Source organism: Aythya ferina (assembly GCF_964211825.1).
Source record: "Aythya ferina genome assembly, chromosome: 1".
Taxonomy (NCBI): domain Eukaryota; kingdom Metazoa; phylum Chordata; class Aves; order Anseriformes; family Anatidae; genus Aythya; species Aythya ferina.
The window spans coordinates 166,833,879-166,905,967 of record NC_140296.1 but is presented as its reverse complement, the minus strand read 5'-3'; the positions used below and the strand labels follow the sequence as shown (position 1 = coordinate 166,905,967).

Below are 72,089 nucleotides of genomic sequence, written 5' to 3'. Positions count from 1 at the left end.
TACGGCTGGACAGGTCCTGGGTCCAGCTGGCTGGGGACATGCCACCACTGGCACACTTCCATGCAGGCACTCCATCAGGAACCCTCCAGTTTTAGGCACCTGTAAAACCAATTAGCATTTTACCAAGAGCTTTCCAGATTGCAGGTTTCAGCTGGTGATCCTACAATGATACTTGGGTGGTTCCTGTTCCTTCTTCTGCCTAAACAACAGTTATCTGAGAAAATGTTACTGCCAGAATTACAAGGAGAGAGCTTTACTCTTTGTGTGGTTAACACAACACTAAATTTTGCTAAAGCTCTTTCTAAATTCCATAGTGCTTAAAGACCCAGCATGTTAACTAATTAGTTAATATCTGTGGCATAATTTGAAGAAATTATGGTAGTTTCACCCTCATTTACTTGGATTAGACTTTATCCTGAGTAGAGTATGTAAAATGTGAGAGATTTCCAAAGATTAACTGGCTTATGATTGATCCCTACATAATTAATTTTTGCTCAAAAGCTTCTTGAATTACACATGTATGCCCCATATTAAATTCAATAATTTCAGAAATTTCATCTCTGTACTTACAGTGCCCTGAGATGAGGACAGTCCGGGTTCCCTAAATGCATCCATCTGTCCACAGAAGGGATTCGGTGTTCTGATTACAAAATCCACCTGAGAACCTCATCCAGTATAGTTAAAATCTATTTCTTTCCTAGTGAGGAAGTTTGTAAAGAAGAAAATCTGAAAAAAAAAAAAAAAAAAAAAAAAAAAAAAAAAAAAAAAGGAAAACGATCTATTCTTTTTGGTTGTTTGTTTTCCTACAAAATCTAATAGTGAAAGTTGCTACATGATAAGTGTTGCCTGATAACCAAGAAATGGAAATAGTGTTCTTCCTTCCCTCATAGCTGTTTCCCCATACAAGATTAATGTATGCTCTTACATGTGTGTACATGTATACAGACACATCAAGTGTCGACAGGAAACTTGGCAGGTGATGAGGACATCACCTGTAAGTGAGATGAGTGAATGAGACAAGTCACCTAATAATACTGTGATCTGACTTCAAAGAAACAAAATATCAGCCTAGGTTTGACTTCAATTGCATGTTATATCTGTGTATTTTTAAGTGCTGAGCACTCAGCGGTTGCTACCAAAAAACTTCAAGGAGGTGCCAAGACAGAAAGACAAACACAGGCTTAGGCTTTCTCTCTTGTTTAAACCCAGCTGCAGGAAGTAGAGACTGGTGTTTTACAGCACTGTGGTCCCCCTTCTCAGCAGGGATGTGCTCTCTCAAGGGAAAGCATCCCCTGGTACTGGTGCCTGCCCTCCTGTGCACAGCTGAGTCAGGAGGAGCATGGCCACTGTATGGAGGTCAGGTCTGACAAGGAGAGGGCTCGCCCTGCTCCAAACTGAGCAGATTCCTCCTCTTGTTGGCTGTTGAACCCACCAAATAGACCCCTCAGGTAACTCTCTGAAGTTAAACTCAGGTTAAACTCTCCCAACTTACCCGGAGTGCCTAGATAAGTACCTAAAGCGAAATCCCTTTGCCTTGCCCTGCATCCATATTTCTGCCAGTCTCTCGGTTTCACATCACCATTAAGACCCAGACTTCTCCTGCCAGTATCAGCAGGGTTTTCTCCTTGTGAGAGTAGGAAGGAGCTCTTTGTTGGTGCACTCACTCAGTATCTGGCTACCCCCAATGACATACCTGAAGTACAATGTCATGGAGGGTTTGTCTCTAAATTTGGGGCATCTTTGTTCAGAGGAACCCTCATTCATGCTCCTGTATGACTGAAGCATCTCTTCCTTGCCCATGGCCATGGGGACTAGGGACCCAAGAGCAAACATCCCACAAGGAGAGAGGTTCAAAATGGGGACAAGGGTAGGGCAGTGAGCCAGCCCTCACGGGCTCCTGGCAAGACTGATGTAACTGCTTCAGGAAGCTCAGTAAACCCAGGAAGGAGGGATGGGAGCCAGAAAGCTCATTGTCTACAACAGGGGAAAGCCAGAGGTGCTGTGGGAGTGGGGGTACCACTCGGGAGATTCAGACAGGTTTTGTGAAGGCTTTCTTATATCTGTTCTTATCCAACACACGGAGGCTGCAGGGATGCTCTGCTGCTTAACTGCCAGCTCACAGCCTGCATCTTAAACGTCCTTAAGCTGTGAACTCTGTTTTCTGCATGTCACCTAAAGGCAGCTCACCCTGTCATAACAACCTGCTATCAGAAACAATCTGTTGTCCCTTGTAACAACAGCCTGCTATATCAAAACAAAGGAAACAAACCGAGCCTTACAATTAAGCAGATAGCAGCTCCTCCGGCCCGTTGTTCGAGCAGGAAAAATTGGGTAGGAGACGTATGGGCTGGCCCTGGCAGATGCTCGAGCTGGGCTGGGTTTTCCTCCGGGTGCCGTGGGGCAGGGCTGCGGGCAGCACCGTGCCTCCGACAGGAGAGGGGCGCATCCTGCCCTCCTGACCGGGGCTGAGCCTCCAGGGCAGGCAGGTTGCAGCATTCAGACACGCGAGGAGGAGCACAAAGGGGCCCTTCATGCCGCTGCTATTGCAACGTCAGATTGCAGTTTTCTTCCCAAACATGAGCCGAGCTCTCGGCCATAGGCAGGCTTTTTAGTCAGCCCTGGCAAAGATGAAAAGCCTGAGAAAGAGAGGCAGTGTCTGTGCAAGGAGGACTCATTTACATTAAATAATTATCCTGAAGGAGAGAAAGAGCAAGGGAGTGATTTTTTAATTACAAAATAATAATAATAATAATAATAATAATAATAATAATAATAATAATAATAATAATAATAATAATAATAATAATAGTAATCTGGAGGATTGTATAGAGTCCTAGCTTTGTTGCCTGCAAGTTACTTATTTGCAGTAAAACCCAAACAGCAGGTATGAGAGGTAAGAAATATCTGTTTGTTGCAATTTCCCAAACAGAATTTAGGATGAGAAGGAGGATGGGAAATACTTCTGCGCTGCCACGAGGCTGCTGTTTTCATAATGCTCAGTGGGACATAAAGTCAGTATCGCAAAAATAAATGCTAAAAATATGAGAGCTGACAGACAAACACATTCTGTAATAGGTTAGGAATGACTCTGCAGATGAGCATGTGTGCACGTATGTGAGAGGGACCCCGTGCCGTCATACAAGCGTGTCCGTCTGCTCTGCAGCCTGTTTGTGCAAGCTGGTACTGCTTCCTCTGCCCTGATATTGCCTAGTGGTTAAAAAACAGAAAGGATTTGACTCCCATATTTTCCCATAAGAAATCACTTTTGACCTGAGATGAAGAATAATAGTACAAAGTCCCAAAATGAGGAACATTTTGTTGTGGTGAATTCATGATCGGGTCAGCAATCTGTGCTGCGCTTCTGGAATTGGTTCTCTGGATGAGGCTGGAGTCCTGAGCCTCCTGGTACCTCACACAGGGGTAGGATTTCCAGGACTGTGAGCACTGCTGCTGTCGAGGAAAGTGCCATGACCTGGGAAATCCCTTGCAGAATCAGGACAACACATAACAGCTCTGCATGCAGGTGGACCTGAATGGGAGGTGACCGGCACGACATGTAGTATTAATGCGAACATGCCCTGTCACCATAGCCAAATGATGGCAGACTTTATCAGTGCACATAAGCCTGTCCATTTCTATGCTGGTAAAATCCCTACAGTGTTTGTTTCTCCTATAAGATAAAGCCAGCTGCAAACTAACAGACAGATATCACCACAAGGTGATGGCCAAAATGGCTGCTAACAACTCACAGCAAATGTAGCTTTTATATTGTGCATAATAGCAGAAAAACACGTAGGCATAGCTATATAAATATACTAATTTGCAAAGTAAAATCAACTAGCTTATCTCCCTCATAAGCCAATTCTAAATTTTTGTTGCTTCCTTAAATTTGCAGTAAACCTAATTTTCAGGCCCTGCAAGCCACTGTATTGAAAGACATACAGGCTTACAGCAGTAGGTGCATAAATCAGGCAGCAGTGTTCATCTGTGCAGATATCACTGGAACGTGACCACCAGGAACACCGATTTACATTTACAGCTCTAGAAATAGGATTTGGTGCTGTGGGCTGCGTAAGGTACCTGGGAGAGCGAGGCAGAAGTTAATATGCAGAACGCATTAGGCTGTGGCATTCGGCCAAGGATGGATGTGCTTCTTTGGGCCCAGAAGTCTGCCCACAGCATCTGAATGCGTTGCAGCCTGCTGAGGACTTCTGCTACAGGCACAGATAGGAAACCAGAGCAGGAGAGGAAAATGAGCAGGGTTAATCTGAGAGAACAGGGGGGAACGGACATCAGGAAACACTAAAAAATGACTAATTCTGTTCAGTTGAGAAAAATAGAAGAATAAGTCTCCTTCTTATGCCTGTTCTGAACCAAGCCTTGAGAGGCTGACCCCTCTACCCAGTAAGAATTACATTTTGACTCTACCCAAGTCAGAATTACACGTTTCAGGTGAGGTGGCTTTAAAACAACAGACCTGTTGTTTATGGACACGTGCTAGAAGCATGATATTTCCCTCAGATTTTTTTTGTACAGATAAGTTCCTCCAACCTCCATCCTGCCATGGAAGTTAATATGGGAGAAAGTCACGAGAAAAGACTGGAGATCAAATCTAAAGAGTAAAGATAAATGCCACTGATTTAATTGAGTATATGTCAACCTGAGTTTGTAGTGTTCCCATATATTAATAGCAACAGAAATCCCACCTTAGCCAGGGTATCCAACAAGCTGTTTCTTAACCTTGTCCCTCTCCTATAGGAATAGGGAAAGGAGGAAGAAGAAGGAAGCAAGGGAAAGGGGAAATTACTTTATCCTAAAGACAGCAGATGAGGCAGGTTCCCAAACACAGAGAGCTGTCTGGGGTACAGCTGAAAGTTTCTCCTGAAAACCCTCTGCCTCCGAGGACTGAATTTGCACTCATACTCAGACATTCATACACGATTCCCGGGGTCAGCCCTTAAGACTACAGCTTCTCAGCTGTTTCAGATGCTAATATAGATCTGCATTTCCTGTGTGGCTTGGCCAGCAGCTCTTTTATAGTAATGCATTTTATTGCAAGACTTCAGCATTTTCCATCTCTCTCAAAGAATCTGAATGTGAAAAGCAGAGGAAACTTATTTGCAAGGTGTGAGATAAAATATGGGTAAAACTTGCAGCAGAAAATGTTCATGTAAGTATTAGTGGGCCCCTGTATATCTCTGTATTTCTAAGTATGTGGGGGTCTAAGCTCACTGTTTTCTGGTCCAACCCCTTGCATTCACATTCTTCCTTCTGGACATCTGCTGCCTGCTTTGCCCACATCCCACCAGCCCACCCAAGTATGCTTCTGCTTTCTCCTCCTTTGAAAGCAGCCCAAGCCCAGGGACTTGTAACTCACCCATAGCATTGTAACAGCAATGCTGGAGCAGTTCAGGAAGGGTATTGTCACATGGAGCCATCACCAGGACATGTGGGACACACAGGACAGGAGGGGCCACGCCTGGGACTCTGCAAAGAGACAGCTTGATTTCTCTGCAGGCATTGCCTGATGATTGCAAGCTCCTGTCCCTTGATCATGCACTTGGATCAGCACACTTCAGAAGCAAGTTTAACATACATGTGGGTGAACACAGCAATGGCAATGACTTGTGCCAGCCCCTGTGGCAGGGAGCCATGAAGGGAGCAGCACACACGTGGGCACTGAGGGCCCAGTGCACTGCATGGCCACCTGCAGGAGCTGAAACCAGGGCAAATTTCACGGCCAGGAGGGACACATCCAAGCACCACCCTGGCCTGGCACACCATTTTAACCCGCTACAGCTAGGGCTGGCCTGCATGCACAGTGCAGACATGGAATCGGGTGCAGTCCTCATCTAAATCTGAATGGGGTTAAAAAATTGGTCTTGGCAACATGGTGGAAACAACCCAGTATTTCCCAGTGGGTAGAGATGTTGAGTTGGTTGGTGGTGTTTTTCTCATTACAAAAAAGGCTGGAGTGAATTCAGACATGGTCATAGCTCCAAGCTAAACACTTAACTGGTCATCAGACTACAATGCAGATGTCATTCTGTGCTTAAATATTGGTCTAAAATATTGGAAAACTGTCTCCAGGAGATGCATCGCACTTAATCAGTGACCTCTTCAAAAACTCAGGGGAAAGCTTAAAAATGATAGATCCAAACAGACAAATTCTAACCAGGTTTTAGGGGAAGACAAAGACATCAAGACAGAGTCAAGTTATGAAATATTCAGAATACTTGGAGCAGTAAAGTTGCCTTGTCACCACAGGATATTAAATCATAAAGGCCCAGATTATGCTGAGTCCTGCCCTGAAAGAGGATTTACAGAAATCAATAAAATGAAAGTAACAGGATTATTCAAAGGCTTCGTTATTGTTCATCAGAAGGATGTCAAAATCTGGTCTCAAATAAAGTCAGTTCTGTTCCTTGCCCTTATTCATCTTATGATATTATTTACAAAGCTACAGTCAGTCATGCTGGCCAGTTTTAACTCAAGTATTGTGCCAATTTGCCTGGTCATTGCCTTAATGGCATGAAGATCTGAAATAAGAGAAGAAACGACTGTGGCTCATTAAATCATCTTTTGAATAAAATCTAGGCAGAAATTTAAAGTTTGTGAAGACCAAGCACAGGAGAGCATAGACAAGTGTCAGTCACTCACAGAGGCATATGCAGACTTGCTAACAAGTGGCTTCATTAAACCCTGCTGTGTAGCACTTTCAGGCTTGTCATTCACAAGCAAACACGCTGAATGATGGCAAGTAGCAGAAGATTTTCCTAGAAACAAGCGGTGTCCTATTTTAGTGGCTTATTGTTGAGACTAACGCATGATGTACAAGGAAATGAGTGTGAGATAACGCTTTCAAAATAGACCATGACGGTTTTGCCACATTGGCGCGGCGGCACTGATGAGTAATGTCCATCCTTATCAATGTGCCGCGTGATGCACAACTGGGTCCCAGTGCCAGGGAGCTCCTCCAGGCTGTATCCACACAGTGCTGCGATTGCTGGGCCACCACAGCATCCAGGGTGGCATTTTTGTGCTGAATTTAAGTTCTTCTGTTCTGGAGAAACATCAGCCCTTCCACACCACCTCGGTGCCCAAGTGCATGGTGTAATTACCACAGGGGATGAGATTAGAGACAAGAGGCACATGGAGAAGGTGGTGCACAGCTTGGGGGGTGAAAGCCACATCCAATGGGACTTTGTTCTTGTCCTGACAAGGTGCATTAATGTCTTGGCACTAAACCCATCTCCTTAAAACGTGCTGGGGGATGCTGAAATACTGTGTGCTCGTAGCAGACCACATCTCAGGCCATGTGTGGAGAGAAAATAATTCAAAGCATGAGAAAAATCACAGCCCTTTCTGGCTAGGAAGATACCACCTGTGTTTTCAGAACAATGGTATACGTGTTCCTACTGTCAGTGTTTGCAATAGCAACACAAATGTTTTTGTGAAAATAATGAAAATAATATATCAAAAAAGTTATTTATTTTCTTATTCACTTGGCAGCGAAATACTCTGGACAGATAGTACTTGTCCTAATATCAGGCAAAACACCAAAATTTTATTTATTTATTTATTTATTTTCCCAGAAGATATATTTTTCCTTCACCTATCCTAGCCTCTTTTTCCCCCCTTTCCCTCATTCCCTTACCCTCATAATAGAACATAATGTAGAAATTAAGAAAAATCAGATTATTTATCCAAATAGATGGAGAATCCCCCAGATCCTTTAACAGCCCAGCCAGGAGTGTGGAGCAGATGAAGGGAAGCAGTGCAGTCCAGGCTACCTGTGTGGTGTTATGTTCAGGAATTATTTTGTCTTACTTGAAAGAGGTTCCTAGGTAGAAGAAATTTCAGGATATACTGACAGTCTTCCAAATAGATGCTCTCCTGAATCATTTCCTCAGAAGCTAAGGAGCCGAGGTACACAACTGTATCATTACACCCGCTTGTATGAAAGGTACAAAAGGCCTTTTCTTTTAAAGTTAATAGCAGGAGAATGAAATAATCTCTCTCTATCTATCTTTTTTTTTTACAAGAGAATAGTTTCATTGTCCTGCCCACATACTTTATTTGTTGAACTGACATCTGTAATAGTGAAATGGAAGAGGAAAGGGAAGCGGATGGGAGAAATAAATGAATTAAAATATTCAGGAGAAGCTGTTGGAAAGCACTCTCTGACTATGAGTAAACTTTACATGATCTGAGCAATGGCATAAACACTGAAGGAGAAAGTCTGAGCTAATCTGATTGTAAATGTTGACCTCTCTCATACATCACTCTTCCCACAGCGTTGTTGTCATTTGCTTGTAGGGTTGATCCCTGAAGACCCAATTCCCCTTCGTGTGCATTGACAAAATTTCCAATTCCAAAATTTCCAATGGGCTCGAGCCCATCTCCCACCTGGAGCCTGGAGGGATTTGAGCACCGTGATGCCTCCACCTGCAAGGCTGCTCCCAGCAGCCTGGTGAAGGCAGCCTTTGCCTCCTGCTTTGGCCAGAGAGAACCAACACGTGCCCAACACGAGCATCCCAAGCCATCGCTGCTGGCAGTGAGGTCCTGCCTCCTTACCGGTGGGATAACCCATGGATGTCCAGGGGGCCAGCAAAAGTCTGGCTTTGAGGCTCTGCTTCTGCTGCTGGGCATGAACCTCTCTGGTGAAGAGGAGGAGGTTGAGCTGCAATGGAAAAAATACCCTGCATGTTTCAAAGTGCTGCTGATGGAGGGAACAGTCCCGCTTTCCTCACTCGTGCCAAGGATTTTGCTGACCCAGCGGGACTGAGGAACTTGTGCAGCAAGTTAGAAGAATTCGGTGCTGTGCAAGGAAGCCCCCCAAGTTTTGCCAGTATTCCTCAGCAATGTGTCTGCTTGTTAAATATTGTCTGGGTGTAACAGGAGGGATAAGTTAATTAGCACGTACATTTTTGTGTGGACCAGCTGTCAGCTCCATCCGTTGTCAGAAATGCAAAATCCTCTGGGAATCCCTGCAAGAAAACACACTTTGTCTTCTAGGAACAGGATGGTTTTCTTTTAATATCCCCTTCAACTGTAACTCATTTAGCTTATAAAACTTGACAACAGATTCTGGCCACTGATGTATTGTTTTCTTATGTTAAGCCTTTTTTTCTCTCCTTCCTCCTCTGATACTTTATCCTTTCTGTTTAAATGTGAGACACAGCTGTCTCTGCCAGCAGGAGCTCACATTATAAAAATCGCAAAGATTTACACAACAGGTGTCCTACCAGCCCACTGCACTAACATTTTCCCCATGCAAGGAAACAATATACTGGGCTGGGATAAAAATTAAATCAAATTAAAAGAAGAAGAAAACATTTGCTGGCTGGATATTAGGCTTGGCACAACTTCAGCTTTAGAGCTGAGGCTTTCTCTTTCTCTTACAGGAAAACGAAATAGCCTTCATAGGAGCAGATGGATAAAATTAGTCAAGCAGGCTATACATAAAGTAGTGATAACCTTGGAATAAGAATTGGTAGAAACAGGATAACTGAGAAAATCTTTTAAATTATATGCGTATCAGTTGTCCCAGTGCCACTTTATTGGACCGGTTGGACACTTACAAGGCAATAAAACAAGGCTACGGGCTAAATGTGCTTCAACCCCTGCAAAGTTCAGGGCTGTGAGACTTTTCTGGTGCATTGCTTACAGGCCCACGGATGGAGATTCTTGAACCTACTGGGTTTTGTTCCTTGTAGCTCCTTTTTTAAGACCCCCAGCAGGCCCACAGACCGCAGTTTAAAGCCACTGCTCCAGCCAAATAAACCCCATTGCTGAGGGGAGTTCTTTGCATCCCCCAAAAGCCAAAGACGTCTACTAATAGTTTTACAATATATGTTGTGTATATATAGTGTGAGTATATATAGAGGCAGTCTATGTATAAAGCAGAATGTCATTATATTTAGACAGACACGTGATACATAATATTATAGCAAAAATGCCCCTGCTGCTAGGCAGTTGCAGAGAGGGGTATCCTTTAGTGGCTTATTCAGAGAAGGGAAGAAACCTTCACCATTGCATGCGGTGTGTATATAAGAGACACACTGACACTCGGTACTCAGGCTTTTGACTGGATCAGATTAACTGTCCCTCAGGAGACAGGGCTATGAGCTCAGGAAATGCTTGAGCACTTATCTGCATGCTTTATGCTGACAATGTGTTGGAAGGCAGAGAGTGGGGACAGCAAGAAAAACGGCCTTTGCACATGGGAAACTCGGTGTGCAGAAAGCAGCACCAGAGCTACAGGAGCAGGATGCCGGGCTTCACACTTGAGGCCGGATCTGAAGGCTCAAAACCTTTCACAAATAGGATTTCCTCCTGGGCGCACCTCCCCATCTCCTGCCAAGGCCATGTGCTAACCAGCGGCAGGGCTGAGGGAAAAGCTCGCATCCGGAGGAATCCCTGTGCTTCATCAAACACAGGAGGAGGAGGATGCTCCCCCGGGAGCAGTATGGTTTTAAAGACAGGTGGAACATTTCATCCTGCTTTCCCCAAAGAGATTTATGGCGAGGGGTTTTGAGCAAAGGCAGAAAAAAAAAAAAAGAAAAAAAAAAAAAAAAGAAAAAAAAAAGCTGAAAAAGAAAGCTGAAAGAAATCATTGTTGATTTGCGCACAAGGTGGTCCATCCAGAAAGTGATCATAAAGCAAAAACAACCCATTGCTGAGTATGACTAGACACACAAGTGTACCTGAGGTTACTAACATATTTAAAAAACAAAGTCTTGAACATTATAACCAGACAATAAGATTCACTGTTGAGATATGTAAAGAAAAGCATACCAGCTTGCTATAATGAGACAAAAATGGAGATGTGGAAGATTTTTGAAGCACAGTCCCGCATGTTACCAATATATGGGAACACAGCAGAAAGCTAAAGCCTTGTTAAGAAAGCAGGCACAGTCTGGCATGCAAGGACATTGTGTAAATTCGAAATTATCTTACATCCCTTCCTCAATTATTGCTGATTGGTTCAAAAGAATAAATCTGTTGCCTTTCAGGAGGTACAAAGGGAGCAAAGCCTCCAAGAGTTGCTGTGCATTTGAACAACAGTATCGATAAGCTCCTGAGGGAGGAAAAAGAGAAGTGTCTCAAGCCAAATGTTGACTGTAAGGATTTAAAATCCTGCTGAAACATGTGTTTCACATTCAGGCTTTTCGTGTGAATTATGGTTAGTAGTTCTGAAGATACTGAAGATATGTGAGAAAGACTTAAAGCCCTAAAGTGAATGAAAGGATGGTATTCATTAATGCTATGCCACAGAGGCCTAAATCCCTGAGGCTGAGCGATACCTTCACACATATGTGACAATTACTGTTGTGATTTGGAGTGACTCTCTGTTAATCGCAGTGCAGTCATCAGCATCGAAAGCATCCAACACAGGACGTTATGCTATTAGGATAACCATTGTCTTTCTGCAGTAATCGGAGATGGCTATGGATTACTTGCAGAGGAAACAATCTGGCCTTCAAACGTGTGAAATGCTGGGACTTCATGCTGCTGGTTATTTTAAAAATAAGGAAGTGTCAGTCACTGCGGGCAGGGCAGCCGTGAAACCCACCATGCTGCTGGTGCTGCTCTGGCATCACCTCTTCACTCACAGGAGACCAGGGATGGGCATTGCGCTTTATGCTTTCCCTTCTCAAATGCTGCAGATGTTTCTGCTTCACCCTGGGTTGGTGTGAAGACCACGCTGCACAAGCACAACTCTCTCCAAGGCAGCCCCCAGCACGAGCAGCTGCAAAGGCAAGCAGGCCTTGCAATATGGCCAGGAGACACATGGTTGCTCACACACTGGTATACAGTACCCACAGTACCTACCGTTCTAAGTAAGCAAAGATATCTGCGAACAAGGATGGTAAACAGTGATGGCAACTTGGCTGCCGTGTCTGAGGGTTACTTATGACCTGAAGGTCTTTTTCTTGGAGATTGTCACCGTGCCGGGCTGCGCGGCCATGACTCACTCTGCAAACCAACCTCACTGCCACAGCCAGGAGGAAATGATTCACAAACCCTGACCTTTACCCTTGCCACCCCTGCAGAATGAGGTCTGTGTATAAGCACTCACAGAGCTGGAGCCATGGGAATTATAGCTAGATAAACCATCCACCGATGACCGTGTCACGCAACAGTTTCCCTGCCTGTGCTGCTGGTGGAGATGTTTGCTGTGAGCTGGGCATACCCGCAGAAGAACAGATTTGGGGCAAAACAGAGCAATTGGAGAGGGAGAAGATGAGTCAGAACAGAGATGGAGAGCTGGATGAAATCCATTGTTCTCCTCCTTGGTCAATGCTATGAAGTCCATGTCTCTTCTCAGAAAAGCAGACATTAGAGTGAGGGCTAATAACAACAATATCCCTGATGCCATAATTAGCCTGTGGGATAATGACAGCACAGCAGTCATTAAAGAATAACATTGCCTTATTATTACTTGCAACATCCTCAAGGTGTAGGATGCCTGGCCCTGGGAAACAATCCCACTGTTGACGTATTGTACAAACAAGGCAAGATGAGGGCCTCTGCCCCAAAATGCTGCTCCCCTGGCTGTGGGCAAACATAGGGGAAGGAGAGTGCCCTCTTCGTCTCCCTGGGATGCCACCACCACCTCCAGCCAGACCTCCCGTCAGCACTTCCCAGTTTAAAGGTCCAAGAATTGATTTCCATCCGAATTCAATAGAAACCAACACGAAGCAAGATTCCCACTCCTTTGTCACATCCTGTTGGGCCTGGCCTCTGCCGCAGCATTCCCAGGGCTTGCAGCAACTCTAGCAGAGCTATGACCAGAAGCAGCTCATTGACCTGGCAGGGCCATCCCTGGGAGCTACCAAGCGTGGCCTCCTTAGTTTTGAAAGGCAGGATGGCCGAGGCTGGAAGGGACCTCTGGAGGCCGTCTGGCCCAGCCTTCTGGCTCAAGGTTGCGCATGTCTATATTTTAAGCTTCCAACTAGGATTAAACACAAGTCCAAGCTCCATTAGCTCCGAGAAATATTTTAGCTAGGTCATTTTTCTGAAGTGGTTAGAGCTGGGAATTTTCTTTGGACCAAACTGCTGGGACCTGGCCAGCCTCAAACACAGCAGGCAGCTGCAGAGCTACCAAGATAAGACGGGCTCCCCAGTTCTTAGATTCACCTCCGGGTGACTTGTGCCCTCCTGGGGGAAGCTGGGGTGCCGGCAACCTGGGAAACATGAGCAGCACCTATTTTGTTACCCTGTCTGACTTGAATTCACCACCGGGAAAGGGGGATTGTGTTGAAACGGCTGCGACAGACTGGAGCCCGGGCCAGCTGTCCCCTCAAGGGGCCAGTGTACACAACTGGGACCATTTGTCAAATGAGCTCTTTCTTCAGCCTCTCAGCAAGCGTCAGAGCTTCGGCAGCGGGCTCTGCCTGTTCTCCTGGGGCCCTGTAGGACTTGTTTGTCATAAATCACTGATTAGGGGATGAGTATTTGGATATCTGATGCTTTTCCTTTTTGGTGCCTGATTCTCCTTTTCCCATTAACCAAGAGGCCAAAACAAATTATACTGAATGCGACTGATTATTTATTTTTATTGTTGTTTTCATATTGGCAACTGAATTGGCAGAAAGGATCCCAAATTTCCAAAAGGACAAAGCCCTTCACTGAAGTCAATGATATTTTGTCATAGGCTTCTGTGTAGCCATAACTTCACCTCCAGAGCTTTATTTTTTATTTTCCTGACTGCCCCATAGGTTTGTTTTACCCGTTCCTTCTACAGATTTGCAAAGGTTTCATTAATAGTGCCACTGACACAAAGGTGGCTGCAAGAGGAGCCAGGGAGCTTGCTCCAAGGAGCAGGAGCCCTGCAGGCTGTGAGGACACCCATGAGGTTCATTCGCACCGTGTGAAAGGAGTCTCCATGGGGTTGGTGATGTTCAGCTGAGGAAAGCCACGTCTGGTCTTTGCTAAACCTCCACCACTGTGCTTTGAAGTCCTTCAGAAAGCCTGCCTTGGACACTGGTCCTGTATCTGGTTACAGGCCTGGAGAGTGTCAGGGAGAGGCCCTGGCATCCCCTAGCCCCAGACCTCTACATGGAGCTGCTGCTTTTGAGGACACGGTGCTTCTGCAGCCATTCTACCAGTGCTTCCCTGCCATGGAGGATCCGGGGCTCTCATGCGCTGCTGGGCAAGCTTGGGCTGAAGGGCAAACATGAATGCACATCGTGTCCTTCCCCTCGGGCAGCTGGTGTGATAAGGGGGTTGGACTGCCACAGAGTCCACACAGCTGATCAGTGAATGGGTATCACCATAAACCAGCTTCTCCTAAGCTGTCTTTCCCATTCATGTAGAGGTGCCAGTGCAGGGATTTGGGGCTGGATGCAGGGTTTTGATTCTCTGTCAGAAGGCTGTTGAGTCACAGAGGCTAGGAACACCTTCCCTGGGGAGGGAGGGCACACGGGCAGACCTCACAGATTAGGGCTGTGTAGAGACCGAGCAGGCAACATGCCTGTGGCTGACCAAGAGCAGCAGCACCTGTACAAGGCGCCGACCCCTCTGCCAGCAGCTGACAGCGTTGTGGTGCATGGACCTCTCCCACCAGCAGCTGCGGGCTGGGTGCAGAGGGGAGAGGGCTGGAAAAAAATACACACAGCCAGAGCTCAGCAAAAATGCATTCAGCTTGATTTAAGGTTCTGACTTCACTTGAGTGGGTGCGTTGAAAAGGATCCTGAAGTGAATGCTCTGAAAATTAACCGTGAAATCCTCTGAAGACTCATTAAATTAAAAAATTAGGAAATCAAAGCTGGCAAAATGATCTTAGTAGCCATGCCAGCTTTGCAGATATGTCATCTTCCCTTTTATGCAAGCTTTGCATTGTGTGAGAGTAGTGCCATCGCCCAGAACAACAATTAAATCCTGTGTTAAGGATACCTGTGTAAGCACTTACCATTGCACATGGAGCTTTGGAGGCAGACGGAATTGCTGCAGACTTTCAGCTAAGAGGAAAATGACCAAATTGCTTAGAATTACATTATGGAAAGAAAATACCTTTTGGTAGGTGGCTCTGTGACTGAAACAAGTAGAATTAAGGAAAATGTGGGGGAGAAAAACTGTTTCCTTGTAATAATTCAGCACCCAAGAAGGCTTCTCCCATCAGCTTTCACCCCCAGTGACCAAAGCCGAGCGAGCCCTGAGCCGCCTCCTGCCCGGCTGAGTCAGGGCCCAGGCCCAGGCCCCATGCCGGGGGGTGTCAGGGCGCTGCTCCCTCCCGGCTGCAGTTTCACAACACCAGCCAGCCCGGCCATGGCCCAGGACTTGTGGCGAGTTCCTTAAGCCCTCAGGAAAACACAAAGGAACGATTTCCAAATTGTTTGGAAGTGATCCTAGCGGCTTCCCTGGGGCAGCAGCTCATGCTCCTCTGCAGCTGCTGCTCTCCACTGCCTGCGGGCTGGTTCCTAAAATGAAGTGATCACAGTCCTCTGCTTCATGCATGGTGCTGGCACTGAGAATGGGACAAAAAATGACTTAGTGTTACACCCGACATCGGCTGTAACACCTTACTGCCCTCTCAGCCAGGAGGTGCTCCATGTGGCCCAGCACCCGACTTGTGCTCACAGCACTGCAGCCACCCCTCTGGGCCCTGGGGCATCACGAAGAGATGCTCATGGGAATATGACCAGCATCCATCCCCTCTGTCTCCCTCAGCCCCAAGGGACTGTCAGACTCACTGAGGGACCCTCCCCAGCACCGCAGCCTTTTCCCAGGCCCGCGGGTGCCCCGGTGAGGAATGCCGACCACGCGCCGCCGGGGAGCAGAGCTGTCAGCGTGACTTCCCCGCCGCTGATGCCCCCGTCATCGCTCCCACACAGCATCAGCACGCAGCCCGCTGCCGTGTGACAGGAGCTGTGACTTTGCTTGGGAGCCAAGCACCAGGAACGAGTACCAGGGGGACGTGGCTTTTAGTGGGACAGGAAATATTAGCTATCTGCGATAAAACGGAAAGGGCGGCCAGTACACGTCCAGCACACTTCAAGGCATCACTCTGTGGCTGGCAAAGAGTACTAGCAGCCCTAAAACGCAAATAAAGAAATAGCTTTTCCACTTCAAGGCTGAATTTTAGAAGAAATGAGTAATTTTTTTCTTGCTCATCCTACAGTGTACACACACAAAAAAGCCTCCAGCAAGGTCATCTGCATGTTGCAGCAACTGCTGGCACAGGAGGGTGGGGGGGTGGGGGGTGTTTTCAGCCCCATGGAGGGCTTACGGGGTGGTTGTGCAAGCACAGAGCAGCCTTGCACAGCGCGTCCCCTGGCATCAGCCAGTTGTCTATGAGTTGCTGCAGCCTTGCACATCAATCAGGGTTTCCTCTTTTTTTTTTTTTTTTCTTTTCCCCTGGTGGAAAAGCTTTTGTATGGGATGTTTCTGGCTAGAGGAATCTCTCTCATAACTCCCAGTTTCTGTGTGGAATGGGCAGGTGACAGCAGAATGGCAATAAAACAAGGACAGAAGAACATCAGGCCCTCCTCTTGTTTTTCATGTTTTAGCTAAGGCAGTTCCAGTGCTGGAAAAATCTACTCTGACACTGGATTCATACTTACACCATCCCTCCAAGTTATCACGGGGCTGATAACCTCCCTTTGCCCTTGCAGTCTTCAGCAAACAGAGGAGCTGAATATCTCAGGAAATGGGCAATAACTTCAGATCCCTCCACTCCTGCTGGGCTGTTTGCACAGGGGCAATAACCAGGAGCAGGAGCCACCCGAATCTGGCACTAACCCCCTGTGGTGGCTGTGGGTCCCACCCCGTGGTGTTGTGGTCATGCTCAGCTCCCTGACCAAGGCACCATCACTGCTCGGAGGCCCCAAGCACCCGGCCTGCTCCTGCATGACCTTGGACAGGTGGCACAGGCGTCCCAGTCCCAAATTTCCCCTTCTCCAAGGTGGAGATAGGAGAGGCAGAGGGCTGAGAGCCTTACGGAGAGGGGCTGTCACAGCATGAGCAGCTATCATCCGTGGGCTGGGCCCCGAGCACGCCACAGTGTGAAGAGCGCCGTTCCCTCAGAGGACCCCGGGCCTGGCACCAAAGCCAAGAACAGGCTGTGTCTGTGCTTTCACATAGCCCTGTCTCGCTCTCTATTTCCATATTTCTAGCTTTGCAGGAGGCCGTAGGTACAAAAGATGCAGCGAGGGACAAAACGTGGTCAAAAATTACAGTTAATGAAATAATCGCCTCCTAAACAGCGTATGACACAATACTTGAGTCCCCTGCAAGTTATAATCAACACCATATGTACAGTCATAAATATCAGAAATATTTACAAAACACTGACAAGATCTTAAAAACAAAAGCGGTGATTTCCTCATCTTGCTGGAAGCATTACAAAACGCGTGGTAAATTGTCTCATTCGAAATATCCCGCTAACCGCAGAGCGCAGTGCGCCTTGTTTTAATGGTTACTCACCCTATATGCATTCACTGGCACGTTTAATCTACAATGGCTGATTACAAACCATTGCAGGACAAAGATTACGAGGCAGGGTCGATACAAATTTTGTTTGTGTGAAGCCCGCTGTTGTCATAGCACCCTGTTGCACAAAAGGTAAATCAAGCCACCATCTGACCATTTCCTACGCGGCGGCAGCTGGCATTGATAGAGACATCCATCAGGGGGACTCGAAAAGACTGTAAAATTGGCCAATTCAAAGCGGCTGTGATTAGTCTGTACTGGGGCAAATGTCTCTGTTTTGATTTTTCATCCAAAAAAAAATAAATGAAATGCCTCTGGCTTTCCCTACAAAGTCTCTTTAGGAAAACTAGTGAGTGCTGCAATCAAACCAGGCCATTTGTGCCAGTCACGGGCATCAAGTGGGTGACAGCTAGCAAGATGACTTCACTTCCAGCCCCTCACCCGGGAGCTGATGGCACTTTCCCTGGAAATTCAGTTTGTAGCATTAGGCCGAGACCCTAAAAGCCCCATCACTGGTCCCTTGAATGTCAGGACACCTTGAAGGGTTTCAGCTCTTACCAGGATTGGTCACTGTCTTCTGCTCTGCCCACTACCAATGCTGGAAGCAGGAGGCAATGCTGTCAGCAGCAGGGAGGAGCTGTGTGGTGTTTCCAGAGTCCTTATCTCACAAGCCAAAAATCTCTCCGTGGAAAGACAGAAAAATCTTATCAAGAACACTAGAGTCCCCACAGTACAGTTTGTAGCTTCATATCTTAGAAATAAACTGTTTAGAAGACTCCAGTTGGCAGTCATTGCAATGGTTGATCTAAAAAAGAGGGGGTAAGGTGACAGAGGCCATTTGGGCACTTTCTAGACAAGGCTAACTTGTAGCTGCTTGGAAACGGGCAGTCAGACAAGTAAAGTTTTGCATTTAGTTTTGATTTGGGTTTAATTAAAAAGGAAATTGTTTCATTCAACAATGCAAATTCAACAGGTCTGCAAAGAACTATGCCAGTGCAGATTTCCTTTGAGGGAGAAAAAAAAAAAAAAAAAAAAAAAAAAAAGCCCTTCAGATGGGACTTCTTTCATATTTCATTTTGTTTGGAAAACACAGGCATTGTTCCATCTTCTTGCTGCTCTCCCCCTGAGTTCATTGGAAAAGATGAAAGGGCAATGTTAGTGCTACACTAATCGCTGCACCCTCACTACTGGCACGGGTTCTGGGCGGACATCTCGCTTCTGGGCCCTCATTCGTTTGTTTTCTAAACAGAAACAGAAAAGGATCCACTGTTTTTACAAAATGTCATAATCTTACTCTGGGAAAAAAATAAAAGTAAAAATCTGTTGATTTCAATGAACTTTGAATCAGGTCCACAGAACTTAATTGCTGAAGCTTACACTGGTTTCCGAGTTTCCATGTTCATTATGGTTTTTGTTTGTTTGTTTGTTTGATCAGAAAAATATCTTGAGAAAACCCTGGAAAAACAACATTCCCCAACAGGAAAACAATGGCCCTGGTTTTAGAACCATTTTGCATGTACTGTTTTGCATCCTCTTAGTCAAAAGTTAAAGCAGAAAAACAGAGGTGTATTTTTTATACACCTTTATAAAGACATCACCATTGACGCAGGAACAGAAACAACGTCAAGCAGTACAATCCTTGTTCTGCTATATTTATGTCCTTACAGAGACACTTACTATCGTGTTAAAAGCTCATGAGGGGCATCTCTAAAAGCCATAAGCAACGGTGGGCACTTGAGGAGACAATAAATCCACAGATACTTAATTGCAAGCACATAACTTTTCAAAGCTGCTGAGAATCAGCATTTGTGAGAGGTTAGCTCTTTAATAAGTTGTATCAAATATTAAGTTCAAATGCCTACAGTTTAGCTGTTTACTAAGGAAAAGGAGAGTCTCCTAGTTGTTACAAGGAATGCCTTGGAAGCCAAGCAGAGCACCACTGAAATTAGGGGGTCTCAGTGTGGGCACTCACATCTCTCACTGCAAGAAGGGGAACTGGACACTGAGCCCCATAATCATGCTATGTGTAAAGATTGATTGGAGCGTCTAGGTGGGTCTTTCCTTCAGAAGAGATCTACGCGGGTTGAATGCCTTCCTCTTAGGCCACAGGAAAAGCTTAGATCAGCTCTTAATCATTTTAAAGCTAGAAAAGAGCCCAAACAACCATTCCTTCAACATAGCGAGAACTCTTTCAATAGATACCTCTTTATTTGAAATGGAATGCATCTTGAAAAATATGAAAAATAAATCACATCTCTCGGAAATCATTTATGAGTCATATTTACACACAATCTTTTTGACGACACTGATATTTCTGCTCACAATAGGATATGCTAGAAAACATTTGGTACATCACTGCAGCTATAATTCCAAAGCTGGCATTTGCATATCATGAACAGTAACAGAGAGGAAATACTTCATGATGTCACAAAAACAACATCCACTCGATCTTTCCTTTTTCCCCCCAATTTTTAAATTTTCTTGGTACAAAACGGTCACCACAGCTTGAATTTTCTGGCTGCATCCTGCCCCTCAGCCACTCTTCACTTTTCTTTCTTTATTTTTAATCAAGATGTAAAATTTTGACCTCTTCGTTGACTGTCTACAATTTTGTTACCTATACCAAGCATTTTCCCGTTTGTGTTTTACTGGCATTGTTGTTTATTCTTGATAAATTTATTTCAACCATATACTGTTTTTTGTGATTTTTTTTTTTTTGGGGGGGGGGGGGGGATTGCTTTGTTTCTAGTTTGGTTGGTTGTGGGGTTTTTGTTTGTTTTGGTGAGGGGAAAGACACTATTATTCCTTTTCTTGCAGTTCCACTAGGATGGAGCATAATCTGTCTGCTGGAGTTACTTTCACAGCCATTTCTTACGAGGCAGTGACAGACAGTATTTAACCAAGCAGCTCCAGTGAGGACTACGGTCAAAAATTGCTACCAAGTTAAGGACACAGGGAATTTAGAGGGTGAGAAAGTTACCAGACTGACCACGTCGGACACCTTAGCCTTCTTTACACTGACACGGCATGAGCAGCAAGCACAACTGTCCCCGGGGAACCCCAGCCCCTTCATTTCCCTTTGGTTTCCAGCACGTTGGGTGCCCATGCCCATCCCACCTGTGACCTGTCAGCCCAGGCTGAGGCACAGAAACAGCTCGAGGTGGATGTTGTGGCGTGACCGTCTGACACCAGCATTTCTACAAGGTAACACGGTGGGCAATGACAGCAGGCAAAAGTTTGTCAGCAAACTAGATCAGTCCAAAGGGTTTTGAGAGCATCCTTCAAACCAACTTAAAACAAGAAATCTGAGGTGGAACACAGCATTGACCTTGAATCCGTGAATAAACAGCTTTCATTTTGAATGTCCTTTGCTTCTTCAACCTTTTACGTCAATTATATCACTAAAACCCTCATCTTTTGTTTTCAGAGTACAAATACTCCCAGAAGAGCAGTAACATTTCAGCTTTACACCAGATCCGTAGACTTCTGTAGTATTCAGTGGGCTTGTGCCTGCCTGGGACAGGAATACCTGCCTCCACCAGAGAAACATGCACGTCTCCAATCACGTAGGAACAGTTTTTCATCAAGTACATTTATTCTTCATTAGGCTGAAACATATTTTAGTAGGTGAGATACCAGCGATATGTCTGTATATCTGAAAAGGTGGATTAGTTACTCAGTAAACTGTAATTAACGACTCTAAAGAGAGGAGCCAAATTACAAATTACAGCCTATTTTGTAAGTCTCCGACTAGCTCATTAGAGAATCCCCTTGCAGCTCTAACATCCAAGCATTAGCAGAATGATAATGGCAGATGTACAGAGATGTGGAAATTGGCTATTATGATTGCCAAGACAGCGAATCTAATCCTAGAAGATGCAGGGCACCTTCGATTTCAATTAGTCTCCAAGTAATAACTTTGTTAGGACAGCTGTAATCTACCTCCCCAGGCTTGTCGCACAACCTTTTCAAGGGCCAGATCTGAGAGCAGTGCTCGGGGGTAACCACGGAGGACGGGGGAGGTCTGGGCTTTAACTCTGCCACATTTTGTGTGTCTGCGTGTGTGACTCAGACACCTGAGGGCAGGGGAAGGAAGAAGAGGACAAAAAGAGATCTCCGGCTACTCCTTACAGGGCTAGGAGTAAGCTCAGGTGCAGAGCAGGCCAGAAAGGACCATTGCATGCAGTAGCAAATTCTGATTTCTCCTTTTGAGTGTCGCTTCAGTTTTGCCTGAAACACTAAGAGAAACAGCTTGAACCAAGATCGTGGGGGTTTTACAGTCAAACTATGTCTCAGTTACACAAACAATGGGGTGCTGGATGCGCAGCTTTGAAAGGTTTTGTTTATGCTCACGTAACTTGTCAAGGGGCCAGAAGCGGTTTTCCTCGCCGCGTTAGTTAAAATAAATAGCTCTGCGGCTGCAGCCTTTTACCTTGAGCCAGAGACGAGGGGCCCCGAGCTGGTCTGCCCCGCTCACGAGCACAACTCGTGCCAGAGTACCACGAAGTGGGCGCTGCCTGGAGGGTGCTCCCCGGGGATGCACATGGGGTGTGCACCCTGGGAAGCACACATCCCATGGGGTGTGCGTCCTGGATGCACACACATCCCACGGGATGTGCACCCGCAGGGTGCGTGCCCATCCCACCCCGGTGAGCAGCTCCCAGCCGCGCTCGCTCGCGCCCACGGCCCAACTCCCGGCGGCTTGCGAGAGGCACAGGAAGATGCACCAGCTGTGCAATTAGCCCTTTGTTTTCCAACTTGGTGGCTTCATCAACATTTTTAGAGGCGAGATCGCATGCCTCTCTCAGCATCTGACAGTGCTGAACACCAAAATTAATCTAGTTTATCTTGGCTTACGGGGGCTGTGACCAGAACGATGCGTTTGGACACTAAGACATATGCAAGATGAATTTTAAACTAGGGGCTACTTTAATGCGAGACGTTTAAAAACTGCCATGAAAATAAGGTCGAGAGCCCAGACCGTTTACAAGCAGACAGAGCCTTGAACTCGGATGCTAAGAAACGCGCATAATCGGTTCTCAGCTCCTGCCCTCTGGCCTGAAGGAGCCGAAGCCTCAAACCCATCGCGGAATCCAGCCGTGATTCCTGCGCCACCGAGGAATCGGGTTGGATTCCCCTCAGCTCATACGTCAAACAGATGGGTTTTAGTCTCGGAACAACCCCCAGCATCACTTTTTTTTTGAATAACCAAGCGTGTATAGAATTTTATCGTCTTCCACCAGGCGTGTATTTTGAAAGAGAATCATTTAAAGCCCGATTTGTAATCGCTCTTCTCACTGGGGAGAAGAGTTTTCACGCGCAGCATGGGTTTCAGCCAAATTCTGAGCCAGACATCACATTTTCCACGTTAGCGTAATACAGCATATTTCGGGTAAAACCGAAGGACTTTCTGTCACATCGCACGCGGCCGGGCTACCCGGGGCTTCTGCAGGGCGCTAACACACCCCCCGCTTTTTCCTTCGCCTTTTGGGCACAGCCTGCGTTCCGAAACGTCCTGCAAACAAGCCTTTGAAAACAAGAAGCCAACAAACGACCGAACTAATAAATAAGACACGGTAAAGTTACAGTACGTCACGTCTGCCTGAAGTCCCCGGGGCACCGCAGGATCCGTCCCGAGCTCCCCAAACCCGGGGCTGGAGGGGCTCCTGGGCGCAGGGGGCGGCCGGGCGGGGGGCTCCCGGCCGAGTCCGCTGGGTGCCCCGCTTGGGGGGCGGCCGGAGCCCCCCTGGGGGGGTGTCGGGGCCGGCGCTAGGCGGAGTTGGAGGCGCTGCGGATGCGGGGGCCGTGGGGCTGCTGCGCCAGGTGCTGCTGCTTCTGGCGGGTGGAGCGCACGGCCAGGATGGCCTGGCGGTTCTTGTACTGCACCATCTGCAGCGTGATCGCCGCGTTCCAGCCCTGCTCCTGCGCGCACCGAAAGTCGATCTCCTTGCCCTCGGCCATCACCACGGTGAAGTAGACGTACTTGCCCTTCCGCTCCACGCAGTCCACCGTCTTCATGTTGGAGAAGTGCAGCTCCTTGATCTTGGCGGCCGGCTCGGCGCCCGGCTGCTGCTGCTGCTGCTGCTGTTGCTGCTGGGCCGGCTGCTGGGGCTGCGGCTGGGGCTGCTGCTTGGGGGACGCGAGGAGCAGCCCCTCCTCGGTGAGGATGCAGCGCTTCTTCTTCCAGAGCTGCAGCAGCCCGTCGCTCCTCTTCTCCAGCACGCCCTCCTTCACCGCCTTGCAGCCGCTCTCCAGCATCCTCCCGGCTCCGCGGGGGCTGGGCTCGGCGGGCGGCAGCCGGCACCAGCCCAGGAGCCGCCGCCGGAGCGCCCCGGCCCGCGGGATGCGGAGCGGCTGCCGCCCGTGGCGCGGCGTGGCTGCGCCCTGCCTCCCCGCCTGCCTCCCTCCCCGCCCGCTCCCCTTTTTCAACTCGCCTCGCCCACCCCGGCCGGAGCGACACCCAGCGGAAAGGGCGGCCCCCGCCGACACGCGGGGAGCCGGCGCCGCCCCGGCACCGCCGCCCCCTCGCCGGGCACCCCCGGCAAAGGGGGAGCCACAAGGGGAGCCCCCGAGGCGGCCGGGATGGGGGAGCCGGGGCTCGGCGCTGCCAGGAGCCGCCCGCCCTGCTGCTGAGCCTGCAAGGCGAGCACGGCCCTCTGCCCCCTGCAGCAGGTTGGGGAGGGATGAGGGAGAAGCTCCGGGGAACGCTCACTGCTTCGAAACGTCAAGAAGAAACGCGTAAAATGTCCAAACTAGCCCCCAAATAAGACCCATTTTCGTGGCGATCCTGCGCTGTTAGCACACAGTTGCTTATTGTTAGATGCCTGCCCCCCGGCCAGCTTTTGGTTTATGTTTGCAGAAGGCATTTATTTGCATAGAAAAGCGAAGTGACTGAGAGTTAAACTGTTTTAAAACTCTGATGTCTGAGATGCAAGATCAAGAGGCAGCGTAACTGAATTTGGCACTGCCAGCTAACATAGGCTGAGCTCTGTATGTCCCTCTACTTCAAGAACACTGCTTTGCTTTTATTTATTTTTTTATTTTTAAACATGTATTGAACAGGGCCATAAAAATTAAAACCACCCCCTCACCCTGCTCTTAGCAGCCAGGAAGGAGGTCAGGTTATGGCAGAGGTCAACAGGAACATAGAAAAAAAATCAACATTGTTGATTGCTTCAATGGAGTTTCTCTCTGATAGTTTCCTCTTGCCTATCTTGCAAAAGTTTGAACTTCAAGCATAAAAGGTAAGTTAATTTTGATTAATCGTTTACCTCTCCATGATTCAAGTAGTGAAGGCAATTAAAAGTGATGTGGTTGTTTTACCTTTCCTGCAGTAACTAGGAAGAAGCTCACATCAGGAACAAAGGTAAGTTACGAGCTACAACAAAAAGATGGATTAATAGCTTAAAGGTCACTTCAGAGACTAGTCCCTTCCCCTCAGGGCTTAGGATGTGCACTAAAAGTTAATCCATTCTCACAAGTCTCATGTTTATTTTATTAGAGGCACACACTCATTTTAAGAAGAGCTGAACATCATTCGGTTGTCTCAAGCTGTAGCTCATTGCCATTTCTACCTAAATCCCCCATGCAATTACCTGCATCTTCACCTACTGATGCTCACACAAGGAGCCTCACACACAGCTCAAAGGGAGTAAGAGAAGCTCCCAGCTTTTCACATTTGTTCTGCATCTACTTAACTCTTGATTAAGTGTCAAAGTATTAACATTCATCCATATTCATCTATCGCAATCTACAACTTGATTAAAACATGTTTATAAGGCACAGGACATTGAACTACACCCACAGAACACAAGTTCCAACAGATCCATTTCCTAAAGGGCGCCTACAGAAAAGCTGGGGAGAGAGTGGAGCAACAGGACAAAGAGTAATGGTTTTAAGATCTAAATCTTCCATTTTTTATTAGCTATTACAAAGAAATTCTTCCTTCAGGTGGTGAGGCCCTGGCACAGGCTGCCCAGAGCAGCTGTGGCTGCCCCATCCCTGGAGGTGCTCAAGGCCAGGCTGGATGGGGCTTTGGGCAACCTGGTCTGGGGGGAGGTGTCCCTGCCATGGCAGGGGGTTGGAACCAGGTAGGCCTTAAGGTCCCTGCCAACCCAAACCGTTCTGTGACTGTAATTGACCTGTACACTTCTGGTTGCTGCTTCATTACTCTAAGTGAACAGTCCTTTGCTTCCTAGCAAACACACTACCCAGCAGCATGGCAACTACCGTACAGTCCCACATGTTACTCTGCAGCAAGCATCCATTTTTTTCCCCTGCAACACTGCACTGTAACCTTTACATAGAGTGTGTTAATATGAGGTTTGTTTTTTTTTTTTGCTTGTTCTCAGCACTGGGAGTAACTTGCAATTAATCAACCAAAAAGCTGAGTACAGAAGGCCATAGAATTTCATCCTATATATAGAAGGGGATTAAGTTTGTTCCATTTTGGCCTTCCATCATATCAAGCTCTCAGTTGTCTTGTAGCAAATGTTGGATGTCAGCTTTTTAACCCAACTCTAAGCACCATGGACATACTCTGCTAATGTAGGTACTCACAACAACTGTTTATTCCTGGTGAAATTCACCTAAGCATGCGGTCAAAAGCAAGCATGCAAAACATCCATTCCAAACTGTATTCTGTATGTCAACAAGTATTAACAGCCATTTAAAATACACTACATTTGACCAAAAACACCAGAGCAGTCAGAATTTAGGAAACTCAGGTTAGAGGAAATACTGACAGTTTCATGGTAAAAACATGTCCCAAATTTTATTGCTCAGAACTCAAAGAACAACAAGCCTTGTTTTCCTAGATGGAAGTCACAGCTGAACTTCCTGAAACATTTCTTAAAAATTAGTATCTTGAAAACCCACATTCAACATGGTTAAGCCCACTACATGTCTCACTGAGGTTTTACACAACTTGTCTTTAAATATGTATTTAAACCACTGCAATGATATTAAATGATCTACAGCTGCTACCGTGAAGTTTCACTAAATACTGTGCAGGTTCTGCATCTGTTCCTGCTTTGAGAAAGTTCTGCTGATATAGCTGATGCACAGATGCCTCCTACTGTCAAACCTGAAATACTACAACCTAAAAAAAAATGATTCCTGAAAGAATCTAAGATCCATTTTTCCCTTATTAAATGTTTCTTTTTCTTTAAATGCTCTAAGTTAATATTGATAACACAAATATTTGGTCACTAGGTACATTCAGTATATCATAAGCTCCTTAATTTAAAGGCTGCAGTAGAATAAATTTCGTATGTGTAAACTTAATTACTCTTACTGTAATTACTCTTAGTGTTCTTTTCAAACCCTGAGGCAAGTTAAAAACTGTTTTGGGAAGCCACCATAAAAGACTAAGAAGCCCATAATTTTAGTGTTCTCCTGGGTAATAAAAAAGAGCAGCTTGATACCAACAATCAATTACTAATTTCAGAGATGCTAGACCCACACTAAGTGATAACACTCACCTCATTACATAGAAATAAATGGCTAAAACAGCAAAAGGGTTAAGGGGGAAACTTCGAAAGAAGCATAATCTAGTCATTGCTGGACAGAAGGAAGATGAGAAAATAGACAGCCATTGAGAAATACATGACAAATTGATGTGTTGCAATAGGATTAAAACAATTATACCGAATGCTTACTTCATAAACGATTTTCTTGACCTTTAGAGTCTCCAAGTAACTTCACCGGAACTTCCTGCTGACTGAACACTGAAGCACCAAGCAGGGAATCTGGAGCAGTCATTTCCTTCTATGAATTCCTCCTGACTGATACCAGTGCGTATCTCACAGTACACCAGGCATAACCAGACAAAGTATTTACCCAAACTACCAGTTGCATTGCTCCAGGCCTTGGCATTCCCTACAAAGCACAGTATGACAGTACCAAACGAAGAAGCTGTGTGCAAGGCAGAGTCTGGCATTTTCCGGAGTTCCCTGCACTTCACAGGTAGCTGTCTGTCTTCCAAAAAAAATTATAAAGCACTTGAGCACCCACTGGAGAGCAAAGCCAGCCTGTAAGATGGTTTAAATGACCTGAAGTCTCTCAGCATTGATCACCTAGTGCTGAGTAAGACATGCTGCGAGTTCAAACATACCGACTGCTTTTCATCAGCTCCAGGATAAGCATCAAGTTTGGGTGGGTACTTGCAACACTTGAGCACATAGAAGTACGTCTGACAACAGCTGAAATTCAGAAGCAGCAGAGGGGACTCTTCTTGCGATCTCAGCACACTTCAGTTAGATACCTATTGACACAACAAGAGCTCTTCCACTAAACCTCCACATTCCTTTTGCGCCCACTTCTAGCGTACACCAAGTGGATCCAAATGTGGAATACCTCATCTTTCACTTGGTGTGCTCTGTGCTTGCATGCTTTGTTTGTTCAAATGTTCCTGCAAAAGTTGAGGGATACAGGCCACATGTGGAAGGCTAACAGCAGCCTAACAGAAGGATTTAAGAAGTGCTGAGATGGAAGCCATCACCTGACACAGCCTGTCATACAAAAACTTCCAACTCATCTTGATCTGACAGTGTAGGACCCTTACTATTTCCAGGAAATGGATTTATGTTCCCTTTAGGTAAGCATTAGTAATTAGAGATCACTACTTTGACACTCAAATAACTCCAAGACTCAGTGCATCTCAAACAGAACTGATCAGTTCTGAAGTGCAGCCAAAGGTTGGGGTGGGTATCAACTACTTCACTAACCTGTGCAAGCAAACCTTGGACAGGGCTACACCACCTGGAAAAGGCTACATCAGCACAGAAGGAAGGAGGAGCTGTAGAGCTGAATCCACCTTCCCAAACACCTGTGAAGCTTTAGTTCCATCCATAACACTACATAGAGAAATGCCTTTGTTATCAGACTGTCCCTTTTATACACAGCTCAGCATTTTGTTTCCACTGAGAAAGAATATCACAGTGCAGTCTCCATACCCAGCACAATACAAGGCGTCTGAGAAACAACTGCTGCACAGATGTTTGTGAATACAAAAATCTCTGGTGAATCTCATACTCTCAATTTCTGATTCAGGTCTACAGCAGTGGGCCCTAAAACAAAGGGAAAGTTTAAGCATCAGCTTGAAGGCAAAGATGAGCCCAGTAAGCTCTTGCAGTTTTCTACATTCTGCTGTGTTTTTCATGGTTTTTAACAAGTAAAAACCACATCAAAGTTATACTACCTGCTATACAGGTCGGGAAACATTGCTTTCAAGAATCTAATTAAGAAGTCTAAGCCTGTGAAGCTAGTTGCAGAAGACCTTGGTAAGAAAAGCTGATACACCAAGTATTTAGAACATCATCCCTCTCCAGAAAACAAGCTTTAAGAATACTAATCTTAAATCTGGTCTACTGCTTCATTTCGGGATACTGTTTAAAACCATATATTAACGAAGCTACTACATACAGTAAAACCCATTAATGCTAACGTAATCTAATCTACAGTTGTCAGAAATGCCAAATTAACAAGCAGCACCCCAACCCATCAAGCACAAGCTCTGAGCAACCTTCCGCCTCATGCAGAGGAACAGTTAGTTCTCCTGCCCCTTTCCTCACAAACCTCATTTCTCCCCCCCCTCTGATAGTTCTCACTTCAATATAGCAACCAAAACCCTATTTGCACAAATCAAACTTTAGTGTAGCACAGTACTGCAACAGCTGACTAAGAAATCAGATTTCTAGTGACACATTTTCCTAGCCTGAAGTTCATAAAATAACTAACCTACTCTCCTGAAATACTAATGAATAGTTTCTCTACAGCTGGTATAAATCCATAGGAAGCAAGAAGAATGAGTCACAATACTGCAATCAGTGGTGAAAGTTTAATGTTCCTGCTACATACTGCCTTTCTGAATTGCTAAACAAGAGCTGTTGATCACAAGCACTGAAACAGTTTGTATTTAACCAATGCCATAAGAACTGGCACCTCAATTTGTATGATTATATCCTTCCTTTCGCTGCAGCCTGGGAAGCACAAGAACTGCTGATTTAGTACTAGCAAACCAATCTAGAGAGCAGCTTACCAAAATCTGTCACCCACATGGATTCACAGCTCTGGATCTTGTAGGCTGCAGGTGATCTTTAACATCTACCAGCTCTCCTTTACAAATACAGTATCACATTGTGTAAGTAACAAATGAGAAAGTAACTTCAACACAAGCTACATTTCATAAGAACAGTGGCTTCAGAAATTTGTTGGACAACTTGTGACAGTGCTTCCTCTTTTCAGGATACTGTTGCCAGATGCTGTTAGCAAAAATGGGCTAGATCTAAGTAAGGATTTCAGATACTTCTCATGTCCAGAAATGTGAACCCCAGAGCCCTGTGTTAGTTACTGACAGGGGTCATAACACACTATCAGTTTGGTCTCCGCATATCCTGAAGTTTAAACAAGAAGTGCTTGGTTTCAACTTAATCCTGGAAGACATTCACAGAGACCAAGTGATACCCAAACCCCCAGCGGGGTTAGCATCTCGAAAGGTAAGCATATTCTGTCAGGATTAACATTATCACAAGACCACATCCACATTAAGACATGCACCATAATTATGCTGACCTTTTATTACTGTATTTTTCTATGTTGTGATCTATTTGTTAACCTAAATAAACGCTTAAGAACACAGCTTTGACAGTACCATTTCATATACAGCTTTAGATAACAAGGGCTCCTTCTCCCAAATCCATAGATACCTAGAAAGGATAAAGATGGCACCTGGCAGGGATTCTGAAATTATGCCCTGCAGCATTCAAAGCTTCAAGGAATACAAAGAAGAAATCAGTTTCAGGCACACTAGACCTGCTTCCTCTCAGGCATCTGTGGATTAAGAAGGGCACTTGGTATAGGCTTCGTTATGTATTACCTACCTTCTAAGCAAGAGACTTACTGGAGAAACTTCATCCACAACCCCATCCTTCCATGGCTGGGGATTCCTGCTTGTCCTGCTTTTTTTTTTTTCAATGCTTTAACCCATCATGGCTACTTCAGTATATCAGTGTCAAGGAACAGAGTAGCTACTGCAGAAATAGACAAATGGCTAGCTGGGTGCTTCTTCACTGCCCTGTGAGGACCTTCTCATCCCTCAAAAAGTTGCCTACATACTTATTTAGAAGATCAGAATTTCTACAATTATGTAAAGAACAAGACTGTGGAGTACAATAGCATCCTGCTGACTGGGAAAAGTTGAATGGACGACATCAGCTCATGGTCTCCTCAAGTTGAGTACATTCAAACCAACGTCTCAAGAGCACCTTCACTGGTAGGCTACAGACAAAACTAGTATGAAAGATCTAGCCCGTGCTTCAACTTACAGTGAACATCCAGTACAGACAACACATGAACCACAGCATGCTAACAAGCATAGTGAACAAAACATTCGGTGAGGAAGGAAGAATTCCTTGGGTTTTAGTTCCTCCTCTCTAGATGCTTAATAGTGAGTATAAACTAGAGTATAGCTACATGTTCTAGCAGTCTCTTAGGTTACAGAGCAGATTTTATTCAGGACAATGTAGCTCTGTCTACAGAGACTGGAAATTCATGCACCTTTCTTTGGTCCAGATTTCATACTAATAACCCAATGCCTTAGAATCAGGCATGGCAATATCCAAGTCTTTTTATCAGATCTAGCCCCACTTCTAAAATACCATCTTCTCAAAACGGCAGTCTTGACCACTTGCTGAAACACGTAGCTCAGACTCACAAGTATCACGCTGCAAATGGAAAGCGTGAATCAAAAGCTTTCCAAACTGCTTTTAAAATGCTATGTAACTTGTTTTTCAGTGACTCAATTTTTGTTTCTAGCAAAGAGTGAACAGCAGCATGAAAGATACACCTCATCAGTTTCCACATGCAGATACACACATCATAATAAAACAAGACTAGCTTCTGAAAATACTAGGTTTTATTCACACCCCAGTGGTAAACAATAACCTTAATATGAGGACTAGGTTTCTTTTGTAGATCACTATGTCACATAAAATACAAAAACCCATAGCATAAACAAGCTGACAGTTATGAATGTTTAATGTGGTCTCGCTGGAAATTAAACAAGTCATACTAATCTTCTCAAGTAGTCAAATTCGAAATGCATCATCATCATCTCCTAGTTAGTACAAGTCACTGCCATTTCTATAACAAAGTAATGAAGGCACAGCTAGTGCAAGCAGACTTAAACCCGTTCAGACTACTGGGCTGAAAAATACTTTGGTTGGTTCTTCAGGAGAGAGTTTTCTCTAAACAAATATTGGTCTCAGTTAACAGTTCTGATAATCTTCACAGCTGCAGTCTAATAGCTACATGACAAAGACTTCACAAGAACCAAACTATGTAGCAATGAATTAACATTCATGCTTTAGGGGATTTACTGCATTCTACATATTGGCAGAAAATTATACTGTTAAAATGCTAGGTAGATTGAACCTACATTTTAAACTGGTTCTTATGCTTTTGATTTTATTTTATTTTTTTAACAAATCGGTTACTTAATTCTACCAAGATACAAAACATAAGGCTGTAAGTAACTAATAGTTGTGTTTAGGCTATTACAGTGCAGGTAATCCTCAAGGCCACATACACACTGCTTCACTGCTGCTTGCATTCTGCTGGGTTTTGATCCTTCTGCTGAGAAAAAAGGAAATATCAGTTTACAGATATCAATACTTTAAAGGAGTTATTAGAATTGCTAAGCACACTTTCAAGTTCCAGTATTCAAGCTCTTGCATCTCTTCCCCTAAGCTAATTGCCCAGGGTTAGTAATACTGCCAAAGATACCAATGATCTTTGGGTGTGGCACATTCACAACACTTTTGTTAATGCATACGTATATATGATGGATGCAGAACAAAAATCAGTTCAGAATTAAGTGCAGTGGGATAGTCTGACACCAAAACTGGAAAAGGAAGAGGTCAGTTACATATCATATCAAACAGGCTGGCTCAGAAGCATAGGCTTCAGAAACAACCGTACCTCATATACAGTTTGAAGCAAAAAGCCTTCCCATAGTCAATAAAGGCACAGCCTTTCTCTAGAAGCCATTGCATAGTGGTACACTGAAACACCAAATCATGGTACGTTCTCAGCACTCTGGAAACTTCTTTTGAAATAAATTCCAGTTGCTAGAAAAATCCCAAGTGCAAATTAAGAGCATTTCTATGCTGAAGCAGGCAATCAACTATACCTCACAGTATAATATGGGCACTTATTGAAAAGTGTCTGGGTGGTTACAAGTTCCATTGCAAGTTTTACTACACTGCTTTGCCTGGGTTTGCTATTCTACAACCACAGTGCTAACTCTCAGCCCGTGATTAGCTTATAGCTATTTGTTATTTCACACTGTAGACCCACTGCCATCTGCCTCTCTAAACCTTTGGCAGTTCTCTGAAACAATCTTGCCCTTAGCTGGTTAGCCTAGCAAAAAACAATCTCAAGTGGTAGAAATAAGAAGTCCAATTTGCATCTGTTTCATTTTGATTCCAAAACTTTCTTGAACTGGAAGCAATTTAAATACACTATTGCAGATGAAACATCCTCAACGGGTTGTATATTTTGAGTAATAGTTCTAAACCCCACATCTTTTCAACTACAGTGTTAAAATTATAGTATTTTGATTGCAGTTCAAACCATTCCTACTGAAAAATATACTGCCTCATTTGAAATAATAGGAACTTGTCACAGCAGACATCTTGAGTTCACAGAGTTTTGGATTTGAATGCAGCTTACACCATCAGGTGCTTCCAAGATGCCTTTAGCTCAGCTAGTAAAAAAACTGTCAATTTAGTGCCTTGCAATCACCTTCAGCTAACCAACCCTAATAGCCATTTGCCCTGACTGAAACTTAAAACAAAGCTGCTAGTTTGCTGGCTGTCCACATCTTAGTGCTAGACTGTAAATGTATTCCTGAACTTTGACTTCTGCTACCTCAAGAAAAAACAGGTTCGCTGTCACCTCCCCTTGAAAAAAGTGTGATAGATTCCCCCAGCACAGTACAAGAATCAGCTTGCAACAAGTTCCCCAAACCTGAATACGTTACTTGAACAGTTCTCTGCATGTTCTTATGACTTCTGTTCAACATTTTCATCACTGAACTAAAACAGCAACTTGCTGCAAGACAAGTTTATAGGAAAACCAAGCTTGACTAATCTCCATGCTCAAAGCAAAGCATTACTTTTTCAAAACATTCTTTTGAAGTTCTTTCACTAAGAAATGTTGCCACATCAACATTACTGTCAGAACTGGAACTAAAAGAGTCTCAGCCACAAAAATCACTAAGAATATGAATGAAGATGTATACTCAAATACTCCTTGTAATTTCTTACTTTTGGGTCATAATCGGGATCGTTTTCTTCATCTGCTTCCTCTTCCCCCTCCTAAAAAAAAAAAACAGTTGTTTACATTTTGCTAGCTTATCTACATTAGCTTCCCAAACCATTTTCAAGAACATTAAATTCTATTCTGAAATGAATTAACTACCACTTCAAATTATGCATTTGGTATTAGTTTACCCTCTACAAAGTGCATCATCTTTTACTGTTTCAACTTGATTCGTAAGATATCTTAGGGTTGCTTTCCCCTCCCAGTCTGGATCTATGAAGACAAGCTGTTGTACCTTACATTCATTAGCATAACTTAAACTGAGCGTCCAAAGCATTCAAGAACTAAAGGAACTTATTCCAGACAGACAACGGAAAGGGAACCATTTAAACCAAGGGAATCTGTCAACCCACCTCATCATCTGCCTCTTCACCTTCTTCATCATACTAGGAAAGAAAAGAAATGGTTTTGACAGTGTCATAAATGCAGTCATTTCAGACATCAATTCATTCAGGATAACTTAAGTACGTGCCAGAGACCATCCACATTGTGTTGTGCTTTAAGAGAGCATCCTATAGCTGACAGATTTTAAAAAGCTTTATGAATCAGCATGAATAATCTCTTAAGCTACACTCTGGCAGAGAAAGCTTCCTGCTTTATATTCCTTATGTGCTACACTGGAAGAGATTATCAAACTGTGGTAACACCTCTGTCCAGCAGGGCATGTCAAAGCATCAGGCAGTCCACACCATCACTTCCCTCTTCCACCCAAACCCCATCCACTGCTCTGGACTAAAGGTTACCCTTCAACACTCTGAAAACCCAGCTCAATGCTGGATGTATCTCACCCAAAGCAGCTCAATAAATTCATCAAGCTTGTCAAACTATGCTTGTTTGTGGGGAGGCAGGGGGAAAAAAATGTTTTATCTATATACTGTTCTTGTTTTCTGCGGGTTGATTTTCAACCTTAGCTCCTTTAAATGCAAAGAAGCAAAGCTTTTGCAGAGCTGGCTTTAAAGAAATAGCATGCTTTGAATGTGTATATCTACATTTCACTAAAGAGTGCCCTCCTGAAAGGATCAGACCTGAATCTCAAGAAACTGGGCAGCTAAGTATCACTATAACTATAAAGAACTTTCTGACGAGCTATATAAACAGATCGATTAATTCTCTAGAAGCTCACTGTATTTCAGTGGAAGCATTACGCACACCCCTCTTGCTGTTATGCACGCACACACAAACTTCTACTCACATATCCTCTAAGCGTGCAGCTTCTATCACTGCTTTTGTTATACAACTCTGAAGTCACTACTTCTAAGATTAAATAAGGAGCAGTGGGAAGGTAATTAACATCCTAGGAAGTGTATCTGAAACTAATGTTGATACCTCCCATTATAAATAAGCTAACGTTAATTACAATAGTCCAAAGTTACCCAGTCTTTAAGCAACATTTGGAAGCTTTTAGTACTTTGAAAGACCATTACTTACATCATCATCATCATCTTCAATAGCTTCTCCCGTGAAGTACAATACTGATCGGGGGACTATACGCTCACGTAGGAAATGACCTATTTCAAAGTCTGCAGCAAGGATTGCCTCAGCATCATCATCCTGCATAAAACAACGTCATTTTCCAAATTAAGTCAACAACTACTTTTGATGCAAAAACACAAGTTGCAGAGATTTTGATGTGGCCAGATTTACACAAATGCCACGTGCTGACTTCATGGTTCCTCATTTGCTTTATAGAAACTGAGGTTGTGAGATCAAGTATTACACTTCAGATGTTCTACTCACATCATGCAGTTAGTGGTTTGCTTCTTTAGTAAGCTTAATCATACCAAGTTCTGGAGTTAAAATTTTATTCCTCCCCCACATCCCAACTTACATCTAAGTACAAAAATAGTTCAGTACCTCCCATAGACTTTCAGTTTGCATGCATTAAGAACTAACCACTAACCAGGTGAGCCTAATTAAATATCTCCATGGTTCCTATTAATCAACCCATTGTAAAGCACTTGAGCACCTAAAAATGCTCTCCACTCTAATAACAAGCTGTTAAAGTGAACTAAGCTGAACTCTACCCCTTCCAATTCAAAAAAAAACCAACAATTTTAATAAAGGAAAATTCACACAAACTGTTTATCACAAATATTCCCAAGTCAAATACAGAATCACTTAAAGCTGAACCTATTTAACAAATTCCTAAATGATATGAACAAGCACATTGGATAAAAAGGCGGGAAATCTCCCACTGGTGGTTCCCCCAGCCCAAACTCCTTACTTTTGATAAACAAACTTACCAGGTCTCCACTTTCAGGAACTGTAAAAGAAAGAAGGAAAACAAGTGAGTGAAGTATATATGATGACATTTAAAATTCACATAAATAAACTAATATTCTCTTTACCTTCAGGAGGACTAAAGAAGTTGAAGAAGGAGTCATTGGAAACAGTTTTTGTCACCGTTCTAACTGTTCCACGACCCTTGTGTTTCTGCTTCTTCTTAATGGTTTTCAAAGTAACATTTTTTCCTTTTTTCCAGTCTATTTGGCAGCTGGAAAGAAGAGAGTTGCAGCTTAGAAAAATTCCACTTGTTACTAATACCTGCTGAGGTTATCACAACTGTAAGGGATACAGTAAATATAAAGTTAGGATAACATTTAATTGGTGCTATCTTTTCATGTTATTCTATACTCACTAAAAAAAAAATACCTTTTTTTAGGATTGAAGTTTTTTCATCCAGAACCTTCTCCTTCACCATTCAATCTCTGCAATATTAAGTCTCATCTGCTACAAAGTTCTACCTAGTTTCCTATCAAAAAATAATGTCACCATTTTTAGTGTGACCAAAACATTAGTGTCATATTTGGTCTTAATACATTAAAACTAGAATATGTTAAGGTTTACCACTCACATTATAAAATCAATAAATCCTTAAAATAATGCATCAAGCAGATATGTAACTTCTTCTTATTACTTGCTGCTTACAGACCAAAATCATATGCATAGGCTTGAATGACTCTTGCAAAGTACACTGGGGACATGTAAATGAAGTAGTGACATAAATAAGGCTGCCTGTACTTGCAAGAATTTCTTGATTAGATCCCTTAAAGACTCAAAGGAAAGAAGTAAGTAGTTTTGCAATAAGAATAAGCTGTCTTAGTTGTAATACAAAACAAGAATTAGGAATAAATCATTTTCGTAAAAGCAGAGAGTCATGTTACAGGGACCTCTGCCAGGACTTACGCTTTTCAGTAACAATCCTAATTGGGGAACACAAAATAATTTGATCAAATACACTCAAGCAGTTAGGCTAAACTTTTCAGGACATTTGCAGCAACATATTACATTAAATGACTGAAATGAAGTGTAATGAAAGACAGTATTAATAAAATGCACAGCAGTGCATGGGTAAAACCAAATCTGACTATACAGCAACAGGCTCTCATTGTTAATGCCCAAAAGAGTAAGAGTGCTCAGGTGGGCAGTCAAAACATTGAGGCATTAACAAAAAAGCAACTAAAGTTGTGATACATACATAAACCCCTGATATACCTGTAAGGGCAGTTATTATGACTCAGGTTTTGTCTCTTCTTTCTGTTCACAGTGGATGTGCACAGAAAAGAGATTAAATAATTTAAGACGCTATAGCTAATTTAGAAGAAATCACTGAGAAAGGAATGGGACGTTTTCAAAATCATGAGGAAACTAGAGTTACAGATGACTGCTCTCTATTTGTAAATAGATTAATTGAAAGGTGCACAGAGAAGCAAACATTCAACTGTTATAAAACAAACTGGACTACTGCAATACAAAATATAAAACTTCTCAAAACTGCATGTCATAAATAAGGCTTCCAAAAAAAGTGACCCAAGTAGTTTTGAATAAAAATAAAAATAAAGCTATCAAGGTCTACTGGTATATTATACTACCTAGTTTCCATTTCAGCTTCAGTGATTGCAGACCATTTATAGGTATAGTTGTGGTTTTTTATTTATATGCACATATATTATATATTAAACTATTAAATATATCATTTATAGTACATATATTGTTAAAAACTCTGAAAATAACACTAGATGGACACAGAATAAACTCTTAGGTGTTTCAGACTAGTTTGAATATATAAAATGGCATTTTTAAAAAAGTTATTTTACTTATATACACTAAAAACATCAACTTGAGCCTAGCCTACATGTTACTGGGTAACAGCATTTTTTCCAGCACCTTCCTAGGAGATCTATAAAAGTCTACAGTTGAATAATAATAACAACTAAGAAACTGTTTCATTACCTTAAAGCTATTTAATAGCACTTACCCAGTACATCCCATGATTTCTGGCCCATCAAAGGAGAAGGGATCAGAATCATCTGGCTCTGACCTCATTCTATATGTCTTTGTCAACACTTCATTTGTGAAATAGTCATTTGGTTCAAAGTGAAATTCTAATGTGAAACTCTTAAAAAAGAATTGCAGAGAGACAACATTAGCAATTTAGCTACATATACCTTTACCTTCTAAATACTTAACAGCCAAACAAAAAACATATACATGCAACAGAACATATCCATCTCTACCAATAGAGAAGAAGTGGTGCACAGAACTTGTTCTTGAATTTGCTGCCCAAGTTGTGCAATAAATATTCAAGTATTTTCATTTAATCCATTGCTCTTGCACTTCTGACTTAATACACTGCTTGCAGCAATGACATGCGATCTCCTGATGTACAGATTTCCTGGTGCTGTTACAGAAACAGCTTATAAATTTAAAATATTAAAGCTTAGCAAGCTATTTGCTCTCTGGCAAGGAAATTATATACTATTACAATAGTTATATAAAAAGCACCTGAAAATGTTGAAAAATAAAAAGGTGAAATAGTCAAACACTATGGCCAAGTTATTAACTCATCTGAATCTGAAGGATAAGTTAAATATAAATGTATATGGTACTTCATGGCTAGCACTAAATCTTGCACTGTTTTTCTTAGGACAAGAAGCTGTATATTTCTCAAGACTGCCGTAAGATAATTTGTTATCACAGGCCATGTTATTGATATACACAAGTTTTAATACAACAATCTTGTTCAGTAGGTTAAACTAACCATAGGCTGTCCAACTTCTGAAAATTTCACTTTTATATCTTTTAAGTGTTTCAGGATAGGTTCATCATGCTCCTGCAAACAAGAAAACCCACAATTATTCAACTTTCATAAGATTAAATTACACAGATTTAAGAGACAATGCATAGAGAAAAAGCTGTATTTAGAATGAGTGATCCTTGACAAGAACCTCGTTACAACAGGGAAACGTTTTCCACATACATGACCAGCAGGTGGCAACAACAGCAGCACAGAATTTCTGCTGCATTACACAGCCTGAATCCCATGCAAACAAAATACAGCTTTTAGCAACAATACGTTTCATGCACACATTCCTATATATTCAGAAAGTGCATTAGTAAGGTAAAACTCCAAGTTGCACAAATAAGAACACAGCAAGAAGGTATTTCAAAGTGCTCTCTGCTTTGAGTCGAAGTCCCAGAGATGACATCCAAGTACTCACTTAATTTTCACTCTCCAACAGACTTGTCAAGTACTGTGCTGTTCCTACTTCTTCTTTAAAGAGCACACTTGGATTAAGGACTTAAGCAACCTCAAGGCAACCTGGGCTACCACCTACCTGAACCATATCACTGAGCAAGTCCACATTCTTGAATACCGTCAGCCAAAATTCAGGAATTCCTTTAGGGTCTTCTTTTTCTTCATCTTTCTTTTCTTCTTCAAGCTTGGCCTTCTCTTTCATTTCCTCCTTGATAGAATAAAAATGTTAGTTTTCTAAGTTTTAAAAGCATAACCCACCAGGCTTGTTAACTGTGTTATGCAGTACAGCTAACAGCACAGATTAAGTTTCATGTGCATGCTTTAAGCAATCAATTATGAATTATTAAAAGCAATCATTGAGTTTTTTTTAAAGAAAGCTTTATTTACTGTATTGAAACTTGTTTCATGCTAAAGCTTGAGATATTGATGAGAACTGATTATAATACTCACTGAAATTTCTTCTTCAACATCTGCTTTCCATTCACATTCTTCCTCTGTAGGTTCATAGATTGCATTGATGATTTCACTCCGCTGAAAAATTTGACCAAGAATATTTTCATGTTCTAGCTATTTCAGTCATCACATCAATACCTAATAACTAATAAATTGCTCATCCTAATTTCATACAACATATTAACTACTTATCAAAACTTTTTCTGGCCCTAGAAAGGCCAATCAGTTATCAGCTTTTCAAATAAATTTCACTAAAATAAGTGCAAGAATTCCAGAAAGGCTACTACACCACCTAATATCTGCTCTGTTAACAGGATGAGGCCTAATATACCAAAGTGATTCTGTTAATCATGGAGCAGACTGAGCCTTTCTCCCCCTTAACCTCAGTGATGTTCACATGAATGGTAAAATAGTGTCAGTTCAAGTGAACAGGCACATATAAGACCAAAGTAATTCAGAACATGCATAAGCTTTCAGTTTATGTTCCTTTGTGTTTTAACTAAATCTTTTAAGTACAAATCAGATTAGCATCAAAATACCTTGTCAAATAAGGGCTGATAGAGAGCAGCATATTTTCTTTCCAGCTCATGAACTTCCTCGTAGAACTTTGCTTCTATCTGTGCACACTGAACTTGAAGATTCTTGAGAGCATTCACACGTCTTTTAACAACTTTAGGCAAGCTGAAAAATTCAGCCACAGAGCTGTTACAAACACTGCATTCTAAACACGTTACCCCTCCTTACTCAGCCCCCTTAATAACCACCTTGCATCAAAACAGATTTCACACTATTTTAAACCTTAAAAAGCTGAACAAATCAAACCTATGACCCGTTGTACCATGCAGACTGAAACTGTTATCATAATCTCTTAAAAACAGGCTTAGTCTGAAAGAGAACCAAATAATTTCAAATACCTGGGGTATCGTGAGATAGACTTGTATAAAACTTCACATTAAGCTTTACATTATCATTGAGCAACACAGCAAATTTGTAAGATTGAGCATAATTAAGAACTAACTACTAATTTGTTTAGTTTTATGAAAGTCCAAGACAGTTATTACTTCACTACAGAAGTCAATCTTCAACATTCATATTTGTTTCATTTGGGAAAGAAGCTAGGACTACTGTCTTCATATTCCCCTTCACTCCCAAAACGAGCCAGAACTGTTTTTTCTAAGTGAGCCACTATATTATACATGTGTAAGAGGAAAGCAATTAATGTAGTTTTCATTGTAAAGAGTTGTCAGCTACAACTGTTAACAGTAGTTTCACTTGTGGGAAGTTACACTATGATACTGTTAGGACAGAAATTTACCTATGTGAAGGCTATTAGTGACATCCATGGGGTAGATTGCTGACAGCCTCCATTGCCCATGATGTGCGACAGCCCCCAGCATATGGCTACAGAAGATTACCATGTTAACCTTCTGTATTTAAGCAGTTGGTCACATTATTTAGAACAATGTAGTTAACAGCTGCTTTTTAATTGTCAGTATCAGTCAGGTTAGAGTAAGTAACCAGAATATGTTCAGTAAGCTAAACAGTGGAAGTTTATATTACTAATGCAATCTGGCTTCTAAATAGGTAGGATATGGACACATTCTAAAAGAGCCTTGTTCACTTTAAAATGTGAAATCCATCTCCCTAATAACTCTATGCTCAATATAAATATCCTATTTCTGTTTTACTAAGACAATACACAGATAACCAGTAAGGCAAGATTTCCCTTAACCTCCTGACTTGAGCAAAAGTACATCTGCTACACATGCTACCAGAAAAGCTTAATCATAAATGTTCAAAAGGAGTTGATAACATTCAAGTTACTATCACTTTTTCTAGAATGTAGTCAGCTTCACCATTTGTTGCATCTTTCACTTCAGGAACATCAGAATGATGTAAAAGCAACCAAAGTAGCAAATTCAGTTCAAGAAAAAAAGTGGTAAGGAAGAAAATAATTAACTGTATAGGTCAGTCATGCAATAATCACCCACCTAACTCCACATGCATATGTTTAGACTAAATACTGGTCTTCATAATTTCATATTAAAAAAAGCAACATTTGCAGAAGGGAATGCTATAACATGCAACATAACCAATTCCAGTACATCTGAACACAAATTTTAATTCCTTTATTAGAAAGTCTAGAATCTTTTGCACGCACCAGAAAGCTGTATTTTGATACAGTCCATGCCAGTTAGATGTACAAATTGTAAAATTTGATCTACTACATTTATAATGTCCATAAATTCTAGAAAAAAAAGTAGATTCAAAGAGATAGCTAATACAAAAATAGGAAACTGAGAAGCAGACCAAGAAACACGAACCAGACTGCACAAGTACAATAATGGCAAGTAAAACTCATTGCTCTGAGGCCCTGAGCAACCTGATCTAGTGGGTGGCATTCTTGCCTATGGCAGGGGGGTTTGAACCAAGTGATCTCTGAGGTCACTTCCAACCCAAGCCATTCTATGAATACAAGCAACTAGAAAACATTACAGTAACACAAGAATGCAATGTCTAAATAGTAGGTGAGGGAAAAACTACCCTAGAAAAGTTTCATTAAAATTATTGTAGCCAGGCACAGGTAAAGGAGTTACTGGGTAATTGCCAAAAGTTAGTGGATTCTAAGCCTGAGCAGATAGATGTTTTCCTGGAACATGTTTATCTTTCCCACCAGCTTATGCATTTAGTTCTTTTACAGCCCACATAACAGGCTTTTAGGATCCCAGATTGCTGCTTACTTGTGCCTCCTTAATGTCTAGACTCCATATATAAACAAACTTTAAAAAAATATTTAGGAAGAAATTTAAGAGGCACCTGTAAAGCATGGTGAAATCAGCATGCATATGTTGAAAAAGTGCAGATTAAAGTTGCACACATTTTACAACTATTTTTAAACTGTAAATAAGTAAGCATTTGGTACGACAGCAAAGCTGCAATGCTTTTTTTTTTTTTTTTAAGAGAATGCCCTACTGTACTTGGAACAGATGAAGAAGTGGTACAGTATCTTAGAGAGCAGCTGACTAGAAGAATGCCATATAAAATTCATCAACCTTATGACTTGTGCTCAATTCTTAAATCAAAGACCTGAAAGATTAGTAGAAGTTAACTAACATCTGTTGAAAAAAACAGAAGAATAAGAAAAAGAAAAAGAATTGGATATAGAAAGCCTGTAGTATACAGTGTCCAGAAAGGACCTGTGTGTCCTCTTTGACTCCCATGCTCTTCTGGGGCTTGCATTTATTAGGGTATTGCTGTTAGTTAAGCGTGCTTTTGTTCTGTGCTACTATCTGTAGCAGAGGAACATGGGGGTAGGAGTAGCAGCAGCAAAGCCTGTTATTCAGTAGCTATCCCAGTTACCATCAATAGCTCTGCAGGACCCTATCACAGTAAGATAAGGTGTGCTTTACAAATCACGTGAATACGGTGAAAAGTTCACACAGATTACAAAAAAAATAAAGAGAAGATCTACTTGTTAAAGCATGAGTAAAGAAAATTTTAGCAAGCAAGAGAGATTGTTTCAAGGTTGGATATAAGGAGTCCATATCAACTACTGATTGATACAACATCCCTAATTTTATTAGCTTTCTGGTTACACTATAACCATGAAATGACCATATATTTGCCCATATTTCAGATTAAGGCAAACCTACAAAAGATATTCCAAAGAGCAGGAAAATACCTGTAAGTGTGCCATTTCACAACTGCAGGGGACTGCTAAAATATTTAGTGGCTGATGCTTTTTCTTCAGAAAGGCTCAAATAAAAAGCCTTCAGTTCTGAAATGCACTACAGACTGACTACATTAGTTTGCTGCTATTTAGGCAGAACAATTGTTTATGATTATTAATCCTACAACGTTCACAAAGCAAGAGCACCATATACATGTATACCACTCTGTCATACTAAATTAGAACAAATATTTTACCTTTCTATATATCCTGTAGATGTTCCTACCAGACCATCAAGCCTTTCCTGAAGAGCTGCAAGAATCTGAGGATTTTGCATCATCTGCACAGTCAACTGCCGAGCTAAATTGGAAAAGAAAAAACTGTAAATGCAAGAAGTACATCTTCTGGATTCATCTTGGATTACTATAAAAAGCAGTAAGTTTATTATATACATTTGTGAAAAGAAATACAGGCAGAAAAGTATTTCAGACATCTATTTGAGAAGCATGGATCAAGTCCATCCTATCCTGATCAAAAACCTGGATTAAAATTGCCACTGTTCAGCAAACTGAGCTTTTGTTAAAAGGTCAGGCTTTACACGATACTCCTAAAAGCATCCGTTGTTTCTACTTGACTTCTACTTCGAAACTCATTAGAAAAATGCAAGGTAGTAGATTTCATGCCATTAATTTAAGAAGTCAAAACTGGAGTTGGGATTTCCATTCCTTTTCAGATTAAACAAGACTGCTTCAGACTTGGATTTAGAATTTTTTTTTTTTTAACAAATCTATGCTTACATATTTTTTCTTGCAAAATAAATTATTCATTAGAACATTTTTAAAGGAATAGCATATCAATCCAATCAACTCAGTCTGACACGTTATTGATTACAGAATATCAGTGCTAAGTACTTAATTTCTATTAGTAACCTCTTTAGAAATCATTTTGCCCAAATGGGAAATCTGTTTCAAATTATATGATAGAAGTACATTTTAGAAAACACACAAATTGCTAGCTTAAGTGCTCTGTATCATCACCTCTTTTACTTCAGCTCAAAGTCTGTGCCTAAGCAACCTGCAGAAGTTCATTTTAATAAGAATTTATTATAATTTTTAATCACGCTGTTTTGCCTTCTTCCCCCATCTTCAACATTTACAGGTATGCAAACAAGTAGTGTATCATAAGGCATAGAAAATATCTTCATTAACTGGCACCTTCAAATGAATGTGGAGCTTTTCAATCCTTCCTGATACATCAAGTTGTTTTTTTGTTAAGTAATATTCAGTTCACCATTTCTATGCCCTTTGCTAGAATAACCACATGAACATCCTCTTTTACTTTTATGTCCTACCAATTAAATTACATATTGAGAAATTTTATCTCAAGTGACACTCAAAAAAGAGGCCTGTTCTCCATGAAGACTGTAGTATCTCCATAAAGACACATTTCAGCAGTAGATGTAGTTGCTTCTTAGAAGCACAATACCACATTAGTTAACACCAACCATCTTGTTAAGCTATCTTTGTTTGCTCTGGTCTTACTAATCATTACTTTCCTTAACCTAAAAACCTACCCAACTGTGCTATTTGAGTCTGTTTCCAGATATTCTTTTAAATACCAAACCTGTACACACCATAAAAATGGCATGCCAGTGCCAACATTCCCTCAAACTGAAAGCCAACCCCATATCTGTTCTGCAAGTCCTTGGATACATTAACCTTTTGTTTTTCAGTTAGGTTTTTACCAAAAAGCAAGAGTGCTTAAGTGTTACCTGAACAGTCTTCAACATATTTAAAAATTAAATCATCCAGGTAAAAAAAAAAAAAAAAAAAAAGACTAGGATGTGGAAAAAATGTGCATGGTAAAAGACACTAGAAAGCCAGCAAAAGAACTGCTTGGCAGTCTTCATTTCAGAAGACTGAAAAGTTCCCCAGTACTGAAATGTTCTTCACTTGCAAAACTCAATTTCCCTCCAAGATGTACATGTATATAGTGTAATTTCCCTTCTCAGATCCTCATGTATCATTGCTGGGATTAAATACTAAAAATACCGTTACTCAACTCTAGGTTCCTTCGGGACACCTGATTATTTAACATTTAATTATTGTAAGCATCTTCAGCTGACCTACATTATCCAAAATTTTGCAATCCAGCTTTGGAAACACTTTCAATAGTGATAACAAAGCCTCTAACGCCACCTTGAGGAAAGTTTTCTAGTTTTTCATTAGTGTTACTACTTTGTTCAGGAAATCATGGAATGTAGCATTATCAGCAATCCAAGCTATTTTATTACAGAGATTATCATCTCTCATACAAGCTATTTCTCATTTGGCTAATTGCTCTCAGATACTATCTGCATCCCCAATTTTTAACTATAACACTTGAGTAGGACTGCTCAGCACAGAGATGAAACAAGTATTCTCATACATGTTCAGGCCTTCTTGAGAGAAACAATCAAAATACTTTTTTTTTTTTTTTTTTTTTTTAAGAAAAAGGCTATCAGCTACTAGCTTTGAAATAATTTGTTAACACATCCACAGTAACCTCCTCTTTTCCAATTATACAACCCTACAGGTGGCCAGGTCTACTTGCACTGGTACTGACCATGACTAAAATGAATGACAGTGTACAACCAATAAAAGCCACAACTAGGGAAAAAAGTCCTTGCTTCAGAATTTAAACAGAGACTACTCTGTTATATAAGCCATTAAGCTTTACCACTTCCTTTTAAAAAGAAAATTTTACCATTAACAAGAAAGCACGTATGCAGCTACTTCAAAAGACTTGTTTTCAACATTACCTTTGCTGTTGGCATCTTCACCAGTTTCCTCCTCTTCTACTTCTTCAACATCTTCCATATCTTGTTGATCAAGTTCAGACTGTTCTTTGCTATTAGGAATATTTAATAATAGCATTAATAAGTTAACTTTTTTAAATTATAAATGAGCTCAAAGAGTCAGAGATCACATTGGTACAAGCAAACTGATGCACTAATTTTTAATCTATGAAAATTTGAAAGTTTTAATAGCCAAAGTCAAATTTGTCTTTATAGATTCAGTGTTAGTTTCAGACTCTGAAAAGGTGCTAGTTCTATAAACTGCTCAAAGTTTTGAAGTTAAAATTCCTTTACAGAAGGATTCCTTCAGCTCCTACTGATATCAGCAAGTACAAGCCTCCTCCTGCCCTACGCATCCTCTTTGTTATGATGTGCAGGCCTTGAGAACTGAGATTAGATTCACCCAAACAATACTTCAAATCCCACAAAACTACACACATTCAAAGTACAGAGAAAGCTACGTTCAGTGAAATAATGGTAACAGGTAGTGCTAGCATTTTTCCCTACAGAATTCCAGCTAACATGGTAAGTTAACTGGTTCCTTACCCCTGTCTTATACAGTTAAGATCCCAAACCAATTTGGCATGAGCAACTCGGGCTCTCCTCCCATGTGCAAATGCTGTAAAACTCATCTTGCCACAACGTCAAGATCACATTGTAGTAGATAGACCCTGTCCCTCATATATCTGGAGGGAACAGGCATCTGAAGTACATAACAGGACAGTTACAGCCTCAGTAACCTACAGATTTTACTTACTTGTCGATGTCTGCCATGCTCAGATTTCAAACCCTAGAAGAGAACACAAAATGCAAAAACAGCATTAGATTTCATTTACAAGGTCTACAGGCAAGTGCCATAACACTTAAAAGGAAACAAACTATGCCAGCTTTTAGAAATAGGATAAATACATATTGTAGTCTAAAGTGGCATATCCCCCATGCAAACGTTTTGAACTTTCACTCTAAAGCATACAGAAATACTGGAAAATGTCACTCTGGCTTAGAGCCAATAAATCTACTAACACACATTTAAATACCAGGAAAAAAACAAACACATTGCATTTTGTACCATAGGATTGTGTTAATATCAAAAACTGGTAACTAATCTTATCTAATTAAAAGTAACAAAATTATGAAACGTAATCTGAGAAAAAGTAACAAGAGTGCTAAAAACCCTTTTGCTAAATTTTACTCACTTTCAGCATGTAATTGCAGACAATTCTTACTGCTGAATCATGTTCTTTAATACTAAACATGCCTTTTTGTGGATTCATGTTTAATCCTAACTTTACAAAACCAATCCAAGTAGTTCCTCAAAACACCCAGAGAATTGCCACATATAATTAATTTGATGACACTGCACCAAGCTATTTAACAGAGCTAATTTCCATGTCCTGAACAATCAGAATTTTAAGTACCTCAGCATCACCATAAGCATGCTCAAGCCTACAAACACGACGTGTTGAGACTATTGCACATCTTGCATGCCACAAAGCACATGTGTTCTCAAATGTATTGCAAGATGAACAACACTTTCCGCCAGCAAAACAATACTTAGAAATCTAGACTACAAAAATGTGTTTCTGGTAATATGTCCTGGTTGCATGTAACCAGATTCAATTCCCTCGTACGTGGAAAAACAGAGAGCCAGCTATTTGTCCATCCATTTCAGAAAAATACAGTATTTCCTATCAAACAGAGCAGCAGCACTGCCACAAACCCAAGATCATGCAACAATTCATTAAGAAACCGACGAGTTCCAGGAACATTTCTGACTCATTGGAAGTTCTGTAAGTTTCAGCTCGTGTTTGCCTGTTGTGTGACCCCAGGTTCACACATGGATGCAAGCTGCCTCTACACCAGTCCCAGCCTCCTCCACAAACCATTCTCAAATGAGTGACAGCAGAGACTGAAGGCCTACAGAAACTAAGAACATACAACAACTACAGCTCATTTAGAAGCCTCCATATTTCTTGAGCAATACCACAATTAGCACGGTTTCTGGTTTGCAAAAGGTTTTATCAATGCCAAATTAGATGTAGAGCTTAGTGATACGGTTCAGTGGAGGTCTTGTTAGTGTTAGGTCAGAGGCTGGACTCGGTGATCTTGGAGGTCTCTTCCAACCTAGATGGTTTTGTGATTCTGTGAAAATAAACACCTTCATGCAGGACCTTTGTAAAGAGGCTAGCAGCCCCAATCTAGGTGCACAGCTCACCTTGCCTTCTGCACATTGTCATACAAGTGGAACAGGCACAATCACGTTAACTATTATTGCCCCATGCAGAGACCAACATCTTCCCATCTCCATTCTCCACATAAAACCGCACTTCATCTTCTATCTATCTGGAGACAGCTCTTTCAAAGGTGCACCAGGGACCACAACCCAGGTGTCTCCCCAAGCCAGCAGCTGAAGCACTCCAGGTACAGGTTTGCTGAAACAGACTGACTTCAAAATTCAACTGAGCTTTTTTTCTAAATGATGCCATGAGATCAGGTATGACCGAGTCAGGCTAAAACAATGTTTAACAAGTATCCATCCCATCCCCAACAGAGGCCATTAGCAGAGGGCTATCTACAAGCAATGACAGAGCAAGAACTCCCCCAGAAACTCCTGTAGCTTTCAGCTACATTCAGAAAAAACACGCTGGCTTTACAAGTACAGATATTTAAACTAGCCCTTATTATGGGCTTGTTATGAAATTGATTTGTCTTCCCTGAAACAAAGCAGGCGAGCTGGTATTGTTCAAGCATCAAAGCACCGAAATGTGGGTTTTAGTTACAACAGCCAGCCTGCAGATATTACGCCAAGTTTTTCTGTGCTGAGCAAGAGCAGCAGATGAAGTTTCACCAGCAGTTTCCACGTTCTTGAATTTCTCAGCGGGTCCTTGTCTCTACAGTTCTGAATAACCGCCCCCATCAACCACCTTCGTCCTTTCACTATTCATCCCTCTCCCCGAGGCCACGTGTGACCATGCTGAAAGCATTCACAGCAGCGCAGAGCCCTGCCTGGGGAGCTCCCATCTCTGCAAGGGGCGGCTGTGGCTGCTCTCTACCCCCTTACTTCAGGGCAGTACCTTCTGCAACAAGGGCCCAGCTCACTCCAAGCCTTTGGACAACTTTGAAGGAAGTTTTTCCAGGGAATTCAAGTAGACCATGTTAGCTGGCAAGTTCAGAACCTCCCTTCAGCGTGTTCCTATCTGCTTTACCCTGTTTTGTTCTCCTTGCATCAGCTTTTGCCATATCTCAGTGTTGAATCTGCCCTCTGCTTTTTTACACTGCTCCGTATCAGAACATTTGCAGTTGGGAGGTTTCTTCCTCAAACTGAGGAGACGCTACTGTTTGTCATGGCACTGTCATCTGCCAGCTCTAGAAAGCAGCTCTTGTGTGACGAGGCTGCAAGGCACCGTGCCAGCAGCACTGCGCTGGCAGGCAGACTAATCTGTGCTACCCACCAGCATGGCTATACAGTTGCATCACATTTAGCTTGTCATTTACTTAAATAACCATAAGCTTCTCTACAAACACAATTCTACTGGTGAAAAAACTGCAGAGGCAGATGAGTATTGAGGAAACACCTTCCCTAAGAGGAGACGGTCTTGCACAACACTTACTACAAGGTCCCAGTTTTGGCAGCTTCAGATACAACAGCAAGACTAAAATGCATTATCTCCCCAAAACCCAATCTTTGCATATAATGCTCCTTCCACTCAGCTTTCCAGAAGAATACCACAGCTCTCCTTCCCCACTCCTTTCATTTAGGATTGGGAACAGCAGCTGCACCTTGACACGAGTGACAAGAGATGTTCATGGGTATCACTGCTTGAAGCATCATCATGGGAGATGCAAGGGAAGGATTATGAGTCTCCACTGCTCCAATCCAGCAGGCAAACAACCTCCTCACTCAGAAAACGTTCATTTCCCTCTTGTTTGAGCAGCCACAGCCAGGAGCACTGAATTATGGTCAAAGGCAGAGGTGCCCCAAGGCTTCGCATACAGGGAAAGATGCTTTGCTGCTTACTGTAAAAAAAAAAAAAAAGCAAGGAAAATAAATGCTTATCTTATCTGTGCTCAGCTTTAAAGACAGCACATAGGAAGTTAATGCTACAAAAAGGAAGCAAAAGAACACAAACACAAGCTACAGTAGGAGCTTTCTAAAGGGTACAGTGTTTTAAACCTTTCACAGAGAGCTGAAGCTTGATCACAAGCCTGCTGCCACACAAGGAGCACCTTCTTTTTCATAACTGAAAGGTTAGGAGACTTAAAAAGAAAAAAAATCACGCGCTTAGTCACAGTTTTGAGAGTGTGCTGCAGAAATACAAAAAATTATCAGATCTCCCTCAAAAATTTCAATCTTACCAAAACAGTATCAAAAATGTGCTCTTTGTCATCATGCTTAAAAAGAAAGTTGGAAATGAGGTGTCATTTAAGAAGTGCAGCCCTATACATGCAGAAACTAATAACACGGCCATGCATTTGTCCACAAGCTGTCCGTCAGTAACCCCTGACAATTACGAGCTGTTGCTTCACAAAGCAGTTACACTGAGGTGGAGCTCAGTTTTAGGACACCAGCTGTAGACATTCAGCCCCCTGTGCCCACGCCGAAGCCTGTTGCTGTGCCCAGCAGCCTTCCCTTGCAGAAGGTCAGCCTGAGCACCCCGAGGGAGCGTGCTGCTGTCACCTTACCCTGCCATCGTCCCAGCCCCGGGAGGACAGGTCACAGCGAGGTGACTTCGCAGCCAGCTGACAAGGCGAGGCCTCCCCCAGCCCCAGTGCCTGCAGCCGGATGGTTTTCTCCTGGCAGTCTGCCCTCACTCTCAGCTGCTCGGCACCTCTGTGGGTGACCTACCACGCACCATGCCCATCCTGCCCCTTCCAGGAAACATTTTCCCTCTGGAGGAATTACTCACCCAATTAGCTTGCTATAGCAAGTAGGAGAAATTTCTCAAGCCGTCCGAGGGACACAAACAGGCCTTTTGAGAATACCGAAGCCAAGCCTCACGTCTTTAAAAGCAATCTACCCTTCTGCCCAAGCTAATTCCCTCAATAGCCAGTAATTCAGAGTACTGCAGGCAAGTCAGCTCTCCCACAGCACAGCAGTCTCAGCCTCCTTCCGTCGCTGGCAAGCCTTGGGCAACTGAAAGTAAGATGTGAGCAGAAAATGCCTAGAACTAGCGAGCCCTACGTGCAATTACGAAGCTGCAACAGAAAATAAACTGAGTGGCCTAAGTCAGATGTCAGCAATGAGAAGCAGCCCAGCTGGGGGACAGCTAGTTGCATTTAAAAAAATCAGGATTAAGTCCTGTCAACTGCTATTTGCAATGCATGCAGAAACCAAAGGTGCCAGACAAATTACACCACACCAGCCAAGTTGGACTCGCTGCAGACTGGGAAACGCGAGAGGAATACATTCACTGGCAGCTCCCTCGGAGCCGTGCTGCTGCCTGGCGTTCCAGGGGGACAATTTGCAACCCTTTGCTTTACATAAAGCAGCACCAACCACCCCCACCCAAAAAACAAAGGAAGGAGCACGGAGATCCACCACCAGGCTCCCGGAGTGCAGCTGTTTGCAATAATTGTTGTAGGTAGTTTGCTTAAACCACCGAGAGAGGTCTGTAACTTCAAAGAGCTGCGACGCTCGGTGCCGTCTCATTTCCATGGATGTCGGAGCTGGCTGAACAGTTTAGAGGCACGTACTACATGGCACAGTTACAGACCAGGATTTTTGGTACCAAGATGTAAGAAAACACTTCAATCATTTCACAAGTGTTAGACGGTACCAACTACCACATGGGAAAGCTGTTACACAGGGAGGGATCACACGGTTTAGCAGCAGCTGGGAGAGCATTTAGCTTTTCTTCAAAAAGGAGCAATTGAATAACGTGTCAGGTTTAAAACAAGTGCTGTTTCGTAAGGGAACCGAGCAGAGGACCAAGTCTTTTCTTTTTCCTTCTGCAATCACATTCATGAAACATGCTGTTAGCATGGAAAGTGACCATGAAGAGGTTGTTGTGCATCCCATTAACACGGGATATAAATGTGTTACAAACAGATCATATTCATATTATGGAAAGATGTCACCCTAGGAAAGCTGAAGGTCAAAAAACAAATCAGTCTCAGTTAAATGAGATGGGCAGTCCTGCGCTGGAACACCAAGGCATCACTTCTATTTGATGAAAGACATTATTAGCCACTGAGCTCTCCAGGGACTATTTCCTTTTGTCAGTGCCTCACAGTCCTGCCGTTAACAAAAGATTTCTGGTTGTTAATGTAAGAGAGCAAAAATTAACACAAATAAAATGCCTCAAATCTGAAGCAGAAAGTTGAGACTGTCTGCCCAAATGCAAGCTTCGAAAAATAAGAGCAGGAGCTAACACACAAGAAAGCAGCAGTGTAAGGGTAAAGGCTGTCAAGGCCTAACAGTGTCGGTGCAGGCGAGGAATCCAACTCCATCAGCACAGAAACAAGAAGGTGCCACTGGACCCTTCCTCAGGAACTCAAACCAAAGCCATCTGTTCTGCTGCAGTTCACTGTGCAACCACCAGCTCATGCACTACATCCAACACTCAGACAACAGCCAGAAATGCTAACTGGCACGGGGATACATGGGAATTTTTTTTAGCAGAGGCTTGAGTAAGATATTCTGGACCAGGCAGAGATTTATAGGATAAGCATCTCAGATGAGCAGTTGTGTTTCTCAAAACACACTGAGAACTTTTAACAACATGCCACTGCTAAGTTGGCTAAGATGGAAGCACGCAGGCCACCGCAAGGGAGATGCATGTCTTAGCAGATGGAAGAAACAAGTTTCTCTGCTGACCATACAGCTTCCCAGCCAGCTAAAGCCAATGTAACTGGCAAATACTGCTGGAAAAGCTGGTTCTTCCTCAGCTATGTGTGCCCCTTTCATCTGCAACGTTTGAATAAGAGCAAGGTTAAAAGAAGTGCCAGGTATTTCTTTTGTGCAGGGTTAGATGTGCAGCTGCATGAGTAAGAGCAGGGTCAAGAGAAGGAGGACACCACAGGGAGGACACCTCTCAGAATAGCCCTGGAATGGGGTTAGGCAAGTCCGGAGTTACCTGAAAACAAACCCTGCGTCTTGCCTTCTGATAACACAGCAAGATTGGCAACTCGGTACTGGGGAATAAAACTCTGGATCGTGTTACTGCTGAACCCAGTGATACAACGCAGTTAGCTGAATTTGTCTGCTCTCTCCCCTTCCAGCTGTCACTGTTGCTCCTGCTCAGGTAGGAGCACCACTGCAGCCCTGTGCCATGCAGCTATTCCACTCCTGCTGCAAGCCTCTGCACGATACCTGTTACGGCACGCAAGCACAAGTTTTACACCTTGGAGGTACTCTAAGCTTGCATGGAAACTTCACACAGTTACACTATGGGAAAAAGAAACTTCAAAATAAGGCAGTGATCACACACATAACTAATTTAGCTTGTTACTGGTAATTGCAGGGCTCGCTTTCATTTGTGTGGAAGCACTTTTTAGTCAAGGTGAAAGCTCTAATCTTTAAAGCAGGAAATGAAGAGTCAGTTGACAAGTAGTGAAATCCTCTATTTCTGTAGTGTTTATTTTTCATTTTAGGTACCACCTGTTTACCTTTGCAGAGAAAAAAGTCATCATAAAGAGAAGGAAATGGACTATAGAATTGCAATTTAAATTCAGGACTGAACTATATCTGCATGTTTGGCTCTGCCACTGATCTGATCGTGGTCTAAAAATAGAGTAATTAACACACAGCATGGCCTTTGTTCTGGATGCCAAGATCCTGTAGCAGAAGACACACCAATTTCTATTTGGGACAGTGTTTCATCATTAGAAAACTAATCCAGAAGTTTAAATTCATATCTGAAAAGCCTTACCAAGGATGGTGGGTTTTTAAACAAACTGACCAGCAGGGCTTGTTGCAGTTTCTCCTTTCCATCGCTGATAAGGGGAAAGGAACACCCATCCTGCAGGGCTGAAATCAGTCTTCATGTACAAAAAGATGTTTACAACTTCCAAAGAGTAGTTCTCTGTACAGTTTATGATGTACATAACGTACAACAAATTGGTTTGTTGACCGTGCTGAAGGAATGACACAAAACCAGTGTTTTAACAAAGCACTTCAGGAATCAGGCTACATTTTAACATTGAGCAGTATCAAGCTGTGCACACCAAAACATGAGCTGAAGAGGCAGTTGACTGCTGAGACTGCCACAGGATCAAACCCAACCACCTTGGCAGTTACACTATCTGCAAGACTCACCCACCGCAGCATTAAGGTTTCTATCCAATTTCATTTAGAAAGCATTTTTACAGCCTTATCTGAAAAGTTAAAAAGAACAGTGAGTTTATTTATTTACAGTTTCAGATGTTTTTTTCTTTTTTTGCTGGAACATCTAATGAATGCAACATGGGAAACTCATCCGCTCCCTGAGAAGCCCTTGAAACTCATACAGTGTATTTAGCACCTTGTTAGCTTCAGTTCTACATTTTTCCAGGAAAATGAAGCTCTTGCTACACTGCAAGCTCTCAGGTGTCCTGCTTCCAACAAGGTAGCATTCATTGAAGACAATGATCTACCTTGGATACAGTTTAGTGGCTCCTGGGGGTGAGATGTTGCAGCTGGCAGTGGGACCCAGGAGAAGTATGCAGGTGGTTATGGCTGCAGCAAGGCACTTGGCAAACGACTACAGATGCAGAATTTAACAAGTGTCTGGAAACAGAGAGTGCACCTGTAGAAAGCCAAGGAATGTGAGGCTTACTTACAAAATTATCTTTTGCGACTGACTTTCACTCAGTTGTGCTTTTGGCACCAGAAGTACCTAATAAATTCCTCACAGCAAAGAAGGTGATACCAGAGCTAAGAGGCCAAGCCGTGCAGATCTCACCAGTTTGGTCTGCCTAAAAAAAGATGATACGACCTAGGCAAAGTAAATAGTACTAATATCTAAAGTAGCACACATTAGAAGAAGCAATTCAAATGACTTCAGAATCCAAAATACTGAGAAATTGCTCTGCAAAGACACAGGTGTCATTGCATTGAGCCCACTGAACACTTCTATTCAACACACAAAAGCAGACAAGACCTGAATTCCCTGCTGAACACTGTGGCAGAGATGAGGCAGATGAGCTCAGGGCCCAGCTCCAGCAGCACCTGAACACAACCTGCGATGAGCAGAGCTTGAGAAGCAAACGATGGGAAGTGGCACAAGTGAGTGCAGGCATCAGGAAAGTCAGAAGCACAGACTGAACACTGTTTGGGATGTAAACAGTATCACTGCCAGGGGGGTGGTTTGTTTTTCCCTCCACCCCACCCCAAAACCTAACCTCTCCATGCTTAAAACAGCTTTTCAAACTAGAGCTGGCAAAGAAAGCTTTCCCTCAAGGACAAGCCGTCCCAGGAGAAATGTGGAAGAACTGCCTCTACTTTGGAGCTTTTGGTATTTACCAACACCAAGAACAAAGCAGTGGGCTGCACTGATTTTACCACAGGTAGTCAGAAACTGCAACAAGTCCTTGTGATTCCAGCCTGGGTCCTTGCTCCACACCAGACTTCCAGTACCTGCTTAGTCCAATCCCTTCACCAGAACTTCCAGCACTTAAAAATGAGACTAATGCTAGCATCTAACCATATAAGTGGAAGATGGTAAGTCCACAGCTGAATGCTTTGTAGCTACAGCTACAAACTGAAGTTTTCAGATCTAGAAAGTTTGGTTTACATTTTGATCATGAAAAGCTACTACGGAAAGCTGGCCATATTTCATCTGAGAGTTAACAAAGACCAGGTGAAAGAGCTGATGTGCAACTGCCCATTTGTCACTGCAAGTTAATCTAGAACATCACCACTGTAAGTCATTTCTGTGTATATGTACATTAAGCCCCCTAAATGCCTCCTGTATTTCCCCAATACTAAGATCTAAACAGTTTTCCATCTTCTCCTCTAAGTAAGATCACCCATCCTAGCCTCTGACAGCAGAGAAGACAGATTATAAGTAGTCAAAATGAAAACTATTTTAAAAGTTTAAGCTTTAGGGAAAAGAAATTGCTCTAAGCTGCTCGAACTATTCATATGTTGACATGAATAATAATGAACAAAAATAAAACTACATACGTTTCAAATATAAGTTAACAAAGGTTTGAGGTTGTTTTTTTCCTTGTTGCAGGCTACAGTTTCAGCTGCATTCATCTGCAATCTTTCACTGAATACATGAAGCCATACTGATAATTAAATTTCCCCATCGCATTAGTTTTGTTGAGCATAGGAAGTTGTTAAAAAATAATCATGCATTGTTTTTACAGTAGCTTGATTTTTCAGAAGGTCAAACAAATCCCCCAAACAACCTCTGCTGTTGACACCTTCCAGGCACACCTGGCTTTTGAGACGAGCCCACAAGACACAAGAACTGCTCTCCATTTTAACAAATTTAGGTGGTGAGGAACTGCTCTTGCCTCTGAGCAGAGCAAGGATCAGATAGATTAAATTAACTTTATTATAATCGCTTTTGCACTCAAAGTAATTTACCAATGAAAGCTGACCCATAAACACCAGGTTAATCATCACACAACCAATCCTCAGACTAAACGCCGCCTGTACAGGACTGTCCTGCCCTGTTATTTACCAACCAGTTTCCTAATGGGAAGTTGGGTGGAAGGCAGCCACCCAGCCAGCAGCTCTCTCGGAAGACCCCACAGTTGTAGTAAAACACAACTGGCACCAAGGAGTCTTGTTTCTGTCTGAAAAGTAGTGTCTTCTCTACAAGTGCCTACTGGTACCAGACAAATACAAGTGATAACAATTCATGGAAGGAAAGAAAAGACGTGGTTGAAGTTCCACGGAGTGTATATACAAGTGCAGGACAACAAACAAGTATTTAAAAAACATCTCAATTTTCTGCAATCTGCCCAAATTTCCCAAAGAAAGAAGAACAAGACCTTTGACAGTTAGTCTGAGATGCACCATGTTTGCAGCTGCATCAGAGGATCCATGATGATGGATGAACCCCAGATGAATGGGGTTACAGCCATACTAGCAGATACAAACAGATGCGACACACACGGTTATTATACCTGTTGGCCTACTGGAACAAATGGGCTTTCACCAAGTGTTTTCATCAAGAATTCAAATAGATGCTTGTCTCGCTTCCCCTGAGATTTTTTTCACTGCTGAAATTCAAATCCTCCAGCCATTTCAGTCCCCTGAAGGGATACGATCTCTGCCATGTTGAATTAAGTTCTCCTTGGTACAACTGCTTCAACTTTTGGGAGCTAAATGAACACACACATTTGCACCAACACAACTGACAGCAGGGTAAGCCAAAGTTTTCTTGAAGATCTGCAGTTCTGTCACTCCGTTAAGAAAAATGGTGTCAGCCTGGAAGATTCCGGTCTCAGTGCTGCAAAAACTCTTTAAAGGGTTCATAACATACATACCCACACTGCCTGGCTTTCGGTTTCACTTGTGCATAACTAGTACAGCACGTGTGCAAGAAGCTGAGAAAAAAGCAGAGCACCCATTTCAGGATGCCTGGTGAGGTGACAACCATAACAGTTCCCCTGCCTGCTCCCAGGAGCAGTTTTCAGAGTGAGGTACAGGTTGGACACGCACCACTACAGCAAACCCATTGCTTTGGGCACTTCCTTTAATCCTGGGCTGCCTGCATGGATGCAGCACTTCACTGTCCTATAAATGTTAGGAGAGGAATGGGGGCACTGAAAGGCACCAGACCTACCACCTGTGTATAAGACCTATGGATAAGATCCTCATTCTGCAAATACACGAATAAACAAACAAATAAATCACCAGAAACCAGAACACGTGACATGTGTGACCTGTCACAGAACGCAGGAAGGGACATGGCTAGCACATACCTCTTGCACAGCAGTACACAGACCATGCAAACACAAGTTCCAGTGTCAGTGGCCTGCTCTAAGCCCTTGTAGTGGATGCTTCAGGTACCTAAAGCCCCAGTAGCCTGGTACATTGCCTGGTACAGAGGCACCTACGTCACCTATGCTTCAAAGAAAGTAAACCTCAAATTCTTGTTTGCCCTAAGTGTCAGGAGAGTGAGTGGACCTACAGGAGACTAGCAGCTAACAAGCTCATTCAGAATCCAACACAGTGTTCACATCCACAAGCTACTAACAAGCTACTAACAAGCTACTAACAAGCTACTAACAAGCTACTAACAAGCTACTAACAAGCTACTAACAAGCTACTAACAAGCTACTAACAAGCTACTAACAAGCTACTAACAAGCTACTAACAAGCTACTAACAAGCTACTAACAAGCTACTAACAAGCTACTAACAAGCTACTAACAAGCTACTAACAAGCTACTAACAAGCTACTAACAAGCTACTAACAAGCTACTAACAAGCTACTAACAAGCTACTAACAAGCTACTAACAAGCTACTAACAAGCTACTAACAAGCTACTAACAAGCTACTAACAAGCTACTAACAAGCTACTAACAAGCTACTAACAAGCTACTAACAAGCTACTAACAAGCTACTAACAAGCTACTAACAAGCTACTAACAAGCTACTAACAAGCTACTAACAAGCTACTAACAAGCTACTAACAAGCTACTAACAAGCTACTAACAAGCTACTAACAAGCTACTAACAAGCTACTAACAAGCTACTAACAAGCTACTAACAAGCTACTAACAAGCTACTAACAAGCTACTAACAAGCTACTAACAAGCTACTAACAAGCTACTAACAAGCTCCTGGCGAGGCGCGGGGGCAGCGCCGCATCACGCCGGGGCCCAGCGGCGCTCGGCAGCCGCGCTCCCCCCCCGCCGCCTCAGGGGCCCGCGGAGCCCCGCGGCGGTGCCGGTGCGGCGCGGAGGGCCCCGTGCCGGGGCCGGGGGCGCTGCCTCAGGCGGCTCCGTGCTGAGGCGCGGCCGCGGCCCCCCGGCGGCGGGCAGGGCAGGGCGGCGCGGAGTCAGGCCCGCAGCGCCAGGCCGGGCGGCGGCCCCCGGCGCCATGCGCGCTCCCCCCCCCGCTTCCTTCCTTCCTCCCCCTCCTCCTCTCCTCCTCCTCCTCGCCGTGCCCCCCCCGCCGGTACCTGCGCGGGCCGGGCCGGGCCGTGCGGGCGGGGAGCGGCAGCGGCGGCAGCGGCGGCAGCAGCGAGGCGGCGGCGCGCGGAGGCGGCTGGCGGGGAAAGGGCCCGCGCTCCCGCCGCTCGCGCTCATATACACCGCACGTCACCACGTAACGGCCGGCGCCGCCTCCCCGCCCGCCGCGCGCCGCCGTCGCCTGGCAACGCGCGCGCGCGCGCGCCCTCCCTCCCCTCCTCCCCCTCCCCCTTTCTTCTTCTTCTTCTCCTTCGCCCCCCCCCCGCCATGTTCCCTTGGCGCCCGCCCCGCGCTGAGGGGAGGCCCCAACGTGGCCGCCCCGCAACGCCCTGAGCAGAGGCAGCCGCAGCCGCAGCCCCGGCCCCTGGTCCCGAGCTGCTCTCCCGCAGGGCCCCTTCACAGCCCCGACCCCCCCCCGGGGCTTCTCCCCGCTGTGCGCAGTGGCAGCATCTCCAACGTACTTGCAGAAAGCACCCGCACTCCGCCCTGAACTTGGGGAAACTTCACAGAATCGCAGAGCCCTTTAGGCGGGGAAAGAGCTTTAACATTGTCTGCGAGGCTCTTACCTCCTCCTGGCTGGAGTGAGCCAATGGTTTCTGGCGTTGTTACGGGCAAATGGGATGGCCAGGCACACGGCGTGGTGGCACAAGGGCTGTTTGCTAAACACGTAACTCCAGATATTCCAACGTCTGCTCCCTGCATTTTACTTAATTCTCACATCTATTTGTCTAGTCTGCGGTGTAAACATAGCTTTCTAAATAACGGAGGTGGCAACAGAAAGTGAAAGAAGAAAGTGATGGATGTGCCCAACATCCACAACGCGAGCCACAAAACAAGCAGAAGATAAGGGGTCCTGTCCTTCGCTGCACAGTGCCACAACATTAGGCTTTTAAAGCACGTTCCAGTGAAATCTCAGGCCCCAAAAGCAGATGTCTCTGTGGCAAAATAAATAAATAAATAAATGAAAATCCCGTCTGCAAGACCAAGAGGACTTATGCAGAGAAGTTGGGGGTACTCTGTTCCCCAACATGTTGAATTTGGGGAGGTGGGACTTCTTACAACATGCAACTTACAATAGCTAGAAACTGGGAAAAAGAAAAAAGAAAAAAAAGAAAAAAAAAAAAGAATCCAAGCAAAAGGTTGCACAGCACAGTCTGTGTGACAATTAGGGAGAAATATAATGATGTAATGTGATTTTTCTAACATATAACATGGCCCTCAGATTTCAAGAACATACTAGTTGATCATTTTTTGTTCTTTTTTTTTTTTTTTTTTTCTTCCTGGGGTGTCCTATGTTTGGCAACATGAAGAAACACAGAAGGCATTTAATAAAAGTGAACAATTGTTCGGTGTTTATTGCAACACTGATTACATTTCATGCAGACATTCCCTTTGTGCAATCAGAAGGAGTGGCAGCCAGCTGTAAACAAGTGACACGGGAAGGGTTAGATTCACAAGACGAAGGCTGGCCTCCTCTTCCTGCAGCCTGCCACCTCGAGACATGCTGAGGTGAGACCCAGTAGCCCCTTCAGAGGACTGATACATGTAAAAAAAAATAAGATGTGCAGAAGCCAGAAGTGTTAAACTAGACAACATCAGCGCCAAGGAGTGGGGACATATCTAAGCTCCCAAAAGTGATTCAAACTTACCTCTAGGCTGGAGGGAAACTCCTTTTCATCCAAAACTCACAGCTGAGTATTGCCTCAGTATTGGACTGGAAGCCAAATATTTTTGGGGTGTTGTTGGGATTCAAATCACCTGAGAATGCATTAGATACTGGTGCAGATTTTCCTCATGAACTTGTATCATTTTTCAAAATATTACATCTTGATTTTTTTTCAAAAAGCTTTAAAACATGTCTGTATGAAACGTGCAGCTGTGGTTATTGAATGCACAGTCTTTTTGAAACTGGAAAAGCTTTGGTAAGAGACACAGGAAAAACTGCCCTATAGCACAGCAGCTAGGGCAAGCCTCCTGAGGATAGTGATTTGAGGTCAAATCACTGGCCCAAATCAGAGGAAGAAGAGTTTGAACTGTCTCCCCGAGATGTTAGTTGAGTATCCTACTCACGGAGCTATTAAATATCAGGGAATCTGATCTCTCCCTTGAGTACACAGACCTTATCAGCTGTGCTCACTTTTGAGTCCTTCCCCCTGCAGCTTGCATCACTGCCTTGCATGTTTGCTGTAGGGAGAGGCTCCGAGCAGCAGCCACCTCCAGGCAGAGACCATGAGGACACTTGGGGACAGAGCATGGGCATGGATTTGTACCTGGGGGGCCTGAAGCTGTTGTAGAAAGCTGTCAGTATTTCTGTAACAGCCTGTTGCAACAAATGGGTTTGGCACTCACATCCAGGCCCAGTTCTCCTAAGCACAGTGTGCATCCTATGTGCTTGCGTATTCAGGCTACAGATAAACTAAAGCTACACTGGTTAAGTTAAGGGAAATGTGTAGGTTGTGGGGCTTGGTCTGCTTAGTTCTGATCAAGAACTTTGTGACAGGGGGTCCATTTAGCATTTAACCTGCTTTCAGTCCCTTTTATATTAACAGAAATATGCAGAGCCCCTTAGTAAGGACCTGGATCTGACTACTTGAATACCTGCTTGAACACCCCGTCAGAGTACTAGGCACCTACCAAAGGCTCAGTTTTACAGTATTTGGGTCCTGCTCAGCACCGCAGACGTGCCACAGGAAAAGCCATGACCTTCTGACCATAGCTGTTCACTTCTGGTCATGGCTGATTTCAGGTCAGCTCACCCCAACAGTTTTGCACAGTACTCACTGCCCAAGGTTACCCTCCCCTGAAATCTGTTGGCAGTGCTCCTCGTGTGAGCACTGAGTTACAACAAGGGATGGTACAAGTGCTCCTCTTCTGCTTCTGCCTGCGGTAGCTGGCTTAGTTACAATCACCATGGAAGTTATCATCAGCCACTGAAAATGAGAACACCCTCACTGAACTATTTACAGAACAAAAAGCCCAAGGTTCCCCAAGTGCCACAAAGAGATGCCTTTTCCTCAGTACTGTTTCAAACCGCGATTAAATTCTGTGCGGAAGTACAAGATTTACAGGTACACAATGAAACGAGCAAATCCTGAATATTCCTCTTAAAACACTGGATTGCAAGAAGCAATTGTTTTGACTCTTACAGAATGACAATTCCAAAATATATGGCTAGCCAATGAAGGATATGATACAAAGCTGTTGTTATTTCTTCTGGGTAGTGTTTACTTTTTGAGGAACTACTTGCTTTCTAAAGGAAAGTACAGCATCCCAGAAAGCAAGCTGTGGTTTATAAACAGGGCCACAGACAGCATAGAAAGTTCTGCTGAACTATCACATGGCAAATCATACAAATCCCTGTGTAGAGCTGAATGAACACCTCTCACAGATTTCTGTTGTGCACTTGCTTCTCCTTTTGTGAAATGAGAGCAAATTTTCCCTTAGGGGACATATTTTCAGGCAGGGGTAGCAGCAAGCTAAAGAAGTAGAGTGTTGATAACCTTTGAGGTACTGTAATAAAAGACAAAGAGAAATGACATGGTTTGGAAAAAATCAAATGTGATTATACACTTTTTGACATAATAAAACTTCAGCACCTTTCATTTCTCAATATTTTTAACTCTCTGGGGATTAAATCGTGACTCTTGTCTTACATTATAGGGATTGCTCATAGATACAGAAGATATTTCACAGAATTTCACAGAATTTTCTAGGTTGGAAGAGACCTCAAGGTCATCGAGTCCAACCTCCAACCTAACGCTAACAGCCCTCCACTAAACCATATCCCTAAGCTGTACATCTAAGCGTCTTTTGAAGACTTCCAGGGATGGTGACTCCACCACTTCCCTGGGCAGCCTGTTCCAATGCCTCACAACCCTTTCTGTAAAGAAGTTCTTCCTAACATCTAACCTAAAACTCCCCTGGCTCAACTTAAGCCCATTCCCCCTCGTCCTGTCACCAGGCACGTGGGAGAACAGGCCAACCCCCACCTCTCTACAGCCTCCTTTAAGGTATCTGTAAAGAGCAATAAGGTCACCCCTGAGCCTCCTCTTCTCCAGGCTGAACAAGCCCAGCTCCCTCAGCCGCTCCTCGTAGGACTTGTTCTCCAGGCCCCTCACCAGCTTCGTCGCCCTTCTCTGCACCCGCTCAAGCACCTCGATGTCCTTCTTGTAGCGAGGGGCCCAAAACTGAACACAGTACTCGAGGTGCGGCCTCACCAGAGCTGAGTACAGGGGGACGATCACCTCCCTAGCCCTGCTGGTCACGCTGTTCCTAATACAAGCCAGGATGCCGTTGGCCTTCTTGGCCACCTGAGCACACTGCTGGCTCATATTCAGCCGACTGTCCACCATCACTCCCAGGTCCTTCTCTGGGAGTGATGGACTCCCAGGTCCTAAACCAAAAGTAACAGCAAAGGAGCCCTAGAGAGAGCTGAAGAAAATAGGGATAGAGTGTGGACTGATAAACTGGGTAAAAAAAAAAAAAAAAAAAAAAAAAAAGGGTTGAGATGTATTGAAATCAATGAAGAAATAGATGTACAAGTACCCCACAGGTAGCATAGAAGTTAAAATGTCAAGCACAGTGCACCTGGTCGTTTTTTAGGGACATTGCTGGGGGCTGGAACTTACTGTCTTTTATACATATATATATATATGTACGTATATATAGTGCTTACTGTGAAAAAAAGTATCAGAAAAAGAAACCACGAGAGCACTAACTAAAATATTACTGTAGAATGGAACCTTTTACTAAGTTGTATGTGGAAACTGATACATTATTAAATTATTACATTAGAACAAATCTTTTTATAATGCATATAAAGTAGTTAGGTCATAAGAAAAAGAAGACATTAAGTAGAATAAACTGTATCTCTTGCACTGCCTGTGGTTGGCCTGAACATATCTAACTTTCACACCACAGTAAAATCATATACAGAGGGGTCACTGTTTCTAGCGTCTTTGGTTACTTCACATGATAAAATGCCATGAAATCTGATAGATATAGTCAATGTTTTGCTGTGGTCTTGCAAAAATGTAAGTCATGTATTGTCTAAAGGCTGCACAACTTTCTCATAGTTGTCTTATACATGAAAGGAGCAAGCTCACTACCTTAAAGGGAGTTATTTGACCTTTGCAGTTTTCCTGGTTTGGAGCTCATTTTGTTGGGTTTTTCTGTTTGTTGGGGTTTTCCGTTTTGTTGCTGTTTTAATTTTTATTTTATTTTATTTTCACTGTAGCAGTGCGTACTAGCCACTGCCAGAACTCTGTTACTGCTAAAAATGCCCACGGTAGCACCACCGGCAGGGACAAGATACATATTCAGTCCCAGAACTTGGCAGGAGATGGTTTTCCTGTGCCAGGAACAGTTCTGATCCATATGAAGAAAATAGCATCCCAAACAGAGAGGAGAAGGCAATATCCCGTTCCATGGGCTGTAATCCCTCCCTCCCCACAGATGGAGCAAATCCAAACATTCCATTTAGATCATCTTTGCTTGTTTTATTTTGACTTTTTACCACTTCAGTATGTCTTTACTAGCATTCATTCTGATTTTTTCAATTAAAATTCAAGCTAAATCCAGGATCTTTTTTTTTTTTTTTTTAATTACTTTTGTTTTGTTTTGTAATTTTAAAAAAGTCAAAATGAAACCCTGACAATTTTAGGAGTTTTTGTCCCACACTCTTTTTTAAAGCAGTTGAAACCTTTGCCAAGGCTAACCCTTTTGGATGAGTAATTTCATTCTCAATGAATTGGTGATTACTAGTTTAATCTCTGACCTTGCCCTTTAAAAAAAGGTTCTCAGTAGCCCTAGTCAGAGTGTGATGTGGCGCATGAGACAGAGTTCCTTCCTTCCTTGCAACTTGATTACTCAGAAGATGGTGAGATGTAAGCACAGACACAAAAACAGACCACTTGCTTTTTGCATTATATTTTTCCAAAACTGTTTTTTCAGCAACACAGACAACATTTTTGCCTGAAGACTTGACATCACAAAGCAGCGCAGAATACAGGTTAAAAGTATTGCAGCTACCCAACTTCAGTCAGCAAAAAGCTCAAGGCCTTATATAACTGAGTGCCTCAAAATTATAATTTGAAACACAACACTTCAGGTGGCTGGCATTCAAAGACTGATCACTCACATACCTAGCTCTCGGAAGAATATCAAAATAGAGATATGAACTAGCTCCACGATGTTTAAATAAATGTGTAAAAAAAGGTGGGAATTTAATTTTTTTTTTTTTTTTAATGAACATCTTCTGTCTTCACTCTTGCACTGCCTCCTCTGTAGCCTCTGTAGCTTTGACCTGGGGCTGGAGCTGAGAGGGAGGAAGAGGGAAGGGAAGAGCATTCAGCTGAAAATCTGAAAATCTGAAAATCAATATTGCAGTATCTGACGTAGCACCTTGCTGCTTGCTGGGTCCCAGACCTGGGATGCTCTGAAGAGGCTGACACAGCTTGTCCAGTCCTCAAGCCACTACTCCCTGCTGCTCTTCCAGATGTGCACCAGCAATGCTGCTAGGGAGGCCTGAAGTTTATCAAGCATGACTACATTACCCTGGTGCCCAAGTGTCTTTTTTTCTTGATTCTGCTGGTCAGGGGCAAGGGCTTGACAAGGAGTGGATGGATCCTGTGGATTAACAACTGTTTGTGCAGATGGTGTTAATGGCAGGGACTTTTTCACCATGGGTCCTTTTTAAGGGTCGAAGGCTGCTGGAAGAGAATGCTACCTGATTAAGCAGGGCAGAGCATCTTTGCCAACAGGCTGGCCAACCTGGAAAAGATGGCTTGAAACAAGAAATGATGCAGAAGAGAAATGACAGCCCACAGCTGAGTGAGGATGTGGTGGGCCAGGTCGGCAAGCAAAGGTGGACAAGAGATCTGGAAACCAGCAGTACAGCAATGAAGGGTGTACACATAGCAAATAGGGAAATGCCAAGAGAACATCACTATGGGGGAAGTTTTTCCTGGGGAATCAGCACAACTGGGTTCCTCTCGGCACCCTGTCTGCTAACACATGCAGCACAGCAAGGAAAGAGGACGAATTAGAGGTCTGTTTGCTGTTCCTACAGTCTTGCTGGGATCACAGAGAAGTGGTGAGATAGCTCATACAACTGGAGTGCCATGGTGGATCCAGGCTTGTTGGGAAGGACAGACCAGGTATCCTTCAAGGTGGGGAAGGAGAGGGAGTTCATGTGAGAGCAGTGGGAACGCATGGAGCTCGGCCTAGGGAGAGCTGATGAGCCAGGTGGAAACCCATGGGTTAGGACCTCAGGGCAGGCCAACAGGGGCAGTGTTATGGGTCTTGGCTATAGACCAGCTGAGGGAGAAGTAGCTGAGGCACCTTCGTCAGACAAGAAGAAGAAACCTCACATTTGAAGGCCCCGGTCCTCAAGGAGGACTTCATCCACCATGATATCTGCTAGAGAGACAACACATCAGGGCACAAACAAACCAGGAGATTTATGGAGTGCATCAATCATTACTCCCTGACAAAAATGATCAAGGGCTGATGATGAGAAGCACAGTGCTTGACCTCATACTGATAAACAAGGAAGAACTGTTCAGGGGTGTGAAGACTGAGGGCAGCCTTCACTGTAGTGACTGTGAAATGGTGGGGTTCACGGTCCTGAGAGGATGGAGCAACGCAAAATCAGGATCACAACACTGGACTGCAGGGTAGCAGACTTGGGCCTGCTCAGGGACCTGCTTGGAGGAATCCTATAGGAGATGGACCTGGAGAGAATAGGGTCCAGGAGAGTTCACTGAGTTTCAGGGATCACCTTCTCCAAGCCCAAAGACCATTCTTCCTGATTTGCAGAAGGTCAAGCAAAGGCAACAAGAGCTCTGCATGGATGGACAAGGAGCTCTGGACAAAAAGCTGCAGTAAAAAGGAAATAAAACAAGAGGTGGGACCAGGGACAGGTTACCAGTGAGGAACATAGAGACACTGTCTGAGCATGCAGGGATGGCACTAGAAAAGCCAGAGCCCACCATTAAATCTGGCAAAGGACATGAAGGGCCACCAGAAGGGATTTCATCAGGAAAAGGAATGTGAAGGGAAATGTCGGAGCAGTGGTGAACAGAGCTAGGAAACTATCACAAAGAAATGTCCAAGGTGCTCAATACCTTCTTTGCTTCACTTTTCATAGGTAAGGTTTGCCTTCATGAATCGCAGGTGCCTGAGACCACAGGGAAAGCCATGAACAGCTGATGAAGACAGTAAAGAAGACAGACCAGACTCTTCTAGATAGTGCTCAGTGAGCAGAAAGGGGGCAGTGGGCACCAATTGAAATAGGGGAAATTCCATTTAAACATTCGAAAAAGCTTCTTCACACTGACGGTGATCACAACCTGGAAAAGGTTGCCCAGAGGGATTGTGGAGTCTCTGTCTCTGGAGATCTTCAAACCCCAATTGGACACAGCCCTCAGCAACCTTTTCTAGCTGTTCCGGCTTTGAGGAACCTCTCCAAAGGTCTCTCAAAGACTCAACTATTCTGTGACATTTACATATAAGCTTTGTTGGCATTTGATGTTTGGGGAGGCAAGATTAAAAAGTTATGAAAAATATCTCAGCTAATTTTCTCTCAATGAAAAAATTACCATTAATTTAAAACTCCTGAATCAGTAGCACAACATGTATAACATACACAGTGCTCGCACATCCGTCTGGCTAATTCCAAAAAGTTCATGTAGAAGGCAGATCAAAATTGTTCTCCATGATTTGCATGGCAGATTTGCATGGGGAAAAAAAGCCTTCATATTTGGGGAACCGAAAGTTTGCTGTGTTCTCTGCCATTTATTCGTGGTCTTTGTGTGCATGTGTGTGTATTTTGTTGTTGTTTTTTATAAAGCTGTGCCGGGTTCTAGTTATAAATATGGCATTTTAATGTTCTGCAGAACAGATTGCTTCTACATCATTTAGTCTTATAACCTCTATGGATTCCATATCAAATCTGTAGCCTAATTTTGGCAATTTTCTTATGAAATATAACAGTATTAAAAACTGAGAGTATTGATGAAATTGCTTTGGAATTAGGAGTATTCTTTTTTTTGTGTGTGTGATTTTGTTTTGTTGCCATATGTTGCTGATTTTACTTTTCATCGTTCTCTGTCTTCCACTACCATAATCAGATCTGCCATTCTCAACAACTCCAGTATTGCTGCATTAGCTGGAAAAAGATGAAGGGCAAAAGTGGGGCAGTTGCACGGGATAGCATAGCAGAGGAGATAAAGTTTGACAAAAGGTATGGGATTTGCTACCCGAAGTAATCAAAGCCTTTAAAAATAAGGGGTGAAATTAATTCCACCTAACTTCAGATGTTCTCAGCTTCAGTGTCTCAGCTTCCTCGGCTTGTCCTAGTAGCGGACAAAGATAAGCTCTGGTACAGTGCAGTTCGCCTGACCTGTTTTAATTCTCTGTTTGAAGGTGGGATGGCTCGTGTCCTAGAAATGCCTCTTTGTGTCTACTGACAATACACAGAAAGCTGGCTGGCTCAAGTGTAAATGTGTACATTCACTGATTCTACCTAAATTCCCTGGCACTCCTTTGAACTCCTAAAGTGAAGAAAAGGAAGCCAAACAGCAGAAACAGGCTGGGGCAGCTTGCACTTGCCACAGCTCGTGCCTGCAAAGTGGTGCCACAGAGCACCTGGAACAGAGTTAGTTCAAATCACCTAGCATTTGTATTTCACATGTTATTTTCAAGTGCTGTTTTGCCTTAATGTTTCCCACAGTGCTGTCTGGGTCTGAAAAGCAGACAGTATACATGGCAACTGGTTGTTCAGCTTGGGTTTGGAGCTGTAAGGGTGACATCTCCTCCCAGGGACATCTGGATGCCCTCCTGGATGCCCTCAGTGGCCCCCTGTGTCCCTTCCATCCTTTCAGGCCAAGATTCCTGAAAGGTCTAGGTGTAGCCTATAGCTGCTACAGTGAGTATGTGTCCCTGGGGTAAGCAAATCTGCAGTGAGCTAAGAATACCTGGCCGCAGTAAAGCATGGAGGATTCATCCAAACATGATGCCATACTGGTGAACAGGTATCTGATCCAACAGTGCTATGCAGAGAGGAAAGACAGAACACAGATTTGTTAATCTACATATGCATGTGTTACTTAAACTTCCTGAAAATAAATCACTTTGGAGTGGCTTTTTTTCCAACTCCAGAGGAATATTTAATAGTGGGTAAAATATCAAGGAACTCAGAATAAGTGGTGAAACGTGGCTGTCTGCAAATCCCCAAAGAGATTCTGAAGGAAACTTTTGCTTTGTGTCAAAAGCCCAAGTTCCAGTTCTCTGATTAGTTCTTAATAGCTGATCAGCCAGTCATGAATTCACTGCTAATGCACAATGAAAAATAATACAATTTCAGCATAAATAATTTATAAGCACTGGCAATACAGATGTAGTTAAAATGTTTCCTACCTTCAATTTAGGAAAGGACAGGCATAATGAAATTTGTTCTATAGCTGTGAGATGTCCTCTATAAATGCAGGATTATATAAATGAATTTATGACAAGTCTTTAGTAAATTCCAGAATTCTAGAGAACCTTTGTTAGTTTCCAATCTATTAATCTGCTTAGAAAATAAATTGTATTCTGGATCTCTTGTGATTTCTCTAACCAGTCTTACTTTTAGGCTAGCCTATTGTTGGTAATTTATCTGTAACTATCCAAGTAGTGGCATTTCGTACATCAATATATTGGATTCTATCAAATAATAACACGAGCATTTAATGATATAAACTACTACATTTTACCATGCTACCCAACTACTTTTTTTTTTCCTTACCTTGTTTCCTATTAGACATTTAGCCATTGATATTGCAGTATTTTAAAGACCTTACACATTACGGAACAGTTTACAACATCAAAGAAGAATTATTTGTATGAGAGTTGCGGTGCTACAATAATTATATCATTAGTAAATAGGCTATAAATTCACAGGGAAGTACTGCTCCAAATATTTATAAATGCTCAAAGCCCTAGTTCACTCTGAGTGGTACAACATTAGTTGCTGTAGTCCTGCTCTGCAGATGTGCGTTCTTGACATTCAGTGAACTGGAGGAATCGTGCTTCGTTAAACCGAGTCTGCTATTTCGTACTCCAAAAATATCCAAACCTACAGCCATTCCTCCCGAATCCCAGGAGGCAGGCAGGCGGTAGGCAGCCACCTGGACGCTTTTCAGTCTCCCAGGATCTCATTAGCTGCTGAGCGCATCAGCCGCGTTGATCAGTTCCTTTTGCCCATGTTCCTGCTCCCAAATAACCGGCCTGGCCACAGCCCTGTTGGCACCCTGACTGGGACCAAAATGGGCGATTTTGACTGTTGGCCCTCCAGACTTTGGCCTGGACCCTGGTTTTGGTCTTGCCTTGCCCTCCGGCCTGCTGTGGCACCAGCTGCATGGCCCAGAGTCTCCTCAAGTCTCCCTCCCAGGCGGCCGGCCTGGTTCTGCACTGCAGCTCCATCCAGGCTCTGCATCGAGCTGCAAACACGGGTTTAGCCTTCAGCTCCTGTGATCAATAACTGTGATCATTACTTGTTAGTCAAGGTCAGACTGCCTCATTACTGCTACATGCATTTTTAGTCCTACAGATGAACCCAAAACATCTGCCAGGCTGGGAAGGCAGGTGCAATGAAGTGCAGCTTCAAGGACTGGAGGGCTCACTGAGCAAAGTTGTGTGGTTTTATAAAACGTGAAAACAATGACTATGTTCTATTTTAATCTCCTTTCTAGTCCTTTTTTTTTTTTTTTTTTTTTTTTTTTCCTGGCTGTGTCATATTTTGTAGGGGAAGCCAGGCCCCTCCTCACAGAAATGCTTACTTCTTCATAGGACATTAATTGTATTCTCCTGAGGGTTTCAGGCCATCAAGAAAGCTGCTAAGGGCTAACACGGTCAGGTAACACAACCACCACCTCACAGCATGCATTCTTGGCAGTGTGCAGGGCACGTAATATTTAAAAGAAATTCTTCCAGAGGAAAGCCCCAGTCCTTCTGAAGCCTCCAAAGGTTGTTAAACAATGCCACAAGTGTTTAAACATTGGAGGCTACTTAGACTCAGACTTAACTAAGATGGGGAACGGCTTCTAACAAAATAAAAATGCATATGGCCTCCCGAATTTTAGCTCAATGCCTGCAGCTAACTTACAACTCACATTATATATGTTCTTCACTCTCAGTAGTTTACTTACCACCATGTATTTTTTTTTTCCTTCAGAGTGTTCTGGAAAAATTTGTGAAGTGCTGGCAATGATATATGACTGTGGGCCTGATCTTCTGCGTACATTACTCAGCAAAATAAAATAAATTTTAAATTAAAAACATAGAGCTGGCTCCTGGACTGTAAAATGTTGTTAACTCATTGCTTTAGGCTAGGTGAAGTACTGTCAAGGTTGGCTGAAGGGGTGGGATGGGTGTCTGTACACTCCAGGGAATCTGTGAATACAGCAGGCATTGAAAGTCCCTTTGTATGAGGATTAAAAATCCTTCCAGCTCCCAGGAGTTTGGGAACTCAGGGGGGAACTCAGGGTAACACTTTTCCACTTTTGACCTCTTTGACATGGGTACACACATGGCACAGGACAGCAATAATTTTTTAAGGGAACTTTGTATTTTCTTTGTCAGAAGCTTAGGGCGATCAGGAGGCAGAGCATGCATCAGCAAAGGATAGAGTTACACATCCTTGCCTTTGTCCT

General features: G+C 43.2%; 2 protein-coding genes across 16 annotated transcripts; both read right to left on the bottom strand.

Annotated features, from left to right (window-relative positions):
* Positions 1-19,628: 19,628 nt before the first annotated feature.
* Positions 19,629-24,125, bottom strand: PHLDA1 (pleckstrin homology like domain family A member 1). Its single transcript, XM_084516657.1, has one exon. The coding sequence runs from the start codon at positions 23,695-23,697 to the stop codon at positions 23,209-23,211; it is 489 nt and encodes a 162-aa protein (XP_084372783.1). The 5' UTR covers positions 23,698-24,125; the 3' UTR covers positions 19,629-23,208.
* A 7,211-nt stretch (positions 24,126-31,336) lies between these two features.
* On the bottom strand, positions 31,337-59,990 carry NAP1L1 (nucleosome assembly protein 1 like 1). Of its 15 annotated transcripts, none has more exons than XM_084516447.1 (15): positions 59,859-59,990; positions 47,078-47,110; positions 46,285-46,373; positions 43,742-43,844; positions 40,354-40,495; positions 39,812-39,892; positions 39,441-39,569; positions 38,864-38,935; positions 38,081-38,220; positions 36,171-36,316; positions 36,066-36,085; positions 35,251-35,373; positions 34,176-34,208; positions 33,768-33,818; positions 31,337-32,073 (listed from the first exon to the last, which is right to left on the bottom strand). In XM_084516447.1, the coding sequence occupies exons 2-15, from the start codon at positions 47,092-47,094 to the stop codon at positions 32,035-32,037; spliced, it is 1,185 nt and encodes a 394-aa protein (XP_084372573.1). In that variant the 5' UTR covers positions 47,095-47,110; positions 59,859-59,990; the 3' UTR covers positions 31,337-32,034. The 15 variants fall into 15 exon arrangements, with proteins under 15 accessions (XP_084372573.1, XP_084372564.1, XP_084372562.1 ...); XM_084516438.1 differs by having other exon boundaries at positions 31,337-32,070; XM_084516436.1 differs by having other exon boundaries at positions 39,441-39,566.
* Positions 59,991-72,089: the final 12,099 nt, after the last annotated feature.

Coding starts and splice junctions, on each gene's coding strand:
- PHLDA1 (XM_084516657.1), bottom strand. CDS start 23,697: ATGCTGGAGAGCGGCTGCAAGGCGGTGAAGGAGGGCGTGCTGGAGAAG.
- NAP1L1 (XM_084516440.1), bottom strand. Junction 40,496..43,741: donor TCTACAGGATATATAGAAAG/GTAAAATATTTG, acceptor TGAATTTTTCAG/CTTGCCTAAAGTTGTTAAAA. Junction 36,086..36,170: donor CTTCTTTAGTCCTCCTGAAG/GTAAAGAGAATA, acceptor TTTCTTTTACAG/TTCCTGAAAGTGGAGACCTG.